The sequence below is a fragment of the Chenopodium quinoa genome, unplaced genomic scaffold, assembly GCF_001683475.1.
Source record: "Chenopodium quinoa cultivar QQ74 unplaced genomic scaffold, ASM168347v1, whole genome shotgun sequence".
Taxonomy (NCBI): Eukaryota; Viridiplantae; Streptophyta; class Magnoliopsida; order Caryophyllales; family Amaranthaceae; genus Chenopodium; species Chenopodium quinoa.
Window position 1 is genome coordinate 411875 of NW_018744780.1, and position 71565 is coordinate 483439.

At 43.1% G+C, this 71565-nt stretch overlaps 3 protein-coding genes and 1 long non-coding RNA gene across 8 annotated transcripts; all 4 read right to left on the reverse strand.

Moving 5' to 3' along the window:
- Positions 1-12519: 12519 nt before the first annotated feature.
- LOC110703788 (probable carbohydrate esterase At4g34215) lies at positions 12520-14449 on the reverse strand. The gene is made up of 2 exons (XM_021881569.1): positions 14087-14449; positions 12520-12741 (listed from the first exon to the last, which is right to left on the reverse strand). Exons 1-2 carry the CDS (start codon positions 14447-14449, stop codon positions 12520-12522), a joined length of 585 nt encoding a protein of 194 aa, XP_021737261.1.
- Positions 14450-15561: 1112 nt separating this feature from the next.
- Positions 15562-42924, reverse strand: LOC110703793 (probable carbohydrate esterase At4g34215). The gene is made up of 2 exons (XM_021881574.1): positions 41710-42924; positions 15562-15969 (listed from the first exon to the last, which is right to left on the reverse strand). The coding sequence occupies exons 1-2, from the start codon at positions 42310-42312 to the stop codon at positions 15655-15657; spliced, it is 918 nt and encodes a 305-aa protein (XP_021737266.1). The 5' UTR covers positions 42313-42924; the 3' UTR covers positions 15562-15654.
- A 9422-nt stretch (positions 42925-52346) lies between these two features.
- On the reverse strand, positions 52347-56130 carry LOC110703794. Of its 5 annotated transcripts, none has more exons than XR_002507778.1 (6): positions 55475-56130; positions 55246-55376; positions 54485-54811; positions 54164-54339; positions 52921-53341; positions 52347-52840 (listed from the first exon to the last, which is right to left on the reverse strand). It is a non-coding gene; the product is annotated as an uncharacterized LOC110703794 (long non-coding RNA). The 5 variants fall into 5 exon arrangements; XR_002507777.1 differs by lacking the exon at positions 54485-54811 and having other exon boundaries at positions 52921-52989; positions 53292-53344; positions 55475-56114; XR_002507775.1 differs by lacking the exon at positions 54485-54811 and having other exon boundaries at positions 52921-52989; positions 53292-53341; positions 55475-56112.
- A 2995-nt stretch (positions 56131-59125) lies between these two features.
- LOC110703789 lies at positions 59126-60219 on the reverse strand. Its single transcript, XM_021881570.1, has 3 exons — positions 59934-60219; positions 59454-59858; positions 59126-59298 (listed from the first exon to the last, which is right to left on the reverse strand). The coding sequence occupies exons 1-3, from the start codon at positions 60217-60219 to the stop codon at positions 59126-59128; spliced, it is 864 nt and encodes a 287-aa protein (XP_021737262.1).
- Between the last annotated feature and the right edge of the window lie 11346 nt (positions 60220-71565).

Here is a 71565-nt window from a genome sequence, read left to right on the forward strand (position 1 = left end):
TGTCCGAGTTCGACATGGTGCGGTACAAACTTCGCGACCAATAGTACGACTAGGCTAAGGAGATATTGATGACTTTTCTTCTTTTTTGTTTCTTTTTTCTTTTTTTTTTTTTTTTGTCGAGCTGGTATGTTGGGAAGGGTATCCTTTCCATTTTTACTCGGACACAACTTTTTAACTTTATTGCCGAGCTCGTATGGTGGGAGGGGTATCCTCTCCAATTTCACTCAAACGCAATTTTTTAACTTTGGCTTCATTTTGTTCTTTTTCAAGCGTCCACTTCTAGGACTAAGAGGAAGCATTTGGCTTCTGCTTCTAAGGACGGCCAACCATCCAAGTCTAGGAAGATAACATCCACAAAGGCTAAGTCTTTCCCCTAGGCGGCCAAGACCACGCCGCAGACTGCTTCTAAGCAGTCTAAAGGAGAGCAGCCCAAGCTAACACCTAGTGGGGTCTCCAAGTCCATGGATCCACAAACTGAGGCGAACCACAATGAAACCGTCCGCTTGGGTGAAGAAGGAAAGTAGTCCCCATCCAAAACGACCGGCAACACGACCTTGACTCCGCATATCGAGGAAATAGATAAATCTGAGTGGTAAAAAGATGCCGCTCAGGTGGCCGAAGACCAGCATGGCTGCACCCAAGAGATTGGGGATTAGCCGCTACCCCCTCACTTAGCAGCGTTCAACATACCATCCTTATCAGAAGGTATATAAGACATAGGCATGTTTTGAACTTGTACTTTGATAGATCGTTTTAATAGTCTAACTTTTTTAAAGGTTGGCATAGACATTGCCGAGGAGATGTATATGAAGCTGCTCGGTCAGTCGCTTACAAGCGCCGACCAGAAGGCCATCCGCGAAGCCATGCACCGGGTTGTCCCTAAGGAGGAACGGGACAAGTTTCGGGGCATTAACGAGGGCTTTCTTAGCCCCATGATCAACTGCAGCGCCGAAGTAATTGCACTTTGTCTATGTATCAATACTTAGTTTATTTTCATGCTTTCCTCTTACTAACTCGTTTCTATCCAAATAAAGCTCTTCTTTAGGCTCAAGGCCTTGTTGGACTGGCGGTTCAAGGATAATGAAAAGATCAAGGCATCTTGGGACGAAATAAAAAAGATAAACGATGAAAATACCGGAACATTGTCCATGCAGGAGATTCGGCACAGGGCGGCCCTGAACGCATTGTCCGAGAAGTCAGTCCGGCAGACCAAGAACATCGTCAAGATGGGCGATGCTCTTTAGTAAGTGCGCCTGGTTTGCGTGACTATGCAACAGGAGAGGGACGAGCCGGTCGCTAATTCTTCTCAGTGGAAAGAGGGCTTCGAAGCCTCTAAGCAGCTGAAGGTCGAGCTGGACCCCATGCTCCATGCTCTTTAGGCGGCCCTAGACCAAGTGGACTCCCTCAAATATGAGGTTGAGCATCTGAACAAGTCCATTGCGGACTTGACTGAGCATTTAAAGGCGCCGCGGTCGATTGACCCTGAAGAGGTCGTCAAGATTGAGCACAAGGCCGAGGAGAGACTAAAGAACCGCTTCTCTTAGGCATTCGCCATGATGGTTAACGTGGATGAGGTAGCTTATTATCAGGAGCGCTTTGCTCACCGGCTGGAGCACGTCTCTCTCAAGGAGAAGGCTGAGGATGTTGTCTTGCCCCTTCCCGCGTTCATAAAAACCTCTTCTGATTTTGAGGAGACGAAGATTATGATGGTGATGGGAAGGAGGGAAGAAGCCGGCCAAGACCGACGAGGCCGCCAACTTCAATGCTGATTGGGCGCCGGATGAGTGAGGAGCTCGGATCCCCTTGCTTCTGTGATCAACCTTTTTTTTACTTTGTTTTTATTTACCTTAACTTGAACAACTTCAAATTTTCTAGCGCTTGTTTGAGCGGTCTTGTATCATAATTCCAAGACTGACCTCTGGACGCCTGTACTTGCAAAACAACGGAGACTCCTGTGGGTAGTAGTTCTGCCTCCGACGATCAAGTTAGAACGTGTTTGAGGAGTAAAGTGCGGAAACTAAAAGGTCTCCCTTGGATTCCAAGAGAATATCTGTAATGTGTAATTGCTCAGTTCGAGGTGTCAGGTGTCTGACTTTCTCCGATTGTGAGTTAACGTGAATTAATTGATTTTGAATAATGTTCCTCAAAGGGAAACATCTCCCTTTTATAGGGTGTTGGAAAGCGTGCCCAATACTAGGTTTCAGTAAACCTAGGACTGACTGAGCTTTGCCTAGGAATTTGGGCCATAGGAGGCCATTTTCTTGATGGGCTATATGTCTGCCACGTGTCGTGGCTTGATTGGTCCACCTTGGACCTCTCACGAAGTGACACATGGCGGACTCTGGTTGGTCCACGTGGATGACACGTGGCAGGGCTTTAGTGGTCCACGTGGCGGGAAAAAATCCCCTAATCATTTGTCCCTCACAAAGGTGACGTGGCATGCCACGTGGCGCCTGTGACAAGTGTCACATTTTGATTGGCTAACGGTTTTTTACCTTTTTTTTTTTTACCTCTCATGGAATTCACTCCCCTATAAATAGGGGGTGTCTAAATCATTACTTTAGACTTTTCAAAATATTCTAGAGAGCTTTTGTCTTTTTCTTAGAGAGAGCTGCCGACTGCACCAGACCGCCTACTCTTACAGTCGCTGTAGATTTTCAAGTACTTTCACCTTCATCAACTAAAGGTAACCGTCTGTTTCTTTTTAATTTTTTGTACTTTGTTTTTCTTTTGAAAATGGTTTCCCAAAAGCACCCGACACGGCCTATGTTAGTGATCAGCCGATCAACGGAGAGGCTGAATCTAGAACTAGGAGTGTCGACTGCCCCTTGCTGGATCGCCCTTTGCGAACTGCCCCAAGTCCAACTGTCTATGTGTCAGTGCAGGACACCATGGCCAGAACTAAGAGAACAACAATGGTGACAAATTCAGACGGCTCTTTCTTTCATGCGCCTGTCAGCGAGTTGTCTGACGTGCCGCCTGGTGCCCCAAGTACCCCTAGTGATTCCATTTTAGATGAATTAGGGGAAGAATTTGAAAATGTTATGCCAGCCCTTCTTGATCTGCCCCGCCAAGCGGACCCTTCATCCGAAAGCTCAGATAGTGATTCTGAGCCAAGCACTTCAAACAAATTTTCGGATGAATCTGAAGAGAGGTACTCTCGGCTAGAGACTGCGCGAGTGTCCCTTTCAGTAGACTTGGGACCAAGCTGGGCGGAGCCATCTGCCACCAACCGGGAGCAGTACACCGCCTACTATCATCATGTTCCCAAAGGCAGGCGGAAAGTGATGGCTGAAAAAATTGAGAGCTTCAGAGCTGACCATGTCATGGGACATGGGTATGTCCTTTACACGTCGGATGCCGAGGACACTGTAGTCTGGCCCGAGCAGTCCAGCTACGGGGATGCCTGTTTTGGCTGCTATGAGGCGGCAATTAAGGCTGGCCTGAGATTTCCTCTACATCCGGCTGTAGAGAATAGTTTTGACGGATACCAGCTAGGTGTATGACAACTAGCCCCAAACTCTTGGTTCAACATCTTGGGCTATGTTGCCGGCTGAGAGATGCATGAGGTAGAGCCAAGCTTTGAGGCATTCGCTCATATGCACTACCTCAGCCGGACCCCAAAGACAAGCGGGACCGGCTGGTATTAGTTGTCTAGCCACAAGGGCTATATGATGACTGTGGGGAAGAAGAACAAATGGTAAGATTGGAGGAACACTTTCTACATCATCTCCCGCCCTGACATAGTTAGGAACAAAAAATTTAACAGGTGGAAATAGGAACCCACCTTTCCTAACAGGCGGCTCTGAGCTGCCGCCTGTTCCCCCCAAAGCCAAAGAAGAGATCCTTGACAGAGGGCTCTTCAAAGTAGACATACATGCGAACCCCGAGACTGGGGCGAGGGAGTTCATTCTTCAAAACTATGTTCCCAAGTATTAGTGGTTATACGATGGGACATATCTAGCTGCCTATGGCCTTAGTGAAGAGATGTCGAGAGGTAGCTGACCGCCTGTTTAAATGTCTTGTGAAACTTGATTTATTTTGTGTCAAATTAACTCCTTGATTCTTCTTTTGTAGACAAAGCTATGGAAAAGCTCTCGACCTCTAAGAAAGCTGCTACTCAGTACCGCTCGGCCATCCTTGGCAAGCGGCCAACTAAAGAATCGCCTTTTGTGCAGGCGTCAAAGGTGAAATTTCAACTGAACATATTTCATTTAGCTTTTCTGCCGCCTACTTCTTACGTATTGCGATTATTTTGCAGGGCACTTTAACAAAGCCTTCCTACTCCTCCCAGCCGGATCCTAAGGTTAGGAAGCAGACGGCTGGTGACGTGACGACTCTTGGGAGAACCAGGAAACATGTGGCCTCAAGGAAAGGAGGCAATCCACCCCCAAAATCTCCAGCCGTCCCTGCTGGCAGTCGGCAGGGGAAGCAGAAGGAGGCGGCTACTGAAGGTATCAAAGACTTGTGTCCTTTCCCTTACCCTCTTCGGGTCAAATTCAATCAGCATTCGTCCAGCACCTCTAAGAGTAGTCGGTCTATTGGATGAAATTACATCAAGTACTTACAGGGTATTGATTGTGCAGATGTCTCTCAAAGGCCGGATCTGGTTCAGATTGCTAGGTCCATGCTGAAGGCCAACCCTGTCGAGGACAGGGACTCTGTTAAGGGAGTCGGCACCCTTAACCTTGAAGCTATCCTGGCTCTCCTAGCCGAGGTATACTTAGTAAAAATTTATCCGTTGTTTGTTTATATAATTGCCTAGCGCCTATAACTGACGACTGTTTTTGGCCGAGTGCAGTCTATGCTGCGAGTGTATGCTCTCCCCAAGCCCCTGAGCGAAAAAAACAAAGAGGTAAAGGCTGCGAAGGGCCGGGCCGCCTTTGATTATGACAAAGCTATGTTCCAGATTGTACAAAACGAAATTCTGACCACTGACATACTATATTATCAGGCGACTGCCAATTTGCAGGTCAAGAAGGACTTAGAGGTGGCCCGAAAGAGGATCTCAGAACTATAAAAGTCCGTATCGGACCTCAAGGCTGAGCTCGCGCCTCTAAAGGAGGCGAACCAATAAGCAGTCGGCCTCCGTAGTCGGGTAGACAAGCTGAAGCAGCGATTGGCCAACATGGAGACCCAGCTTGCCCAAAAATACACTTCAAGGGCCGATGAAGAGAAACAGGCTCTCTTCAAGGACATGATGGAGGACAAAAACTTCATCATGGAGATGACCTGGGCGGCTCTCTTCCCAGGGACTAGCTATGACAGCTGAAGGAATCAGTTTGCCACTTGTACCCGAGAGTACAATGACAATATCATGGGGCAAGACCATAATGAAGAAAAGGAGGGTGGGGAGTCATCTAATTCCACCTCGGGGGAGTCGGACCAGGAGGAAGAGGAGGCGGATGGAGAGAACGAGGAGGAGGAGCCGGCTTGGGACCAGAAGGATGCGACTCCTGAATCTGAGAAACCTCCTCCAAAAGCTTAAGTATTTCTTTGGCCTACGTGCCACTTACTTTGTATCATTACCCGGCCAAGGGGTCGAGGTTTACTTGACAGTTTCAATCTTAACATTTTTGTCGGTCCCCTGGCCGACTGTTTATATTAATCATCCGGCTGTTTTTGCCGGTTTCTCCAAATTTTGAAGTTTTTGAATTTTTTCTTTTCATGAATTTTGCTAAGTGTATGTAGCTTGCTTCTTGTTTTCATGAATGCTTTATATACCGACTGTTCTTGCCCCTAGGCGCTTGGCGCCTGGTTTTCAAAGATGAGTTGATTAAATTGAAATTTTTGATACTTTGAGTATTACTAATTTTAGGTCAATCAATCACTATGGTGATTGCCCCAAACCAGGCGGTCAGTCGGCCATTGCCCAGGTGAACACCTAGCATAACTCGGCTCTTTGCCTTATAGTAAACCGCAATATACTAAGTTTGTACTTAGTTTATTTTATTGATCGTAAATAGTCCGTCTGCTTGGTGCTTGTACAGAACAGGCACCAATCTGGATGTTTATAATCAAAGTAGCTTCCGCGGTGTTGCTATCCTAAATAGGAATAGTGGCCGAATGCCGTCTGTTTATTACAAGGACAGACGACTTCATTTGTACCTTATAGATTCCATTGTAGGTTAGGTGAGTGACTATGAGTTAACCTTTTGAGGTTAATCAGTCGGCCGTTGCCGCATGTTGTTTTTCTATTTACAATTTTTAGGCCATTGATCGTTTCTCGTATGGAAACAGGCGGCGCTTAGAATATCCAGCCGTAGTAGTCGCCTGTAGGTTTACAAGTGGTTACTGCTTGCTAAACTTTAGAAGGAATAGTGGCCGAATATCGTATGTTTGCCAAAAAACAGGCGGTTTGGTTCGCACCGTTTAAGTTCCATTCCAAGGTTGCCAGTATGACTATGAGTTAACCCATTGGGTTAATCAATCTCTGTCACTTTGATTTGAGTGAGTAGAAGAAACAGGCGGCTTTGGCCACATGGTACCTCTTTATTCGCCAAGTTTTGCTTAGCTATTTACTCAAATTAAGCCGACTGGATTGTCCTAAGAAATAACAGGCGGTTTCTGACTTAGATTTTAACTGTCTACCGCGTGTTCGTGGTAAAGCGGTACGTTTATCTTTGTCTCAGGTCAAACAACTGCGAGGTTGTCTTGGAGACACTCGGTAGGGCCGTTTGTTTTAGGTTTATAGAGCAATGTGCCACCCTAATGGGAGATGCTCTTTGCGACGAATTCACCCAGATGGATGTCGCCGGATGCCTACTCTTTTTTGGGACAGACGTATTAGTTTAATTTCATAAGGATCATCCGGCCATGGGCCTCAGGTTAATCATCTGGCTTGTGGCCTCATTAGGTTTTTCAAGAAAAGAATAGTTTGCTAAGTTGTCTAAACTTAACATTTTTACTCATGCGAGAGTAAGTGATTAAAAAAATAAGGCCAACTGTGTATCGGCGACTTGCCTCATTGAGGAGACTTGCAAAAAACTGAAAAGTAAATTGCAAATTTTATTGATATGCTTACATATACAAATAATTTACAAATCTTAGAAGTAATACTTTTTCAAGTTGTCTACGTTCCAAGTTTTGGCTAGCTGCCTGTCGTCTGGTGTTTCCAAGCGATAGGTGCCGCCTCTAACTTCTTCATAGATTCAGTAGGGGCCATCCTAATTAGGAGTCAGCTTTCCCTGCTCGTTGGCCCTACCGACTGCTACCATTTTCCGTAGCACAAAGTACCCTACTTTTAGGGGCCGCTTGTTCACTCTTTTATTGTAAGCTCTCGTCATTCTCATACGGTAGATCTCATGGCGCAAGGCTGCATTGCCCCTGCGTTCTGGAAGTGAATCCAATGTTAGCCGCATGGCCTCCCAGTTAGCCTCTTCGCCATAAAGCATGACTCGTAGAGTCGGCTCATAGTGCTCAATAGGCAGAACAACCTCTGCCCCATAAACCATGAGAAATGGAGTTTCACTAGTCACCCCTTTTTCAGTTGTCCTGATGGCCCATAGAACATGCGGTAGCTCGTCAACCCATAGGCCGCCAGCTCTTTCAATCTTCTTTTTGATGCCTAACTTAAAACGCAGTGCATATTCATATTTGTCCCCTTCAGGAGACTGACATATGACGCCTGCACCACAGCCGTTCATTGTGGAGCTCCCGTCCACATATACCTTCCAGACTTGGTCAAGATTGTCTGGATGAAGTCGGCCTAGTCATTTCAACAATGAAGTCGGCAAGTGCCTGCCCCTTCACTGCTTTCCTTGGCTCAAAATTAATTTCTAGGCTTTGCATTTCAATTTCCCATTTAATCATTCGGCCGGATGATTCCATGGTTGTCAGTGGGCGTTTGGTTGGTTAATAAGTGTAGACCACGACCGGATGTGCCAAGAAGTAAGGTTTCAGCTTCTTAACTGCCATGAAGAGGGCCAGGCCAAAATTTTCAACCATGGGGTACCGTAACTCAGCATTTTCAGGATATGGCTGATGAAATAGACGGGGAGTTGGCAGTCGTCTCTTTTAGCAAGGAGAACGGCACTGAGAGCATGATCAGAGACGGCCAAGTACATGTATAACACTTCCTTTGACAAAGGGCTGACAAGCCTTGGCAAAGAGTGCAAGTGTTCCTTCAACTTTTGGAAGGCCGCCTTTGCATCCGTCCCCCATTCATACATAGTCTTCTTCTTGATTGCCTGGAAGAAATAGAGGCACTTGTCACCTGACCGACTGAGGAATCTCCTCAATGCCGCCAGACAACCTGTTAATTTTTAAACTTCCTTTACAGTACGGGGCGATTGTATGTCTATGACCGCCTGTATTTTCTCTAGATTGACCTCTATCCCCCTTTGATCAGTTAGAAATCCGAGGAACTTCCCAGACTCAACACCAAAAATACATTTCTTGGGATTGAGCATGACCTGGTGCCGCTTGAGTGTGGCGAATATTTCTCGGAGATCTGTAAGATGGTCCGTCTGAAGTTTGGATTTGACTATCATATCATCAATGTACGCCTCCACATTTCTTCCAATGTGATTAATGAAGACTATATTAATCATTCTCTGGAAGGTAGCAGGCGCATTCTTCAAACCAAACAGCATCACATTATAGCAACCCTAATCAGTGACGAATGCCGTCTTTTCTTTATCCTTCTTCCACAAGGGTATCTGGTGAAAGCCTAAATAGGCGTCCATGAAGCTCATCAAGGCATGACCGGCTGTAGAGTCGACCAGACTGTTGATATTTGAGAGGGATAACTATCCTTCGGACACGCCTTGTTCAAGTCTGTGTAATCGAAACACATGCGCCAGGTTCCATTCGGCTTCTTAACTAGGACAACATTGGCAACCCAATCAGGGAAGTACCATTTCCGAATGAAACCAGCATCTAACAATTTTTTCACCTCGGCGGCTGCTGCCTGGCTTCTTTCTTCACCATGGTACCTCTTCTTTTGACTTACTGGCTTCTTTTTAGGATCCACAGCAAGTTTGTGGACGGCTAGATCCGGGCTAATGCCTGGCATCTCGTCCACTTCAAAGGCAAAGATGTCCTTGAATTCTTTAAACAAATGGTGCAAGTCTGCACCGAGTTCAGCAAAAGCAATCGTCCTAACCTTAACAGTTCGGTCAGGACGAGAGTCATCTATGACGATGTCCATGTGCTCACCAGCCAGCTGGGGACGGAGTTCATCCGGCCTTTGATCGCTCAGTGATTGCTATTGCATGTCTTTTTTCTCGGCCACCATTTGGTTGGCCTTTGTCTTCTTGCCGGCTGCTGTTGCAGCAGGCGCGGCTTCCTTGACTTGGTCAAGGTCAGTAGTTTCTCCACTAGGGCCGGCTGCGACCATAGTGGGATTGACATCAGAGAGGTAACACTCCCTGGCCATCTTCTAGTCTCCCCGTAGGGAGCCGACTGTTCCATCATCCCTCACAAACTTGAGAAGCATAAGAGAAGGAATGATAACATCCTTGGATTCATCCAAGGAGGGGCGCCCCAAAATCATGTTATAGGCCGTCAGCTCTTCAACAACTAAGAACCCGACCACCATGTGACGTCCCTCCCCTTCCTCGCCTAGACGAATAGGTACGTCTATTCGACCTACTAGATGTACCACACCACTCCCGAATCCCACTAAGCAATGAGAGAACTGGTGCATACTCTCGGGCTTATACCTGAGCTTGGTCAGGCACTTGTGACTAATGAGATCAGACGAACTCCCAGTGTCAATGAGGATCCGGCCAACTCTTTGGTTGACCACCTTGCATTCGATTACAACAGGATCATCATGCGGCCTCCTGACTCTGCCCTTGTCATCCTTAGTAATAATGACTTCGGGGTAGGAGTCCTTGGACACTTGACCTTCGTCGACTGAGTTAACATCAAGCTGCTTGACGTAGTCTTTATTACCCCGGATGGTAGGGCCGCCTCCTGCGAAGCCGCCTGCTATTGTATAGATCGCAGTTTCATCAGTATCCAAATTATTAGCATTGTGGGACTTCTTTTTGGGCGGCTGCCCAATGTTAGTTTGTAGGGTAACTTTGGACCTCAGAACACAGGACTTCATTACCCCTTCATCAGCTAGGCGGTCCAACAGACCCTCGAGGCTATAGCATTCGTTGGTATCATGGCCAATATCCTCATGGTAGTGGCAGTATTTGTTTTTGTTCCGATTTTTAGCGGAACCTCTCATAGGAGCCGGCTTCTCAATAGAGACTTGATCCTTAATTTCCATGAGGATGGAGTAAAAGTCTTTATTGAATTCGTACTTTGGGGAGTTCATCTTCGCTTCTCTCTTTTTCTTCTGGGACGACTGTTCAGAAGTATCAGCCACCCAAACCTCTTTTCTTTTCTTTTCTTTCTTGGCCGGCTGTAATGGCCGACTCTCTTTTTTGTCAGACCTCTTTGAGTCCGACTGCTTACTGATGTTACACAGCTCAGTCGCCTGTATATAGGCCTTCGCCTCCATCAGTGCCTCTTGGAGGGTAGCTACCCTCTTTCTGACAAGGTCAAACTTGAAGGCCGACCCATCCTTCAGACCATTGAAAAAGTCTGTGTAGGCTACTTCATCAGGCAGTCCTTGAATTTGAATTTTCATCAGATTGAACCGCCTGATATATGAGCGTAGCCCCTCCTTCTCTCCCTACTGTATGGCCCTCAAGTTAAGGCTTATTTTCTTTGCAGGGATATTCATTGAGAAGTTTGAAGCGAACAAGTATGCAAGCGTCTTGAAATTATTGATGCATCCGGCTGGCAGGTTGTCGAACCATTGCTGGGCGACGCCCTTCAATGTGGCCGGGAAGCATCTACACCATGTGGCATCGTCCAACCCTTGAAGATACATAAGGTTGGTGTATGCCATCAAGTGGTATTCAAGGTTGGAGGTAGCATCATAAGTGCCTACCAACACATTCTTCACCTTGGACGGCTGTGCGGCCTCAGTTATTTCCTTGGAGAAAGCTGAAGGCTATTCCCCAAGTCTTAGTAGTCAGAGCTGCCAGTCCAAGGGCTGGACATTATGTGCCGCCTGCCCCCCGAAGAGGGTAGACTGCATATATGGTTGTCCATACGGCATGTATGGTTATTGAGGCGCATACGAGGCCGCCTGGAACATCTGAGGACTTGAGTGAGCGGACATGCCGCCTGTCTGGTCCTCTCGGTTTGATTGAGAATATCTCATTGAGGTATTCTGAAAACTGTCATTTTAATTCGACGTTGAGGCCGACTCTGACCGTTGCATATTCTTCTTTTGCTGGATTATCATCCGAGCATAGGAATATGTTTTCTTGGAACCATCCGGCTGTACATGCGGGATGACCTTCCTCTTCCCTGGCTTAGGGAACCGAAGTCTGGCCAAGTTTATCAAGGGCTTCCGTCCCTCCCTTGGTTTAGGGTAAAGAGTGGCCTCCCGATCTTTGACCGGCTTATTCCTCCCAGAATGAGAGGGTTTCTTGCTCGAATGTTCCTTGGTAGGCACAACCGTCCTTTTATCAATAAGATCCTTTATCTCCCCTTTAAAACTTGTCATGAGCTCGTTTCTAGTGATGGGGGTGGATCCTTCAGCCACCTGGAGCTGACCTGTCGGTTGGCCGACTGTTTTACTAGGCCCTTCCCGGTCGGTGTTCCGTTCCCTACTTTCGATGGGACCGATGCGCCGTGTTCTTAAGGACCCGTTAGGGGCCGTGTGGGTGGCGACTTCATAGTCGTCATCTGTATCCTGGTCTGAGTAGACCTGGACATCGGCCATAGGCCGTTTCTCATTAATAAGCGGTACAGGTTCTTGTGAAGTCATCTCAAAAGTACTCTCCCCACAAACGGCGCCAAATGTTTCTTGCTTTTTTAATGTCCTGCGGGAGAGTTACAATTCCAAGACTGACCTCTAGACGCCTGTACCTGCAAAACAACGGAGACTCCTATGGGTGGGAGTTCCGCCTCCGACGATCAAGTTAGAACGTGTTTGAGGAGTAAAGTGCGGAAAGTAAAAGGTCTTCCTTAGATTCCAAGAGAGTATCAGTAATGTGTAATTGCTCAGTTCGAGGTGTCAGGTGTCTGACTTTCTCTGATTGTGAGTTAATGTGAATTAATTGTTTCTAAATGATGTTCCTTAGAGGGAAACATCTCCCTTTTATAGGGTGTTGGAAAGCGTGCCCAATACTAGGTTTCAATAAACTTAGGACTGATTGGGCTTTGCCTAGGAATTTGGGCCGTAGGAGGCCATTTTCCTGGTGGGCTATCTGTCTGCCACGTGTCGTGGCTTGATTGGTCCACCTTGGATCTCTCACGAGGTGACATGTGGCGGACTCTGGTTGGTCCACGTGGATGACACGTGGCAGGGCTTGAGTGGTCCACGTGGCGGGAGAAATCCCCTAATCATCAGTCATTCGTGTCATGCCCCACATCCTTGTGGTAATGACAATACTTATTCTTGTTTCTATACCAGGCTGACCCTCTCAAAGGCTGGGAATTCTCAAACTCGAACTTGTCTTTGATTTCCATAAAAATTGAGTAACAATCCTTGTTGTACTCGTACTATGGCTCGTACGTCTTGGCTGTCTTTGACATGGTTTGTTGGCAATCAGCCACCCAAACTTCTTTTCTTTTGTTGTTTCTTTCTTTCTTTTTGTTAGTCGAGTTTTGCTGAGAAGATGGTTTCTTCTCGGCGCCCTTGGCCGGTTCTTCTGACTTTGTCAGCGAACAGAAATCAGCTGCCTCAATGTACGATTCGGCCTCCCGCAAAACACGTGCATATGTCTGAATCTTTTTTTTTATCAAATCAAACTTGAAACCATTATGCCTTAACCCTCGAAGAAACTCCGAGTAGGCCATTTCATCTCAAAGATTCTGAATTTTCACTTTTTCCAAGTTAAACCTCTGAACGTACGAACGCAACCCCTCTTTCTTTCCTTGGATGATGGTCTCCAAGTTAAGACTAGTCTTCTGGGGTGGTATGTTATAGGAGAAGTTTCGAACAAACAATAGGCTAAGAGTTGTAAAGCAATTATGCATCCGGCCGGCAGATTGTTGAACCAGTCTTGAGCCACACCCTTGAGAGTGGTCGGGAAGCATTTACACCAAGTGGCATCATTTACATTTTGCAAGTACATCAAATTTTTGTACCTAGTAACATGCTCTTGTGGGTTGCCCGTACCATCATAGGCACCCACGAGTACACTCTTCACTTTAGCTGGATGAGGAGAGTTGAGAATTTCTTGAGAAAATAGAGGCTGCTTGTCATCAAGATTCAACAAGCGCATTTGCCAATCAATAGGTTGAGGGTGTGTGGCCAATCCGCCTAGGTAAGCTGGCTGGTTGTACGGTGGGCCATATTGCCTGTACGCGGGGGATTAGGCGGCAAAACTGCACCATAATCATGGGGCATTTGATACTTAAGTGGTTGAGTTAAAGGAACTGGAGTTGGAGTACGGTGAGCTTGAATCCTGTTGGTCCTAGCCGAGCTTGTATGCTTGGAGATGGTATGGTTTTAAAATTCATCTGGCATGGTGGGAGTGGAAGCAGTGTCCGAGTAGTAGAACTGCGCTCGCTCTTGCCGCTTGTGCTGGAGATAGTATCTAGCATCTTTCCAGCGTTGGGACAGTTCATTTGGCTGCCTAAGAGGCTGCTTGGTTTGCCCCCTAGCTGACTTTGATTTCTCGAGAAACCTGAACTAATTCATCCGAGGCACCCTTGGGAACCTCAGATGTCTTCTGAACGGGGTATTCCCTGCATCTTCAGTATCGGTTATAACTAACTAGGGATACTCTGTATTATAAATATCAAACTATAAAATTATTTATTTACGATCCTATTAGATTTTTTCAAAATTTATTTCCATAATTTCAATGGTAACCTTTACCTTTCTCTTATAAAAAACGTTAACACTTATTTGGGGTCAAAATGAGGGAGTAAGAGAAACTATATACTTGGTACAATAACATACAAGATTAAATTTCCATTGAATTGGAATTGGGCTACCTAATTTTGGACCCATTATTCAAGTAATCTGCTATATTTGTGCTAAGTTACTAACATGTGATCATTTTGATGTACTTATAAAACTATATTATGACTCTTAAGATTAATTAACCAAATTTATTACCTGGATTATCAAGAGAGATGGGTCTCCAAGATCAGAACGCAAATCAGAGATAAAATTCTCCATCCTCCCTCTATAAGCTTTAGCATCCTCAAGCTTGACCGTATCAGCCTCTCCTTGGTACCACAACACGGCTCGGGTTCTACCACCGCCTAGCGTAGCCGCTTTAGCCCGTGTTATCAGCTGATTGTACAAGTTCGTTCCTCTTTCCCATTGACTGATCTTTGTCCCACCAACAGCACAGGGGACCAAGCCCATGAAACCAAATTTTGATGATCCACCAAGCGATTCGACAGCATTGGCAAACGCAATGCCAGGGCCAATACCACAAGTCTTATTTAGGTCGATGTCCACGAAGTGGTTCATGAGCCGGCACCCAACTCTGTTGCGCATCAAGACGGAGGATATTGCGGCTGGGCTGGCACTCGGGTGGTACGAACCCGTCCCATCTGCCGTTCGTGACTCCACCACGTCCAGCCATGTTGCTTTGGCCCGCTAGGAGGAATATGTCCTGCGGTAACTCTGCATAGGTTGGTGCAACAATGAATAAGAAAAGCATGATAGTTAGCGTGGCTATTGTCATGTTAATCTCTGTATATCAAACTAATATTTGCTAATAGACAATAACTTTGGGTTTGTTATATAGAGTAGCATGAGTAATATTTATTATTCAGCGTCATTTTCATAAGAAATTAATAAGGAAAGAGAATCAATTGGGATTTGATACATCATACATGTTAGATTGCAATAACTACTACCAACAATTGTTGTTAAGAATTTCCTAATTGCTCATGTATTTTGTAAAGCTCAAATAGTTTAGGTTTTTGCTTTACCTATGAAAATTGATTTGGTTGTTAATCGTTGTAATTTTGTTCCTTATTGGTAACAAAAAAAAATTTCTTCCCATAAAAAAAAAAAAAAAAAAAAACACCACCCATAAACATGTCTAGACTTGTTGCGAAATGGTATTATTTTGTACACCAAACTATCGAAGTAAGCCGATCTTTCCAATTCCGTTCCCATGATTTCGAAGACCAAAAGCTTTATTCAAAGGTGGAGTCTTTCACAGTTTCCATGATCCCTAAAATCACTGTGGCTCACAAAGCCTTGAATACTGAAAGCATCCTAAAAATACAATGAAGATCCTTACCGAAAATTAGCTCTTTAATCAATTGGAAATTAACTGTAGTTTTTTTTTTCCATGGATAAAGAATTATATATATGTATTTCACATCTTTCAGTTAATATTATCTGTAATTTCCTTATTTAAATGAGTGTAGGAAGGTTAGGAATAATTTGAGTACGTCAAATGGACAATTTTGTATACCTATTAATTAAGAGTAAAAAAATGGCATTTCATGTAAACACCAAATCTTCTCCTTCCCAAAGAGAGATAGATGATATGGAGTATGCAGAGGTATATGAAATAAAGTGTACATTACAAATACAACAAGTTTTTTGTCAAAAAAAATACTCTGTATATCAATACCATTTCTTGTACAGCAAATAAAATATTTTGATGTTAACAAATTTGAGGACTTAAAATTGAAAATATTAATGTTTATGTACTGCTACTGCAATCTAAGAACAATCAAGATCAAAGCAATAAGGGCTGTGTATAAGAAATTATTATATAAATTATTAGCAGCATCATTTTGTACTAAGAAACTGCCAGCATTACTTTGTACATGTCCTGGTAGGAACTGCAAAAAGGTATGGGCCAATTTCTCTCCAAGTTCGACCTGTGCTTGTGTAGTGAGATGAAGATTATCTGGCTCCAAAGGCAGTCCCTTGGCATCGACTGTCACGAGATTCAGAAGATCGACTCCCATCTGAGCTTGCCTCACTTCTTCTATGTAACGCCCTTCTCCTGATGTTATGGCTACCTAGATGCAACAAATATTGTAAGCTTCGGCCTTGGCAGGAAATATCTTGAAAGGTTAAAGGACTCAAGGAGTCAAGGGGAGACAGAGTTCTACTTGGCAGCAGAACATATGTTCCTCATATCCATGGCACCTCAGTGTAAATGTAATAAAAAATGTCATACATATCTTCAATAATTCCGATGATGACATATATGACACCCCACCTAAGTGATTCTCGGTGTAAATAGCATTACAACCGCGTTATTCCATATCAACCTTAAGTCTACCGAATGTGCCTACTCATTGAAGAGAGTTATCTAAAATTATTCATCTACATCACGAGTAGTAATGCAAATATGCAATAATTTGTTACAAGGTGTTAAGTACATCCGTGCAGCATTTAGGGGTAAGTTTAAGGGCTGCAAATAATTACTCTGTATATTACTCGTAGGATGAGAGGAATAATTTTCAGTTGGCCTTTCTCATCACTAATCATTTGGGTAAAAATACCCAAGCCACATGGACCAACTAGAACGTGACACGTGCCACCTCAGGAAATGCGCAAACGGGCCAATCAGGATAAAACACTTGGCACACTGATATTGAAGGAAAATGGCGGCTCTCAAGGTCCCAATTCCCAAAGATCCGTAAAACTGCACAACCCACCAAATCTAGGTCTAAGTGACCTACATAAGGGCACTATTCCCAATGCCCTATAAATAGAGACATTTACCCCCATTTTGGGGGCAAGTTCATTTATTACATCATTTACTATTCTTTTACAACAGAGAAATCACCTGATCTCGGGATCAGAGAAGATTCACTTTACTTTCTGCATTTTACTCTACTTCGACCTTTACTAACTTGATCGTCGAAGGCGGAACTCTGTACAATCAGAGCTTCTGTTTGCTTGCAGTTACAGGTGAAGAGGATCTAGTCTTGGTGACGTAACTCTTCCGCAGGAGACATGAAAACCCCCGAAACAATTGGCATCGTCTGTTGGGAGAGTACCTCTAAGATGGTTTCTAGAGAACTTGTACTAACTTCTGAGGACAAACGTTTGTCAGACGTCCATTCAGACCATGATACTGAGTCAGATCTAGAGGTCGAAATACATACGAACGAAGATGGATCCCTGATCTCTAAACGCATCCGCCAAAAAGAGAAAAAGGAGCAAGGAGAAAATCAGGCGGGTCCGAGCAAGTCAGCCGGCAAGCCTCGGGCTGAAGGGGAGACTGCTCATATTACCCGTGAAGAGTTCATGAAGTTTATGACGAACTTCAAAGGTGAGACGAAAGATCTCATCAAGAGTCAGGCGGCTGATCCAAGGAAAGAACAGTCGGCTAAGAAACCTTCCTCACTCCGGGAAGGCCAAGACAGTCAAGGACAGGTAGCCCATTCCATATCCCGAGCAAAAGAAGGGGGACCGGCCCTTGATTGACTGGACCAAATTCCGTCTCCCAGAGATGATGAAAAGGAAGCTCATCCGGCAAGTACAGCTGGTGGCAGCAAGAAGACTTTCACTGATGCTCGGCAGATCATCAAGCACAACAGCAGTAGCCACACGGCATCCACGCCAACAATGCCAGACAGCTTCACGAATACCTCACTAAGGTATTCCCAATCTACACAAGAGCACTTGTTAAGCGGCCAGTCCGTCCATACAGGTCCTCATGTGATAGGCTCGGCGCCGTATGTGCCCCATCAATCATATAGACCTTTGCCCAACCTTATCAGCAACCTGCACTCTTTGGAGGTCAGGAGCATATCAGGTCAAGCCCCTAGACTGGCAGCTCCGTCTGGTCAAGCTTAGAGAACAACCTTTTGCGCTGCGTTCTCCAAGGAAATAACCGAGGCGGCACAGCTGGCCAAGGTTAAGAATGTCTTGGTTGGTGCCTATGATGGCACCACCAATCCAGAAGACCACATGATGGACTACACCAATCTCATGTAATTACAGGGGTTGGATAATGTAACCTAGTGTAGGTGCTTCCCAGCCACACTAAAGGGCATTGCCCAACTTGTTCGGTAACAAGCCATTTGGGTGCATAAAAAATATCAGGACGCTTGCGTTCCTGTTTGCCTTTAACTTCTCTATGAACATACCGACCAAGAAGACTAGCATCGACTTGGGTACGGTTATTCAGGGAGACCGTGAAGGGCTCCATTCTTATGTCAGTCGGTTCAATCTAGTGAGATTCCGAATTCAAGGGTTGTTTAACGAAGTTGCTTTTACAAACTTCTTCAAAGGTCTGAAGGACGGGTCACAATTCAAGTTTGACCTCGTTCGAAAGAGAATATTCACTCTACCAAAGGCGTTGAGGGAGGCAGCGGCCTACAGGCAGCAGAACTCTGCTCCTCAAGTAAGCAATCAGACTCAAAGAGGTCTGACAAACTGAAGGGGAGTCGACAAGATCAGCCGGCTCAAAAAACCGAAGAGAGCAAAAAGTGAAAAGATGTCTAGGCGGTCGACGACTCTAGTCAACCGTCCAAAAAAAAAAAAAAAAAGAGGTTAAGCCGTACATCCCTAAGTACGAGTTTAATAGGATTGCTATTCCATCCTCATGGAAATCAAAACCGGGTGAGCTTTGAAAAGCCCTCGGCAATGAAGGGTCCGACCAAGAACCGTTACAAGAGCAAGTACCGTCACTTCCATGAGGACCTTGGCCATGACACCAACAACTGCTATAGCCTCAAGCGGTTGCTGGATCGATTGGATGATAAAGGAGTGTTGAAGTCCTACATTCTCAAGTCCAAGGTGACTTTGAAGGTGGACCCTAGGCAGCCGTCCAACAAGCCAGTAAAGGTTGATAGTGGTTTTGACACAAATCCGGACATGATCTGCACCATTGCAGGCGGCTTTGCCTCTGGTGGCTCAACTATCAGAGGCACCAAGGACCATGTCAGAAAAATGCATGTCAAATCAGTCGATAAGGGTCAGACATCTGCCAACACATTTCCTGAGGTCGTCATCTCTAAAAAGGACCGGGGCAAGGTCCGCCAGCCACATGATGACCCAATAGTTATTGAATGCAGGTGTTTAACCAACAGGTTGGTCGAATCCTCGTTGATACTGGCAGTTCATTTGACATAATCAGTTGCAATGTTTGTCAAAGCTAAGGTACAACCCAGACAGCATGCACAAGGTTTCTCATCCCTTGGTTGGTTTAAGGGGTTGAATTGTGCACCCAGTCGGCCGCATTGATCTACCCATCCGGCTGGGAGAGAAGGGAGAGGGGCGTCACATGGTCGTCTGGTTCTTAGTAGTTGAGGAGCTGACCGCCTATAATCTCATCTTGGGCAATCCGACTCTAAACGAATCCAAGGCCGTCATTATCCCCTCCCTCATGCTGCTGAAATTTGAGAAGGATGATGGCTCTGTCAGCTCCCTGAACGGAGATCTGAAGACGGCTCGAGAGTGCTACCTCTAAGACGTCAAGCCCACGGCTATTGGCCGAGACATGGAGCCGATAGACCTTGACGGTGTCAAGGACCCTAAGTCTGCCTCACCAGCAAGCGGCAAGAAGAGAAAGCCTGACCAGTTGGTAACCGTCAAGAAGGAGAAGCAATAGTAATCACTGACCGGGGAACGGTCAGATGAACTCCGTCCCCTGCCGGTTGGTGAGCACATTGACATTGTTCTGGATGGCACACGTCCAGAAAGAACGGTTAAGGTGAGGACGGTTGCCTTTGCAAGATTGGGAGTAGACTTACACAATCTGTTGAAAGAATTCAAAGATGTTTTTGCTTTTAAAGTGGAGGAGATGCGCCAGGCATCAGCCCGGATCTAGCCGTCCTCAAACTCGCTATTGACTAGAAGAAAAAGCCTGTTAGGCGAAAGAAAAGGAATGACAGTGAGGAGAGAAGTCAGGCAGCAGCTGCCAAAGTCAAAAAGCTGTTAGACGTTGTGTTCATTCGGCAATGTTACTTCCCAGATTGGGTAGCGAATGTTGTTCTTGTCAAGAAGTTGAATAGGACATGGCGCATGTGTGTTGATTACATAGATTTGAACAAGTCATGTCCGAATGATAGTTACCCGCTTTCAAAGATCGATAGTCTGGTCGATTCAACAGCCGGACATGCCATGATGAGTTTGATGGACGCCTACTCTGGCTTTCACCAGATACCCTTGTGGGAGAAAGATCAAGAGAAGACGACATTCGTCACTGATCAGGGGTTATTCTGTTATAGTGTGATGTCGTTTGGCTTGAAGAATGCGCCTGCTACATTCCACCGTATGATTAATATGATCTACATTAACCAGATTGGTAGTAATGTAGAGGCGTACATTGATGACATGATAGTCAAATCCAAGCTGCAGACGGATTACCTTGCTGACCTTCGAGAAACATTCACCACACTCAGGCGACATAAGGTCATGCTCAATCCCAAGAAGTGTGTCTTTGGTGTTTAGTCTGGGAAGTTTATCGGATTTTTAATTAATCAAAGAGGGATAGAGGCAAACCTAGAGAAGATACAGATGGTTATTGACATGAAGTCACCCTACACTGTTAGAGAAGTACAGAAGTTAACAAGTTACCTAGCGGTATTAGGGAGATTCCTCAGCCGGTCAGGTGATAAGTGCCTCTATTTCTTCCAAGCTATCATAAAGAAAACTATGTTTGAATGGGGAGATGATGCTGAGGCAACATTTCAGAAATTGAAAAAACACTTACACTCCATTCCAAGGCTTGTAAGCCCTCTGCCCAAGGAGACGCTTTACATGTATCTAGCCGTCTCAGATCATGCTCTTAGTGTTGTTCTCCTTGCTGAAAGAGACGACAATCAACTCTCGGTCTATTTTGCTAGCCATATTCTTCGAAATGTAGAACTCCGGTACTCAATGGTTGAGAAATTTGGCCTCGCCCTATTTATGGCAGTCAAAAAACTGAAACCATACTTCTTGGCACATCCGGTGGTAGTCTATACAAACCAACCACTCAAGTGGCCAATGACAACCCTAAAGTCATCCGGCCGAATGCTTAAATGGGCTATTGAAATGCAGAGCCTTTAAATCACTTTCGAACCAAGGAAGGCAATTAAAGGACAGGCGTACACCGATTTTATTGTTAAAATGACACATCTGGTAGAGCCGGAAAATGTGGATCACGTTTGGAAAGTGTATGTAGACGAGAGCTCTACTATGAATGGCTATGGTGTAGGGATTATATGTCAGTATCTTGAAGGGGGCAAATATGATTATACACTGCGGTTTAAGTTTCAAGCCTCAAACAACGAGGCCGAGTATGAAGCCCTACTAGTCGGTATACGCATGTGTAAGGCGGTAGGGGCAAAGAAAATTGACGCCTGCTCAGATTCACAATTGATTATTAGCCAATATCATGGTGACTATGAGGCCACCCATTCGGCTATAATTAAATATTTGCAGGCGGTTAAAGGAGAGGGATGGGACACTTCACGAATTCCATCTGAGTCAAGTGCCTCGGTCAAAGAACAACCAGGCGGTTGCTCTGTCAAAATTGGCATCATCCGCCTCATACGATACACCTCGGTCAGTCTTTTGGGAGGTGATGGAAAAATGAAGTATCGAAGAAGATCTCATTAGTGTACTGGACCGAAGCTCAACCTGGATGAACGACATCCGGGCCTACTTGCTAGACGACACTCTATCAAATACTTATCCATAAATGATCGCATTGAACAAGTGTGCGGCCAATTTTGAAATTTGTAATGGAGAACTATTCAAAAAAGGTTTTCTATTGCCACTATTGAAATGCATCACCACAAAAAAGGGGCATGAGATCCTAGAGGATTTATACTCGGGCTATTGCGCCTCACACATAGGCGGCAGAGCTCTAGCAGGCAGGGTCAGGCGGCAAGGCTATTTTTGGCCAACTTTGGAGGCAGCCGCCATGGAAATGGCGAAGAAGTGTGACAAATGTCAAAGGTTTGGCAAGCTCATACATCGTCCGACAACTAATCTAACGAAAATTCATAGCCTAGTACCATTAACCAAATGCGGCATGGATATCTTGGGTCTGTATACCCCTGCGTCTGGCCAGAGACGGTACATTCTAGTGGTTGTTGACTACTTCACCAAATGGGTTGAGGTAGAGGCAGTCAGAGGCATAAAGATAAAGGATGTCATCTCTTTCATTTGGAAAAACATCATCGTCCGGTATGGGGTTCCTATGTCCATGGTCTTTGACAATGACCCTCAATTTGAGACGCCTACCCTCAAGAATTGGCTGGAAGATCAAGGAATCTATCACTGTTTTGCATCAGTCAACCAAACCCAAGCAAACGTCCAGGTTGAATCTTTCAACAAACTCATCTCGGACGGCATAAAAAAGAAAATTGAAAGAGTTGGCGGTATATGGGCTGAAGTGTTAATTCATGTGCTTTAGTCCATAAGAACAACAACAAAAGGGGCAACCGGCAAAACCCCGTTCTTCATAGTATACGCTGCTGAAGCCGTCTTACCTATTGAGATTTATAAGCCGACTCTTCGAGTCATGCTGTATGATGAAGAGGCTAACTGGGAAGCCATGTAGCTGGCATTGGACTCTCTTTTATAACGCCGAGGCAATGCCGCCTTACGTGATAAGATTTACCATCTGAGAATGACAAGGGCCTACAACAAAAGAGTACACAAACGACCCTTGAAAGTAGGGTACTTTGTGTTATTAAAAATGGAGGCAACCGGTAGGGCCAATGACCAAGGCAAGTTGACACCCAATTGGGAAGGTCCCTACCAGATCTATGAAGAAGTCAGAGGCGACACCTACCGCTCGGAAACGCCAGAAAGCAGGAAGCTAGCCAGAACATGGAATGTAGACAACTTAAAGAAGTACTACTTCTAAGACTTGTAAATTTTTTGTATATAAAAAGCTTATTAATGAAAATTGCTTTTTATTTGCAATTCTATCATTAGATACGCCTCTCTATGGGAGCACTGCCTGTTTGATGTACAGACGATAAATATAACCAAACCGTCCACTCTGATAGAGTAAGACATTTGACAACATCCCTCCGGGTGAATTCACTTACAGAGATCATCTCCCATTCGGGTGGCACATTGCTCTATAAACTCGTATCACAAACAGCCCAACCAACTGCCTTAATTGGGACCAGATCGTAGCCGTTTGCGAAAGCTAACGTTGGATCATAACGACTTAATTAACCGCTTTCCCTATGGGATAACAGGCGGAGGTCAGCCATCATGCCACATTAGACTAAAAGTTCAATATGTTGAACTAAACATTATTGAACGTCTCCAATTGCTCAGGGGCAACACAGACAGTACAAAAGCGCAACATAGTGGACTAAGCTTGTTTAAAGAACAAGTTCTACTAACCTACCTCTCAGACGGCTCACCGGACTATTTGACCTTCTCAAGGGAAAGACAACTCACTCTATGTGAGCTTGAAAGTAAGAAAAAATGGGATCATACCGCCTACTCTAAGTAGCAGAGACGCCCCTAGCTAGTCTTGTAGACTAAATCTAAACTCAACAATCAATACGAGTGGTCATTTGAATTTATCAGAAACCCATCCGTCTTATCGACTAGATGCGGTCGATGGCCGTCTAATATCTAAAACTCAACCGTCTGCTCGATGGACAACTGTCCACTTGGTCAATCACCTTAGTGACTGATTGACATGGAAATTAGTCATACTCTTTCAAGTGTCAAAAATTTCTAAGTCAATCAGCCCATTTTTTTAAACTAAGTGTACAGCCGTCTAGGGGCAAGAAAATTCGGTATAACATAAAAAGGCCGCATGTATAGAATGGATGAGTTATATACTTGGTCAAAATCATATGGAGCAAAAAATCGAAAAATTTGAAAAATTTGAAAGCAAAAGAAAACCGACTACACAGTTGACATATACACATAAATTAAAATTTGAAATTGTTAACCGGTATACCAACCGTCATAATCATTGTTGAACCCAATCCCTGGGTCGATAAAGATATATAAATAATCGGCACGCAGGCCGGAAAAGCACAGTATTAGGTCATTCGACCAAATAAAAGAAACAACAAAGCTTAATCAGTTGGAGGCGGGAGTTGCTCTTCATTACCATCCGGCTTTTCACCATCATTAGCAGGATGTTCCTCATTATGATCGAGCTCTTGATTTTCGGCCATCTCCTCATCATCGGTCGTTTCCTCCATTTCTTGCTGCAGTTGTTGGGCATCAAGTTTCTCAGTGGTCTCATTAAAACGATACTCCTAGATGGAGTAGTCATCCTTCGGAAATAAAACTTTCTAGGTCATCTTCGTCTGTGTGATGTAGTCGGCCTCATTTTGAGAAATCAGTTGAGCTTTCTCTTCCTCGGCCCTGGCCTAAAATTTTTTCCTCATCTAGATCTCCTGGTTGTACAGTTTGCGCCTCAAGGCCTCATTTTGCTTGCGAAGGCCCTTGGCCTCCTGATCAGCATCCTCCAGAGCCTTGAGGTCTAACTTGGCAGTTTTAAGCTCGCCCTCCAGCTCGACCACTCTCTTCTGGGCTGCCTTTAACTCAGCCTTGACTAGTAGATTGGACGTCGCCTGTGAATACAGGATATCACGGGTCAGTGCCTCATTTTTTAATATGTCAAACATGGCTCTATCAAGGGAAGAAGCGGCCCGTTCGCTGGCAGCATTTACCTATTTCATCTTGTAAGAGAACGACTTCTTAAGCCCGTTCACCCGTAACATCGCCTACATCCGACAAAGGCTCTTTGTTAATAACAGCCGGCATAAAAGAGTTAGAAAAAATCTCTTACTTAAAGTCGGAATACCTCAGCCAGCAGAGCCAGGATGGTGTCAAAGTTGAGGGTTCTGCCCCCTCTTAGGGACTCCCTTTCAGTAGGGAAGACGGCCTTGAGCATGTTCTTTCTGAACTACTGAATATCCAACCTTTGGCTAACATCTGCACAATCAACATCTTGTAAGTAGCTGACGTAAGCTCGGCCAATAGAGTGGGTGTCTTCAGAGTTGCTTGGCGAGACTGCTGATATGACTTAACCCTATAAGGGTAAGGCAAGGGATTAAAGGTTGAGATACCTTGGGCAACAGCCGGCTCCTTCTCCAAAGGGCAATTGCTCCCGCCTGTTGTTGTTGAGCCGGTAGCAGCGAAGAGTGGGTGGCTAGCCTTCGACGCCTTGGGGGCGTCTGGCTCATTATACCTTCAAGAGAGGCGAGAGACTTGTCTCCAGTAGAGGGATAAGAGTCGTTCACCGTCTAGGAAGACGTACGGGGCTTGTGCACCACATGCTTCCTGGACTTGCCAGGTGTCTTGAAATCGTCCACCATCTGCTTTTGCAGTTTTTGGCTTGGTTGAGAGGGCACTAGCGGCCTGTTCTGCCCCTCCTGCGAAGTATTAACCAAAGCAAGTCAGTAGCAGGCGGAAAAAGAAAAGCCTTTATACAAAATACGAAGAGAAAATTGAAGATCTTTACATGGGCCAGTTGGTCTTTCTTGAACTCCTCAGCCTTCCGCTTGTTCATATGCCGATAGGCGGCTGCAAAATTAGCAGGCTTCTTGCTGGAGGAGGTGCTCTATTGCTTCATTTGCACAAAACAAGCCATATGTTAGTGAAAAACAAAATATCACAATCAAGACTTGGCAAATTGCCAAGTTTTATGGCACATCCAGACGTCTACCTCTAGGCTTCTCCAAGCTTAGGCTACAAGCGGCCAAAAAGGTACCGTTAGCCAACCATTCGAATTTTGGAATGTAGTTATGGGGAATTATCTTTTCCTTTCTTCCTCTCTATAGCTTTGGTGGTGACTTTGAAAAGGCCAGACTCAAGGATTTCGTCCCAACCCTTTTTAGAGACAAGCAAAATCGCCTTCTGTCCTAGGAGGTAGGGACTTTGGTTCCAAGAGTTGAACTTCTAGTTCCTCTTGTGTCTAGCGACGAAACTATGAAGATTGTTTCGCCAGTCCTTCCATTTGGACTCTTTGTCGACTGTCATCATGTACCCCTTGTGGGTAGTTAAGGTGTATCAGCCGAAGCCGCTTGGCTGGGGAGTCTTGCTCAAATAATGCATATGGGCGAATGCCTCAAAACTCAGTTTGACATTCAGCATTTTGCAGGCGGCAACATACCCCAATATGTTCACCCAGGAGTTGGGGGAAAATTTCCAGATACCTAGGTGGTATCCTTTAAGGATCTCTTCCACAACCGAGTGGAGTGGAAATCTAAGGCCAGTCTGCACGGCCGCTTCGTAACAACCGAAGCATTGGTCCCCATAACTGGACCCAGTATTCTAGACGACCGTATCGTCCAGGTTAGGGACACGAAGCTCATAGCCTGCCCCCATGACATGGGTGGTGCAGAAGTCATTCAATTTATTGACCATGGCTCTTTGTGTGTTTGCGGTAATGTGGGTGAAGTAGGGGGAAAAGTCCTCTTGAGAGGTGGAAGTCTCTCCTCCACTCCTCTCCTCAGAGGCGGCCTCCTCTGCCGCAGCAGACGACGTTGCCATGACCTTAGAGCCCTCAAACTCTTCGTTTGAGGCAGACAGCCTTGATCCAGCCTCAGAACCGCCTGGAGCAGCATCCGATTGAGATGACCCTTGTTTAGAGCCGGATGCATTATTCTCGGACCCCTCGTCAGTCTCATCCAAAATATAATCACTCAGGGTACTTGGAGGCTCGGGTGGGTAATCAAATACCTCATTTCTTGGCACTTTAATGGTGTCATCGTCCTCTTCACTATCTATGGGGCCCTAGGCCGTCCTCTTTGTTCGAGCCATAATGTCTTGCACAGACACAAAGACGGTCGGATTCAGGGATGCTCGCAGGGGGGAGTCCAAGTAGGGGCAAGCGACACTCTTAGTCCTAGATTCAGCCGTCCCAGGTGACCGACTGACAGCTATCCTAGGTCGTGCCGTATGTGTTTGTGAAATCATTTTTGTAAAAGAAGAAAAGCAACCACAGACGGTAAATAAAAAGCGAAAGAGAGAAGAAACAGGTGGTTACCTTTAAAATGAAGGTACTGTTGTAACTAATTGAAGCTTGTGACGGTTGCGATGCAGGCGGACAGAGTACAAGCGGCAGAAGTTTTTTCTCACAAAGTCGAAGATTCTCTAAAAGATTTTTCATGAATACGAGAAAATGAGGGGGTATATTTATCGAGGGGTAAACTTTCAGGGGTATCCTTGTAATTTCCCCAGAAGGTGAATAGTAAAAATACCTGTCACCAATGCATGTGTGACAAATGTCACAGGCACCACATGACATGCCACGTCACCCCTGTGAGGGGAAAATGATTTAAGTAAAAATACCCAAGCCACGTGGACCAACCAGAACGTGACACGTGTCACATCAGGAAATGCCCAAAACGGGCCAATCAGGATAAGACATGTGGCACGCTTATATTGAAGGAAAATGGCGACCTTCAAGGGCCCAATTCCCAAAGCGCCGTAAAACGGCGCAGCCCACCAAATCTAGGTCTAAGTGACCTACGTAAGGGAAGTATTCCCAATGCCCTATAAATAGGGACATTTACCCCTTTTTGGGGGCACATTCATTTATTACATCATTAACTATTCTCTTACCACAGAGAAATCACCTGATCTCGGAATCCGATAAGATTCACGTTACTTTCCGCATTTTACTCTATTTCGACTTTTACTAACTTGATCGTCGGAGGCGGAACTCTGTACAATCAGAGCTTTCGTTTGCTTGCAGGTACAGACAAAGAGGACTGGCTCCTGCAAGACACATAAAAACCCCCAAAACAACTAACACAACACGTTTCCTCTTCTTTTTAATATTAGTTAATAAGTCATTTGCAAAGAAATTACAGCTTGGGAACAATTTATCGATTTGGCAAACAAAGAGCGCAGGACAAATTTGGTTACAATATTAATTGCTTTGACTACAGGAATACAAACAACTGATTCTCGGGTGGAAAGAGGCAATTGAAGCAACAAGAGAATGAAATAAGTAGAAAAATTCTAGGAGATCCAGCAAAGTTTTCCTAGCTTTCTATGCAGCTTGAATCATTCAATCAAATACCACAAACCATCATTGAGCAACAACATCAGACATCATTTTTAGCTAGTCTAACTATGACTTTAAAAATTTTGCAATGTGTTGATCTTATTCGTATTATTGGTTTTTTGATGTTTAGAAAGACACAAGGACGGGTGATAAGAATTGATCCCAAAATTTCCTATAAATTGAAGGGAAGCTTTAACCACTTAAGCTATACCTCACTCGATTAACTTAAATTCTACATGAACACTAATAATTACTTCTTTTTTCAGCCTTGATGGAAAAGATTTATCCATTTTGTTTGTATAAAAGTATTTTGCACGATAAAACTTTGAATTTTCAAACTTGACAATGGACTATGTCGGTATATCCAAAAATTAACCATTTAATAATAATAATAATAATAATAAACAAATAATAAAAATAATGAAAATAAAAAGAACTGTCAGCTATTATTGCAGGAAAATATATTGAGCCCCACCATTAATAATTTGAGTCATTTTGTCAAGAGTTATCATAGATAGATTGGCAGTATACCATAATTTGTGGGTGTATACCCGATTTAGTAACCTCATGGTCCTCATGTCCCAGTATATAAGTCCTATACTCCTATTAGCCATTTAGCCTTCCCACAAATTTATGCAGTACAAAATATTAGAACTGTGTTCTTCAAAAAAAAAAAAAAAAAAAAAAAATTAGAACTGTGTCCGTTGCCTTCTCAAATTAGTAAAATAAATAGTTTAAATACCATGTTTATTCCCATAAATTACATAAAACTATCGAGCTATTACTCTGTAGTATTTCCTTGAAAGTTTCTAAAACTAGTAATTTCCCAAAATAGCATTTCTCAAGGAAAAAAAAATTACCCATATGAACCAAACAAGCACACTTGTATTACCAAAACGCAAGGCTAATTCTGTAAATAGTAATCTATTAAATATTACTAAAACAAAACGTTGCTGACGTCATCACTGTCCACATGTCACGCACATAATAAACTAGCATAATACCCGTGCAATGCACGTTTTATAAATAAAATTATCAATTCCGTATGAAAAAAAAACAAATATAATTCAATTAGTAATGAAGGGCTCATTTGCTAATGGTCGATACAAAATTAAAGGATTGTAATTTAAATAGTAATTATGTTATTTGATTTTTATAATGTTATTTTATTAATTGAAAAAAAAATGAATAATACTCTCCATAACTATATAAGAGAAGTAGACTAATTCATTTTCTATCTCCGTAGGGAAAATAAAATTTTCTTGTTATATCATTTGCTTTAGTAAATAAAATATGATACATGTTTTACTCGTTGCATTCACCAAATCTATAGACACAATAAGAACCTTATATCTGACCCACTAGTATTGTATATGATGTATTGTATATAATATATGGAGTAATATTTATAGTTAAGAATTAAAGGATATGGAAAATATTTTAATATAGATTAGGGAAATATGTGAATAAAAAATATCATAATTGTTTCGGTTAGAAAACAATGGGCCTTCAGTAGGCCCTTCGGATGAGTGGAGATGAAGCCCAATTTGAGAGATGACCGAATTGGGGATTTCCTGCAAAGCAAAGCAAACGCAAGCTAGCCTCGGGGGGTGTGCCGAGGAAGGCCCCTCCGATGCCGAAATCAGTACGGATGCAAGATGGTGAGAGAAAAGCTATGCAAAAGTATTTGTTGCTTGAGGCATTAAATGTGAATGAATGTAATTGTATAAAAATGAAAGCTTTTATACCTTGTTCCCATTAGCTAGACTGGGCTTGGGCAATCAAATGGGCCGCCATTTGATTGGGCCTTGCTAAACCTGACTTGGCAAATGTATTGGAGGGTTGAACCTTGCCCTTTGGGCCTCTATTATTTTCATTATGGACTGGGCCCAAATGTAAGTACTTTGGACCCCAAACAACTTGCCCTCCAGACCCGATTCATGAGGATAACGGGTCGGGTTTCGGCAGCTGAAAGATTTGGAGGGAAATAAATGAAAATAATTTAAATGTTTTTGAGAGTTTGTACAGTTATAATAACCATTAATGATGATTAATTAACCTTAATGACGGTTAACTAATGATGATGGGGAAGTGGAGTGGACTCGGCGGTTTGCAATTAGTTTGAGAAGAATTTGAAGAGTTTGTAAGCTAAAATCAAGTGAGTTGGGTTCATTATACCAGGTATTTAACTTGCATTTCGCATAATCATATCCGGCATTCCCAAATTAAACACTTTTCGCATTTCATTCTCACTTTTCCAGCGAACTCGCGCTAATTTTCTTTTCTCCTTCACCAATTTCCGCATTTTTCGAAGCTTTTCAGTAAAATTCGTTGCTCCGAATCACTAAATCGGCGAATTCCGAGCCAGATAGAGGTAATTTTCTCCGAATTTCATCCGGATTTCCCCTTCCTTTTAGTTATTCCCCTTTTCTTGCTTTTTTCGTGTCGCCGGCGATTTCACAATGGCCGACAACCCTGGAAAAGGCCAATGGAGCCTGAAGACGAGGCTTCTGAAGAAGAAGTGCCGCAGCTGATTCTGAAGCGTACCCGCCCTCTGCCAGTAATGCCGTTTCTGAGCGGCCGTAACCCCAATGCCCGAATCGAGGTTGGTTCGCCCTCGAGTGAAGAGGGATTAAGGGTTGTTCCTCTAAACAGTGCCCCTCCTAGAGAGCCAGTCGAAGCCAGCACTTCTGGCCGAAGGGCTTTCTCCAGATCTCGGCCTTTGACCCCTGAAGAGAGGGAGTGGACCGATGAGTACGAGAATTCTGGTCTGTTGAAGACCGAGCCAGCCGAATGGTGGCTTGCAAATAATGCTCGGTACCGCTTTGCCGAGCAGCTAGAAGTTTATTACGGCATAATGGAAGTCGATGGGTATTGGTGACGAATGCCCACAGTGCTGGAGAGAATCTATCGGGCCCCTCCTGGTTATATTGGGGTGTATGTTCGGCAGCTGCAGAACGGGCTGCGGTTTCCAGTGCATCTATTCGTCATCAAAGTTCTGAACAGGTACAATATTTCCTTGGCTCAGCTAACCCCAGTCAGCATCAAGAGAATCATGACTTATCTCTGGGTGTGCATTTTCTATGGGCTGCAGCCGAGCGTTCACTGTTTTCGGTGCACACACAAGCTGTCGTCGAACACCCAGTCCATCAAAATATATGGCCGAGGCTGGTGGCACATAGAGGACGAGAGGGGTTATTTTACCTCCTATCCTAATGATACCTCGGATAAATTTTGGAGGGATCAATGGATCTGGGTGCGAGCTCCTTCGGATGAGAGCCACCCTAATTACTTCGAGGGACCTCGCTACGTTAGGAAGCCAGACCCGTCTATGTCAAGTATCGGTGATGACGATTTCACCGAAGCGGATCGCCTGCAGATGGAGCTATTTGGCAGATCCTCGAACCCTGGCGTAACTGGCCGAATGGCAATTGTGCCAACTGTCTGGCTGTCATGCTGCCATTACATCTTCCAAGAGAGGATGTTAGCAGTTTTCGACCTCATCCGAAGATACCAAGGTGGTAAGTGATTCGGCTGGGGCCAAAGTCTTTGATTTTTCTTTTTAAGCTTTCATAGTCCAAAGCTTTTTGTCTAAGTTAATGCTTTGTTATGACACTTTTTCAGCGATCTGCGAAGAGACCTCTGGTATCAATTACGAGGTGTTGGGGATCAGCCAGACAAGGGAGCCGATCACCAATACCCCTCCAATCACAGCTGTTAAGGATCGGCCATTGGCGCTGCAGCTGAGAAAGCTAGAAGTGGTCAGCGCTTTTGAGTACATGGCGCAGAAGCCCTGGTACAAGAAACTCGACCCTTTCTTCCTGCATTCAGCCGAAGAGGAGGCTGCTGCTGCTGCTGCTGAAGGAGGTGACGCTGTACAACCACCACCCCCTCCTTTCGAGCCTATCAGGGAGGAAGATTCAGATTCAGAAGATACCAAAGAGTTGTTCGGTTCTTTGGTAAGTTCTTCACTTAGTAATTTTCTAAGTATAGGACTTCAGCATTTTGATTTTTTAGCCTGTGAAGTATTTCTCTGAGCATGTAAATATATAGCTTCAGCTCTTGAGTATGCATGTTACACGTAGCTTTCCTTGAATTTGTATGACTATTTTGCTAAGTGTAGATCTTCGGATGCCCAACTGCTGCAGTTTATTTTGCCAAAACTGTTAAGTATGTGGCTTCGGCTGAAACGTCTATGTGCTCCTGCCTTGAACTTGTTTGCTTTGTTGTTGTTGTTTTTTTTAAAAAAACTTCTTTGATCTCTTACTCGTCTTCCTGCCCCCTCTTTCTTTGCTTCTGCAGTTCGAAGGGGAAGAAGAAGTAGAGAAAGAAGATCCTGCCCCATCTGAACCTGCTGCCGAGGATATGGCCGGCGGAAGAAGAAGGCCTCTGGTTAGCCCTGGTCAATTCAAGGCGCCAGAGCTTCCTGTCAAGAAGCCTCGGCTAGAAGAGGTTCAGGAAGAGGCAGCTGAGGTTACTTCCCCCTCTCGGGAAGTTTTCATCGAAGTGGTGGATTTGCAGGTCGACCCTTCACCTCCTCGTCACGTATCTGAACCATTTTCTGAGGAGGTTCAGCACGAGGTGGAAGTGTTAGGTATCCAGGATGACGATCCTAAGTTGGTTGAGAAGGAGAATGAACCGCAGCTGAACGATGCCAGTGTGTCTGCGCATACAAATGTCCCTTCTAGCTCAGCTGCCACCTCGTTCCGGACATTTCAGTCAGCTGAGATGGGGTTCGGCTCAGCGCCTCTGGTCCCTGTTCCTGGTCATGCCCGCGCGATTATTGAAGATAGGCGCGATTCTGCCCTTTCTTATTTCGACAATCTAGGCAGCCTTTCGGCTGTTGAAAGGGCCAAGGCATGGATGCAAGGCGCCGCTGCTGGGGCTGCCGAATCTTTGGAGAGCGTGCCCCATCCTCTTCTCGAGAACCAAAGGGTTCTGATGCAGGTGACTTTCCAACACTTGCTTCTTCTTCTTTTTTTTTTTTTTGAGAATTCTGCTAAGTGTCGGACTTCAGCTAACTGCATGAGCTGCAACTGTTGTTTTTATTTTGCAGGTTGTGCACAACCATTTCCTTACTGTGGAAATGTTTGAAGAGCTTCAGAGCCAAGCAGCCAAAGTCGAAGAGGCTGAAGCTCTAGCGCGACTGGCCGAACTGAAGCAGGTAAAGGCTGAAGACGATGCTTCAACTACCAAGCAAGAGATGCAGCAAATGGAAGAGAACTTCCGCACCTTCACCTGAAGTCTGGAGCAGATTGTCTTCCCTTGGATCGAGGAGGGCCAAACTCTCATGAAGGAGTTTGTAGCTGATACCCTTGCTGAGTTCCGGGCTCGGCTCGAGGCTAAGGCAAAGGAAGACGCCGATGCTCGACAGCTCCTCGTCTCTGCCCATGAAGAGCAGCTGACCCAGGCTCGGGAGGAAGCTAAGAAGGAAAAGGATGATCTGCTTGCTGCCAACCAAAAGCTGAAGGATGACTTGGAGGCTCTAAAGATCGAGCTGTAGGACACCAAAGATCTGCTCAAAACCCGAGTTTACACAGAAGCTGAATATGGTGAAGGATTTGAGAATGGCTGGAAGACAGCTCGGCGTTTGGCTCTGCACGCTGCTCCTGATATGAACTGGGACCAGGTTAAGGCTTGGTCAATGGATGCTGACAACCCTCGAATTAACGAGGCTAGCCAAGCTGAGATTGACTTCCTGGTCCGCTAGGCCGAAGCTGAAGCCAAAGAAGCTGATGAAGCTGCTAGAGAAGCTGAAGCTACTGGTCCTGCCTCTTCTTCTACTGTGGCTGGTTCATCTGGAGTTCCCGAAATGTTGAAGCATAGGAACTCGGGCAGCCGTCTTCTGAGTCTTGCGGATCGACATGCACTTAACTTGTACACGCCGCATCAGCTTTTGCCTGTTCTTTTGTTTCAGCTCGCCTTGTACAAACTTTATTTGTTTTTGTGTACTTTCGGCAGCTGTGTTTTCCGCTATGTGGGCGGCTGCCGACTTTGAATTTCCGTAGTTAAACATTCTAAACTTGATTTTTGTAATTTACACTCGATGCTTGTGATCTTTCAATCTTTATGAGTAGATGAAGTAGGATTTTAGCTGTTTCTTCTTCTTCTGCCTTCTTTTCTAGCTCTGAACTTGATTGCTTTTTTCTGGTTTTTCTGAATTTTTCAAAATTTAGCTAAGTATAGAGCTTCGGCTTAGAAGTCTTCAGCTGATAATGCCTTATTCATTTTACTTGGCTTTTTATGAAATATTTCCAAGTGTTAGGGGCTTCAGACAAGAGAAGCTAAGTACAGAGCTTGTTGAGAGCCTTAGATAGGAGCTCAGTATGTGAGTACTCTCTGCTCCCCTAAAACTTTGAAGATGATGTCTTTGGGGTTCTAAGTGCCACTGCTCTTGATCATTCTGATGCGGCTGAAGCTTTGTTATAGCTTGCACATATAAACTTATTCCTTGCGTTTTGCTCGAATTTAATTCATCCGAGGGAACGACTACCTTAGACACAATGCCAGGCAGTGATAATCTGAAGTACAAGGCATCATTATGCAATCACCACCCGGAATCGACTTGTCGAAGCACAAGGCATCACTATGCAATGCTTTGGGCGTTTTATCAATTCCTATTTTCAGCTATGTCCTAGATGAGCCTATGGCCACTTCGCCGAGAGTAGCAAATCCGTCCGAGGTATAGTGCATCATTATGCAACACCTCGAGTTTCTATTTTCCACTCTCATATTGGCAGGTTCTCCGGCTTGCCGAAGTACGGTGCATCACAATGCAATACTTCGGACAGCACCGGGTGTAAACCTTGAACTTTTTCAAAAATCGGCAAAGACGGAAATGATGAAAGCGGAATAAAATTACGAATAATTGTGGCTCAAAGGCCTTTCATTAATCTGAAGGGAATGTACTTACACGGATTTTTCAAACATGAATTTTTCTAAGTACATCTGCGTTCCAGTGGTTTTTCAACTCAGTTCCATCTAACTGCCGAAGACGATAAGTTCCTGGTTGGAGCTCATCGTATATTTCATAAGGCCCTTCCCAGTTAGCTGAGAGCTTCCCATGGATGCGGCTTTTCTGAACAGCGGCGGCATTCCGAAGAACCAAGTCCCTAACTTTAAGGAGTCTTGACTGGACTCTTCGGTTGTAAAACTTGCTAATTCTCTGCTTGTATGCTGCCATTTTGTCCCTTGCCGAATCTCGGATCTCATCTAAGAAATCAAGGGACTCTTTCATGAGATGCTCATTTTCTTCGGCCGAGAACTGATTGACTCGGAGACTTTCTGAGCCAATTTCCACCGGCCGAAAGGCTTCGGATCCATACACCAATTCAAAAGGTGAATGCCCCGTGGCCTCTTTTTCAGTTGTCCGAAGTGACTATAGAGTTCCAGGAAGCTCTTCTATCCACTTGGACTTTTGATCTTCAACTCTCTTTTTGAGAGCGTTGAGTATCTGTTTATTTGCAGCCTCAGCCTGGCCATTACTTTGAGGATGGCAGACTGCCGAATATGCCAGTTTAATGCCGAACTGATCTGTGTACCGCCTCAGCGGCAGATTGTCAAATTGTCTTCCATGATCAAAGACAAACACCTTTGGAATGCCGAAGCACGTGATGATATTCTGCCAGATGAATTTTCTGACAGTTTGCTCAGTTATGTTTGAAGTTGTTTCGGCTTCTATCCATTTGCTGAAGTAGTCGATTCCAACTATCAGCCATTTTTTCTGGTAGGGAGCCTCGGGGAACGGTCCTAAAATATCCAAACCCCATTGAGCAAAGGGGAGTGTATTCAAGATCGGCTGAAGGTCCCTTGAAGGCCTGTGAATTACGAGTGCGAATTTTTGGCATTTTTCGCACTTCCGCACCAAGTCTTTGGCATCTTGGATCATGGTTGGCCAATAGTATTCTGCCCATAGTGCCTTATGGGCCAGGGTCCTCCCCCCAACGTGGTTTCCACAAATGCCGAAGTGGATTTCCCGAAGGATATAATCCGCATCTGTTGGACCCACACACTTCAGCAGTGGGGCTAAGAAGGACTTCTTCAGTAGCTCTCCTTTGTAGACAATGAACCTTGAGGCTATCCTCTTCATTTTTGCTGCTAAGTTCTTGTCCTCGGGCAGCGTTCCTTGCAGCTTGTAAGCTAAAATGGTATCCATCCAGCTGGGCTCAACTTCAGCGCACTGGACCTCAATTTCTGGGCTAATGCTTCTACTTCGGCACACCTCCACGTATACGGATCGGTTCAGCTCCGTAAGAGTTGAACTTGCAAGTTTGGAGAGTGCATCAGCTTGAGCATTCTGACCCCTTGGGATCAGCTCAATTTCAAAAGTTCTCAGCTTCGCTATAACTGATTTGACCTTGGCAAGGTAGGAGATCATGGAGGGCTCTTTGGCCTCATAATCGCCCCGAATCTGATTAGCGACTAGCTGAGAGTCTGTCTTCAAACAGACATGTTCGGCTTCGAGAGCTATGCACAGTTCCAAGCAAGCAACTGCTGCTTCATATTCTGCTTCGTTGTTAGAAGCCTTAAATGAGAATTTAAGTGCATACTCGAAGTTTCTGCCTTCGGGAGAGGTGATCACCACCCCATCTCCCGAGCCCTTTACGGTGGCTGAGCCATCCGTGAATACGGTCCAAGTCCCCTTCCCTTCGTCGAGTGTTTCCTGATAGGAACACTCGGCTAGGAAGTCTGCTAGGGCTTGGGCTTTGATTGCTGCCCTCGGCTGGTAGCTTATGTTGAACTCGGTGAGCTCGAAGGCCCACTTTGTTAGTCTGCCTGATTTTTCCACCTTGCCGAGGACTTTTTCTAGCGGTTGATCTATTAAGACCACTATCTGTTGCGAATCAAAGTATGACTGACGAAGTAGATCGGTTGTTGAACATTTTCTTCTTCCTTCAGCAGCACCGCACTCACTGTAGCTGGGCTAACTGCTACGTACAGGTACAGTACTTCTCCTTCGGCTGGCCTTGCTAGCGTTAGAAGGTTTGCCAAGTGCTCCTGGAGCTGCTGGAGGGCTATTTTTTGCTCGTCTTCCCATATGAGCTCCTTTGATTTTGGAAACTTCAGCGCCATGAAGAAGGGCAAACCCTTGTCCGAGGCTTTTGAGATAAACCTGGATAAGGCAGCCATCCTCACATTAAGGCGCTGAATTTCCCTTTTTGTCTTCTGCTCGGGAAGATCCAGAGCTGCTTGTACTTTGGCGGGATTGGCATCAATCCCCCTCTTGCTGACCATGAAGCCTAGGAATTTCCCAGACCTCACGCCGAAGACACATTTCTTCGGATTTAGTTCATCTGGTGCTTTCTCAGAGTGGCGAACGTTTCGGCTAGGTCCGCAACATGGTCTTTCGCCTCTTTGCTTTTGACAATGGAATCATCAACATAGACTTCCATGTTGCGGCCTTTTTGCTCGGCAAACACTTGGTCCACCATGTAGCCCCGGCGTTCTTCAGGCCGAAGGGCATCATTTTGTAATTATACACCCCGGCGCTTGTAACAAATTTCATTTTTGCTCTTTCATTGGGGTGCATGAAAATCTGATGGTACCCAGAAAATGCGTCCATGAAGCTGAGCAGAGCATGGCCACTTGTCGAGTCAACCAGCTGGTCAATTATCGGCAAAGGATAGAAGTCCTTCGGACAGGCCCTATTCAGATCCGTGAAGTCAACGCACATTCTCCAAGTGTCATTAGCTTTCTGAACCATTACTACATTCGCCAGCCATTCAGGATATTGGCAGGGCACAATGAATCCTGCGTCCAGAAGTTTTTTGACTTCGGCTGCGATGTCTTGGTTCTTCTGAGTGAAGTAGTTCCGCTTCTTTTGCTTAATTGGTCGACATGCGGGGTCGACATTAAGCTTGTGTGAGATGAGGTTCGGATTGATTCCTAGCATGTCAGCTGCTGAGAATGCGAACACATCTCTGTTGTCCCGAAGGAGTTGGATTAGTTCAACACGGAGGTTCGGATCGAGCCCTTGTCCGATGTTGACGCATTTTTCAGCGTCCCCCTCGGTCAACTGGATTGATTCAATTTGCTCATCTGACCCCATTGCTTTGGAGCCAGATTCTTCTAGTTCAGGTCTACTGTCAATCTCAGCAGACCTTCCTTTCTTCGGCTTGCGTTCGTCCGAATCTTTCGGTCCGTCTGAAGAGCTTGCCTTTTCGGTCCCCACAGATGCTTTCTTTTTTGGGGACCCCTGAGCCGAAGCATTTAGGCCCTTCGGCCTTTTAGTGCCCCGCTCCTTTTCTTTCTCTTTTTCCTCTTCATCATCTTTGTCGCTGCGGGGACTCCTGGATGGCTTGAGGGAGTTACATTCTCGGGCCTCTCTTTGGCTGCCCAATATTTTTTCGGAGCGTCCTTTGTCTGAGATATAGATCATTGACTGATGGTATGTTGAGACAACTCCTTGAACGTCATGGATGAGGGGTCTCCTCATGATGACGTTATATACTGATGGAGCATCAATGACCAAGAATTCGTCCATGATGCTTCGTCTTGCCCGGTCTTGGCCGAGACTGACGGGAAGAAGGATTTTCCTATCTGGATAAGAAGAAGAGTCGTTGAATCCAGTGACCGGATACGGGACTGGAGTCAAATGCCTGCTCTCCAACTTCAGCTGGTCGAATGCCTTCCGAAAAAGTATATTCGCCCCGCTGCCACCGTCTACCAGTGTCCGATAGACGTTGTGGTTTGCGATGCTTGTCATGATAACCAAAGGGTCATCATGGGGATACACCACCCCCCTGCAGTCTTCGGACGTGAACGTCATGTTCGGCACCGGAGACTGCGGCTTTTGGAACTCGGCATGATGAATATGATGGGTGAGGCCCCTCAGATGGCGCTTAAGTGCGTTCCGTGATATGCCACCGGAGATGGTCAGGATGTCATTGTGCCCTCCTTCGGGAGGTATGTCCCTTTTCCGGTGGTAGTCCAGTTCTTGCCGAGAATCTTTCTCAGCTTTCTTCCCTTCGCGGCGCTCCGCGACATATTTCTTTAAATACCCTTTTTGGACCAGCTCTTCGATCTGGTCCTTCAGCTGAAGGCAGTCCTCGGTGGGATGTCCACGAGACTCGTGGAACTCACACCAATGGTCCTTCCCTTTCTTTTGATGCTAAGAAGGAGGTGGCTTCGGCTTTCTGAATCTTCCCTTCCCCTCGTCGCACTAAAGATCTTAGTACGTGGTAGGGTGAGAGGGGTGTAAGATTCAAACTTCCCCAGATAGGGAGCCTTATCCTTCTTCGGCTCTGCGGTCAAGGGAGGTTCTGAAGCTTTTGCCTTCCCTTTCCTCAACCGAGGAACTTCGGCCTGCTGTCCTTTTGGCTTCACAAGCCCGGATTAAGATTGCAGCTTCGCCTTGTTCCATTCCTCGGCTCGGATGAATTTATCCGAAGCATCAAGGGCTTCTTCCAAGGTCTGCGGGGGATGCATGACCATGAAATCCAGAAATTTGTCAGCTTACAAGCCATTCCGTAGTGCGAATACGGCCAGGCTTTGATCCAGACTTGTGATTCTGGACGACTCGTTGCTGAAGCGAGTCAAGTAATCTCGGAGACTTTCGTCCTCCGCTTGCTGTAGGCCCATGAGCTCTGCAGTAGTTTTCTCTCGGCGGTTAGCCGTGGAAAACTTGCTCTTGAATTTATTGGCCAGATCGCTCCAGCCAGTTATCGAACCTTCCTTCAGCCCCTTGGTGATCCATGATTGGGCCACACCTTTAAGGGTTGTTGGGAAGTACTTGCACCAGGTAGCTTCGGCCCTGGGGTTAAGGTACATATGCCCCTCATAGGAGGCTATGTTGTCCTTCGGATCCGAAGTTCCGTCATATGTAATGTGTGCCGGAATTTAACCGTCGGCACGTGTTCCTCCAGTATCCACCTTTGGAATGGGGAACTGGTCGGAACCATTACGGCCCTTCCCTTCTGCCGCGCCGAAGGAACCCTGCTTCTCCCTCTCAGAGAGGTGGATGCAGGGGGTGTCCCCTCGCGTGACATTGAGGGCTGTGACCCTTCTGGGAAGGTGAGGCGACTACGCACCCCTCCTTTTCTGCCACCTAAGCGTTCATGAACGCTTCGGCGAGAGACATCGTGGCTGTCATGATGATCCTCGGAGTTCCGAGCTTTGGAATTTCTGGAGTGGCCGGAGCCTCTCCTCTGATTCTACCCGGAACCGCCTGGATGCCCAGCCCTTTGGCTACCTTCCCCTTTCGAGGATGGAGCTTGCCTCTCTCCCTCGGCTCCACTTTTCCTCTTTCGATCATTTTATCTAGGAGGGGGAGAGGGTGATTTCTTTGTTGTTGGGAAGCGTCCTCCCAAAGCATTCATAAAGTCTATGCACACAGCCATGGCCTTCATAACCTCCTCGGTTGACGGTCCATTAGGAGGAGTTGAACGCATGCTAGGTGAAGGATCACGCTTGTGAACCTCACTATCCCTCGGCGAATTCCCATTTCGGTAATCCCGTTGGGAAGGAGATCCTTCATGCATATTTTCTCCCCTCGGGGGGTTGGAAGCGGTCGGTTCAGGGGACGGTGAAGGTGTTCTACCGGCCCTTACCGTTATAAGACCCATCTTCCTAGCTTTCTTAGAGCTCTTTGTACTCTTAGTCATTTTTTTGAGTTGGCTAAGGCTTGTATGAGATTTTTGGCTGAATTTTTGTAAGTGTCCCCACAGACGGCGCCAAATTGTTTCGGTTAGAAAACAATGGGCTTTCAGTAGCCCCTTCGGATGAGTGGAGATGAAGCCCAATTCGAGAGATGACCGAATTGGGGATTTCCTGCAAAGCAAAGCAAACGCAAGCTAGCCTCGGGGGGTGTGCCAAGGAAAGCCCCTCCGATGCCGAAGTCAGTACGGATGCAAGATGGTGAGAGAAAAGCTATGCAAAAGTATTTGTTGCTTGAGGCATTAAATGTGAATGAATGTAATTGTATAAAAATGAAAGCTTTTATACCTTGTTCCCATTAGCTAGACTGGGCTTGGGCAATCAATGGGCCTCCATTTGATTGGGCCTTGCTAAACCTGACTTGGCAAATGTATTGGAGGGTTGAACCTTGCCCTTTGGGCCTCTATTATTTTCATTATGGACTGGGCCCAAATGTAAGTATTTTGGACCCCAAACAATAATAATATGATTTGTTGAATATTTTGTACATAATTTATAATAGGTAGTTTGATGGAATTGACAAATAAAACAAAAAAAATAGGGAAAAAAAAAGGCGGAGGAGTTTTGGAGAGAAAAAAACAACACCAGAAAGTGACATGTGTCATTCCTAGTATTTGTTTTAGTATTATGTTATTGATTTTTTCCCGCCTAAATGTAAGGATGATGTCATATTTTTTTTATTTTTTGAGAGCTACCATATTTAACAATTTTGAAATTTGAATATTAAAAGTTTCTACATTACAACTACAATCTATCAATTTATCTTTTAAAAAATAAAACAATTGTAAATAGCACACTAATAAATGGACTCGTACATTGAAATATGTATTAGCGGCGTTGAACATGTATTATATCATAATTTGACGAAAATCTAAAATTACAAATATTTTTGTACAAGGTGCATAATTTTTATTTATATTATTCCATTATTTTTAAATGTACAAATTATAAAAATAGATTTTATATAATTTGTGTATTGCACGAGTTGTAATCTAGTTAATGTCTACTCAAAGCAAATTGTCAAAATGTATATGTAGGATTACACAAACAGTTTATAATAAGTAAATACAAATTCATTAATAGATCCGATTCACATTTAAAAAAAACACAGCGGTTCTTGGGGATTGATTTATCGTTATTTACATACCTGGATAATTGGAAGCATAGGTGATTGAAGGTCAGTCCGAAAATCTAAATAAAATTTCAACAATCTCCTTTTATAAGAATCAGCATCTTGCTTTAAGAGTGTATCACTCTCCCCTTGATACCAAACCAAAGCTTGAATAGTCCCACCGTCACGCAACGAATCCTTTGCCCTTCTAACTAACTGATTATACAAATGACCACCACGAGACCAGTGACTAATATTAGTCCCACCCACGGCACAAGGCACCAGCCCCACCTCTGCAATGCCAAAAGATTTCCTCACAACTGCGTGGGCCAACGACATCGCTGGCCCAACCCCACAAGTATGATTTGTATCAATGTCACGGTGAAGCGGCTCAGTCGCTACAACCCATTGATGTTTCGCATTGAGGCGAAGGATCGATGAAGTTGGACTGCAGTCATCGGGCACTATACCGTCCCATTGGTCATTAATCACACCACCTCTGCCCGCCATGTTGCTCTGCCCGGCGAGCAGGATAATGGTTTTGTCACTGGATCTGGACTGACAAATGGTATGGCCAAGATGAGAGGATAATAGGAAGATCAAATATAGGGAAGATGAGATGATGTTGGTGCTCAACATTGTGACGGTTTAGATGCGTGGGTGGGTGGGCGCCACGGCGAGGTGGGGTTAGTCCATTTTAAGACTAAACTTTAAAGGAATGTGAATATGTGAAAAATAAGCAAAGATGATGTTAATTGTTAGATGGATGTTTCTGGGATTAATGAATCTGATGTTTTCTTTTTTAACTGGAATCGTAGATCTAGTGGGCACTTAAAAAAGAAATTAACATTAAAGCTCAGTAGAGTATTTATTTATAAAAATGGTTGGAATATAGGTGCACCGTAGTCCATATAATTGGTTGTTGGTTGCCTTTTTTGATTTTGTATTTTTATTTTTTGATAGGGGTTGCCAATTTTGCCATAGCTTAAAAACCTTGTCAGATTAGTCGACCTTTTATAATAGGGGTGAGCAAAGACCCAGGGTATCCGGTACCGGACCTGGAATCGGTTAGGATCCGTCGGGTTCGGACCCGGAACTGGTCTCATCGTTTCCGGGATCGGGTCCAAAATGTCGGATCCGGTTGTAACCGATTTCGGGACCGGATCCTAAAATTTCGGACCCGATACCCACTGGGTACCCATTTTAAACCAATTCCAATTCCGGGTACCCGGTCTCGGATTCAGACAAACCGAGTACTCGAAACCGGTACTGATTTATTTATAAAAATTTAATTTATTTTCTTAATAAACTCAATAGTCCAACCCATTTATTCATTAAAATTTAATTTATTTTTTAAAAAAAAACCCAACAGTCCAGCCCATTTATTCATTTTCACGGTTTTTACACTAGGGTTTTCTACTTTTCTGCCAACCTCCATTCTCCAACTTCATTTCATCCCAATTCATTTCATTGTCTTCTACTCTTCTCTGATTTTTGATTCTCTCTGTTCTCCTCTCTTTTCTCATCCTCTCTTTCGTTCTAAATTCTTAGATTTTGGATGAATTTGAATCGTTTAAAGTAATCAAATTCAACTTGATTTTGTGAGATTTTTGAGAATTGGGGTAATTGATTTTTCAATCGACTTGGCAGCAACTTTAGAGTTTAGTTTTGCCGCAATTGGTAATTGCTTTTCTCTTTTCTCTTTTCTCTTTCTTGAAATTCGTTCTTCCCCAAATTGTTTGATGAAATATTGGATTTGAGCCTCCTCCATTGAAGCTTACCTCTGAGTTCTCGATTGAAGCGGGTTTTGATATATTTATCTTCCTTCTAATTACTTCTAATTCAGTCTGAATTGCAATTTTAATGTTGAATTGTGTGAAATTTTAAAAAGTAAAAGTTGAAGCACAAATTTATTTATAATTTTTATTTTCTTATTTTTTGCATGTCATCCATCATGATTAAGTTTATATTGCTGGATCAATATTTTGTTTTTAGCTCAATTTTTTTTTAAATGATTCTTTTTGCAATGCTTTAATAGTAATAGCCATGTTGATTATTGCCAGAATGTGTTGGGGGTGCTGATTACAGGTTTACAAGAATCTAAGTAATACAATTTTTTTCTACATAATTAAAAAAAAAAGAACCGGGTACCCGGTCTTGGAACTGGTTCCAAATGGTTCCGGGACCAGGTCCGAAATTTGGCTACCCGGTACAACCGGTTCCGGGACCGGGTCCTCTGAAATGAACCGGGTACCCGGTTATGCTCACCCCTATTTTATAAGACTTTGGTAGAGTGCATCTGGGCGCATAAAACTAGCACTGTTAATATGGTTTTGATAGTTCGGTTTCGGTTTGATTTGGAAACGGTTCGGTTTGAAATAGGTCAGTTTGAAATCGGTAAAATTGGTCAACGTGTCGGTGTTGGTTCGGTTAAAATTTTTATTTGTTTGGTTTGTTTCGTTTTATATCGATTTTAATTTAGTTTGGCTCGTAAAACAGTTCAATTCAGGTTATAAACAGGTTGGTTTGAAACGGGTTGGTTTGAGAACAGATTTACCCGAGTTCAAACGAATTCAAATTCATATCGGTTTGGATCGTAAACGGTTCGGTTTCATATCGATTTGGATCCTAAACTGCTCGGATTATAAACGGTCATAATTTGATTGGTTTGAAACGAGTTATTTTGGAAGCGGGTTTACCCATGTTAATGCAGGTTCGTGTTCAAATCAGATTGGATAGTAAATGGTTCATGTCATAATCGGGTTGGTTTGAAACGGGTCAGTTTGTGAATGGGTTTACCTAGGTTCAAATTAAATTGGGTGGGGTTGAAACGATTCATCCATAACAGGTCAGTTTGGATTGGTTTAGTTCGATTTATGTTTGGTCGGATTGAAATCGGGTTTTAAGCTTTCTTTGCGTATTTTTTCAATCAATTTTAACACTTTCTTTTCTTCTATAGTTTTTCTAATGAAGTAATAATGCATGAACACAGTCTAAAATCAGTTAAGCTTAAGGTATTGATAGTGAACTAATAACAAACTTAACCGATACTTGTTGGGTTTTGCGGTGTCCGACACCGCACGAAAACAAAACCCGCAAAAGTATCGCATGCATAATAATTATAACTAAACAAAATAACATACAGTTATTGAAAGCATAAACACATAAAGAGAAGAGAGAGAAAGTAAGGATAAGACTTGCTCGCCCTTGTGAAAGGAATGGTGTCCTTCCAACAAGTGTATTATTCTGATAGAGGGTTCGAAATTATTAGAAAGCTAATTTTTCAGTGAGGTCAAGTGATCGAAATTCCTAGCTGGAGGCCGCTTCCGATCAGTAATATTAATGTGTCATTAATATTACAGCTTAATCTTGACTGAACCCTTCGAGTCACACCCAATCAAGTAACCGATCCGAGGCAACGAATCAATCCGAAGGATTAGATGAGTCGTTAGAGTATTACGAACAAAGACGTATGATGTCGAGCTTAGAGCGTCAAAACCAAGCGTCGCAAGTCGAGTCCAGTTTAGAATTCGACGAGACGGGAAATCAAGCAAGCGACAAGTTCGAGCTAGGCCGTAGCCTCGCATTGGCTTAGCCATGCGAGTGCTAGGCTAGCCTTAGCTACCATGCGCATCACAAGGCATGTCTCATGATTAGCATGCATTGCGTGCTAGGACACGCATACTAGCATGGTTGGTGCTGCTAGCCGCAAGCATGTTAGTAGCTAGCGCATGCTAGCGTGCTAGTGTGCTAGGCCACGCACCTAGCCGCATCATCGCTAGCTGAAGCACAACAGCAACGTGCTATACGTGTTGTGTTGTGGTGATGTGTGCTAGCATAGCAGCCTCTCGCACAGTAGCCTCGCATCGCAGCATCGCATCGCAGCGTGCTATGTGTTGTGGTTGTGCATGCTTGCGTGGTGGGCATCACATCATGCTCTGTGATGTGGTTGTGCATGCTTGTGTGCTAGGCAGCGCCTATCACAAGCAGAAGCTGCCAGGCAGCGCCTAGCATACGCTACGCAGCAGCAACAGCCCGCATTGCATGCGTGGCTTGCAGGCTGCGTGGATGCGTATGCAGGCTGGCTAGCCAGCCCAGCCAAGGTGCTAGGAGCCAGCTATGCGTGGGCTGCTCATGGGTTTTTGGTGGGGACCGATTCTTGGTGGCTTTGCTTGGTGAGCAAGGAGTATTGGTCCCCCCTTTGAATGGTCCTCACCTACTCTTAATCACCCTTTTCCACTTGGAGCTTGTTGATTGCTTTGCATTTTAATTTATTTTGGATTAAAATAAATTGGTGGAAAATACAATTCTCCCACATTAATGGGAAAAGGGGAGATCAAGGCTCCCTTTCCTATAAATACCCAAGTTTTGGGTTTGGGAAAAATCACTTGAGTTGAACTCAATAAGGCATCTCCCTATATGTGAGAAAACCTTTAATTTCGTAATACTCTAGTCTTTTCTTAGTCTAGCCCCAACTAACCTTCGGGGTAGAGGCCGTTCGGATCAGGTCTCGAGGGTGGACTCCGTCAGAGGCTCTCGCACTTGCGGAGCTAAGGCTTTGAAGTCCGAGCTCTATAGGAGCAAAGCACGTGTCCAGGGTAAGAATGTCATTTCCCTTTCTTTTTCTTTTGTTGTTTAATTATGTGATTGCATGCTTAGTTGCTTTAATTAGTGGGCGGGTCTTGGGTGGATTTCTCTTCCGCGTAGTGTTGGATGCTATGAAACCCAACACCTTGACGCGTGCTTCTCACGAACCCCGAGCACGAACACGAAAAACTTCTTGACCCGCAAGTGCAAGCCCTCCTCCATCTCACACCCTCACACCCTCACGCCCGAACGAGTCCCTACCTCGTAGCTTATACGAGGCTAGACCAAAATAAACTAGAGTATTACGAACTTAAAGGATTTCTCACTTTTGGAGATACCTTATTGAGTTCAAGTCAAATGAATAATCCCAACTCCTAGAGTTGGTATTTATAGGTAAAGGCTCCCAAAAATTTTAATCATCTTTCCATGAGGGAGAGTTGTTGAAATGAGAAAGTAACAATTAATTTAATTCCAAATTAAATTAAATAAGTTGCGCAATAGTAAAATGACAAGTGTCAATATGAGGGAGGGAGTAGGTAAGGACCACAAGGAGGACCACATGGCCTCCTTGATCCCCAAACATTCCAACTCCCATAACACCGGACCAACCATGTGTGGCCAGTTGGGGGGCTGCCTTGGCCACCAAGGCTACCGCGTTGGCGCTTGGTGCCTTGGCTGGCCCTGCCTTGCTGGCCTATGTCACACTAGCGCGCACAAGCAGACCTCGCATCCCATGCGGGCTGTTGTGCAATGCGGGGCTGCTACTGCTCTTGCTAGTTAAGCAGCCCAGACTAGTTAGCGCTAGCAACAGTAAGCAAGGTCTAGCACGCTAGCATGCGGCTGGCCTTGCTAGCACCGCTAGCACGCGATCTCGGCCAGCAAGCCTTAGCCAGCACCCGCATAGGGCTACTAGGCTTGTGGCCTTGCTAGCGATTAGGCTAGCAGCCCTATATAGCCTATCCCTCACTTGGATAGGCCAATGCGAGGCTACGACTATGTGTTGACTTATTGTTTGACTTTATTTCTCGTCTCGTCGATTCTTAGAATCGACTCGACGCTCGGCTTCGACGCTCTAAGCTCGAAATTCGACGTCGTAGTTCGTAAAATCTCTATTGACTTATTTAATCCTTCGGATTAATTCGCCGCCTTTGTTCGGTTACACGATTGGGTGTGACCCGAAGGGTTCATTTAAGAGAAAGTTGTAATATTAATTATACATTAATATTACTGATCGGAAGCGGCCTCCAGCTAGGCATTCCGATCACTTGACCTCACTGAATAATTAGCTTTCCTATTTAATTTTGAACCCTCTATCGGAATAATACACTTGTTCGAAGGACACCATTTTTTCAATATCTAGTAATAATGTACTCCGTAGTAAACATGTTTGCATAATTTTATGCTCGTTTTGAATCTCTATAAGAACAACTTTACTCCCACTTGGCTTTTAGAAATAAATTCCTTTTCTAGAAAGAAACCATCGCGAGCAATAAACACTTCATTTTGTTCGCGAACCCTCTTATTTCCTTGGGACACAAAGAAACATTTGTCTGATTTGGGACTTAGTATTGCCACCTTGTAAACACTTTACATAGGATTCACAACCCAAATCTTTCAAAAAGATAACTTTGGAACTTTTCCAATCCATAACTCATATGGAGTCTTTTCTACAGCTTTGGACGGGTTTCTGTTTAGTACTTTTGCAGCTGTTTCTAAAGCACGTCCCTCGAACGATATATGAAGATATGTAAAGCTCATCATGGATAGAACCATATCTAACAATGTTTCTAGGAGGAGTTAATTGTGAAAGAATTTCATAATCCCTTAGATCGATGATCATCAAATTTTTGGATCAAATACATTCCACCCCGATCAAATCGTAGTGCGTTAATTGTTTTGCTAAGTTGATTCTGAACTTTATTCTTGATTTCTTTGAACTTTTCAAAGATTTCGACATTTGCTTCATCAAGTAGACATAACCAATCTACTCAAATCATTAGTAAAAGTGATGAAGTAACTAAACCCACCTCTAGCTTTTGAACTCATTGGCCCACAAACATCTGTATGTATGAGTGCCAAAAGCTTATTATCTCTTTCTCCTTTTCCTGTAAAAGATGACTTGGTCCAATAAACATGACTCGTAATTCTCAAATGATTCATAATCAAATATGTAGGGTTTTGCGGTGTCCGACACCGCGCGGAAAAAAAACCGATAACCGGATCGCATGCATAATAATTACAACATAAACAAAAGCATGCAAATAAACAAAACACAAGAGAAGAGAGAGAAGAGAGAGAAAGAATACTCACCCTAGAAGCGTGCTTCGCTCAACCGATGAGCTCGGACTTGAAAGCTTCAAGTTCCGCAAGTGCGAAAACATCCGACGGCTCATACCCTCGCTATCGAACCATAACCGGCCCCTACCCCATAGCTTAGACGGGGCTAGACCAAAAATAACTTAGAGTTCACGAACTAAGGCTTTCTCGCTTTTGGTGATCCCTTAGAGTTCCCCAACTCAAGTGAAATTCCCAATACAAAGTGATTGGTATTTATAGGGAAATGTTCACTAGAATTCTTATCATCTTTCAATATGGGATAGTTGGTAAAATGTCAAATGAAAAATTTAATTTAAAATTAAAAAGGCAAGGCAATCATCAAACGATAAGTGGCATAAGGTGAGCAAGGGGTTAGCTGAGGACCACAAGGGAGGACCACATGCCCCCTTGTTCCCCAAGAAAAAGCTCTCCCCACTAAGCACGAGCCACTTGGTTGCCCTTTGCCTTGAGCAATAAGGGTGCCTTGTAGGTTGCCCTTGTGCTCTCAAGCATAGCAGTCCTGCTTGCTTGCTGCTAGGCGCTGCTTGCTTGTGGGCTAGCCTTACGGCTAGCAGCTAGTGAGGCCTAGCTAGATAGCGCTGCTAGTACGTATGCTAGCTTGGCCAGCACGCACAGCCCCGCATGCCTCGGCCAGATTTGTAACACCCTAGAAATTCCTTTCCGTTAAACTACCTATTTTGCCCTTTTAAAAATACGAGGTAGGAAAATCTAAAACATTACCGCCATCGTGAAAACGACTAAGGCAAATATCAAAGACTCACACACAGCGGAAGACTACTTTTAAACCATTTAAAACAAGTCAACTTAAAAAGTCAAACCAAATGAAAGTAAAGTCAAACTAAATCAAACAAAGTCAACCTACAACTTGGAACCATTATAGGCCCTTTAAACCGAACAATACTGAAAACATTTGTGTTGGTCTCATGAGCATAATAAAACAAATAATATTCAAAGCAAATAATACATATCATATTCCTATGAGAACTAAACATGATTCGCTCTTCACTCATGCCCTTCATGGAAATGTTTCATCACCTAAAATGCTTCTCTCTACTTGTCCCCACTACTCGCCATTAGAAATGGGTCGACGTAGGGCCAAGGTAAAGACAAGGCCAAACAAACATACAAACACACAATCAACAATGCTGAGTACATAAACGTAATAAAACACACTAACATGCTTTCATCTTATCATCACACAACTTACCGTGTTGCACCTTTTTACAAACATACAAAACATTCAACACCTAACTAGACCAATACCAATGTTCATTTAATTTTGATTACACATCGAACGGGTTTCCAACCAAATCCCTACCTCAAATAAATTGAGGTAAACTACACCGGGAGCTAACCGGGTAGGCAAATGTCACATGAAGTGACTGGACGACCTATGCATAAGATAAATAAAAAGGAAAATACAGCGACCTGTACTCCCAGTAGAAGTTATGGTCAAATATAAAGTCGCATAACTCCCCCCATATGTTCATACCCAAGGTATATACGTTCCAAGAGTTTTGGTGTGTAATCTCTTTCACTTTACGTTGTTTACATATTATTAAACTTGGTGATGACTCTCAAACCATAGCACAATCAAACATAATAAATCATTCAAGCAATCAAACAAACCAATTTAATTCTTGAATAATTAGTGACCACATAAATTTAATAGTTGAACCCTTTTTAATCTAGCTCAGTGTCAAAGACACCTTAAACGTATAAAGCGCCGCAAATCCTATCCCTCGGTGTTAGAAACACCTTAAGTGCATATAAGCATTGCAATATAATTTATTCCTGTGTACTAAGACACTTAAACAGCTCAATTCCCATGCTTATAGCATCAATAAAAATTATATGAACCATAATAAAATTTCCTTTTCATATTCCAAACCAAATTAAACATTCAGTTTAATTAAACATGCTCTCTAACATGCCAATAATAAAAGCGGTGTTCATAACCAACATGCCAACATAACTAATTTCAATCCCCAATTCACCATAAATAATTCATACATCACAAATCATTCACCAACATCGATCCAATCAACAAATTTTAACCATCACCTATCATGATACTACTTGGAATTAATTAAACAAAGCCTAACATGCTTTTACATATTCAAATAATTACCAAGTATACAAACGTACCTTGAATATGACCTCAAAATCGCCACGACTAAATAAAATCACTCACTTGAAAGTCTCCTACAAACCACAATTACGAAGAAGTATTAATATCTCTTCCAAACAAATTTCCAACAATATATACATTCTTTAAATCACTGATAAACCCTCTAAAATAAGCTGAAATTTTATTAAACCCCTTACTTTTATTCCAAATTAATGGTTAATTAAAAATCCTTTCAAGAAACATAATTATAGCTTATATATAAAAAATTCAAGCATTATTAAAACTTATAAAATTGCTATAATTTATTTTAAAAACATTAATTTCAATAGTTTTAATCAACCACATTCAAATTCCATCAATAAACATTAATTTAGAAACCTAGGGTTTTCAATTTGGGGCTTTTTAATTCAAAATTAAATCTGAAAATTAACATGCAAAATACTTATCATTACATCATAATTAGAATAAGGCTAGATTGAATTAAAATCAAAAACAATAATAATTTTTTTTTTGAACACCACCGGCGTACACAAACACCATGGCTCGCTGCTACTGTCGGCGAGGGCTGCAGGTGGTGGCAGCCGACCGGTGGTGGCGTGTGGTGGTGGTCGGCCGATGTGTGGTGGTGTGTGTTGCTTGTGATTAAAACAGTAATAGAATAAAATAAAATAAAATAAAGAGGAAGGGGAAAAATTAAGGGGAAAAGAAAATAAGAGAGAGAGAGTTTACCTTTAGGTGCACTCTACCTTAGGCATATGATGGGTATTTATACCCCCTCTCAAAATCCCTCCTCTTAAAATTCCTTTACTACCCTTAATGATCCCTTTCCTAGCCAAATTAGTAATTTTACTTTCCTTACATACCATTGACTTTAAAATTTATCTTTTTTATAAAATAATATGCCTCAATATTTTCAAATCATAAAATAAAATATTTTCAAGATTATTAAATAATTAAGAATAAATTTTTTAATTAAAATAATTCTTTTTAAATTAATAAAAATCATAAATAATTCATTTCGAATAATTTAAATAATTTAAGAAATATTTATTTAAATTAAAATACGTATAAAAAATACGGGGTATTATAATCTACCCCCCTTAAAATAATTTTCGTCCCTAAACTTGGGTAATGAAATTCAAACTTTTTCCTCACTTTGTATAATATTGTTGTACTCTTTTGTCATACTTTTGCCTTTAACATCTTTTTGAGATCAAACTTACTCAAAATAACCGTTAAAAATGTGCAAAAAGCATAAAAATAATTGAAAAATATAGGGAAAAAGAGTGAAATTCTACCGCATTCTAATAGGCGAAAAACGTAAATGAGCACCGGTTCCAAACCCCCCTTTAGCACGGTTTTGAACCGGTTTAGATTTGAGGGATGCAAAAAAAAAAATAAACTTTAGCACCGGTTCAAAATCGGTGGCAATTCTTTGTTTTAGCACTGGTTAATCAGTGCTAAAAAACACTGCCACGTTTTTTTTTTTTTTGGTATTTAACAACAATTGGCACCGGTTCGGGTTCAAAATCGGTGCCAATTGTGCCCCAAAAAAACTAAAACAAAAAACAATTAGCACCGGTTCAGTTCCAAAACCGGTGCCATTAATGGACCAAAAAATATAATTTTTTTTTTTTTATTTTTTTTGCATTTTTCACTTAAAATGTACTAGATACTTATATATATTCATAATATACATAAAATCACATATTTTTTCTTCAATAATTTGTAATATTACAATTTAAAAAACTGAAAAAACTACAGAATCATGATACTGCAGCATAAATACTGCAACATAAATTTTCCTAGTCTGCATCAGACCATATTCTGGCAAATTATGTGCTGATAGAAGTTATATGGAAAAGATGGAGAGAGCTCAAGAGATAGCAAGACTCAAGTCTTTAGGGTCATTTCGCATAAAAAAACTTGATGAGAAGCCTCTTATCGATAGCTAACCCCTTCACTTGTCTTTACCTCACCAATGCGATACATTGGAGTTGCTCCATTGGCATCGCCAAGTATTTTGAGGGCTGCATCTTGACTTACCACAAGCACCATTCCAATACCCATATTGAAGTTCCGCATCACCTCACTGTCATCTATCCTCCCCACCTACCGGCACATGAGTACGTTAAATTAGAGAATGCATAATATGGATACTAGGAAAAACAAGAGTTGTGCTCAGTAAGTACCCTCTCAGCAAGGTCAACATCAAGACGACTTGTGAAGATGTCTAATCTTGGAAAAACAAGAGTTTTGCTCTAGAAGTAACAATGTCATTAACACTGAAGGTCAGCACAAATTTTGCCTTGAAGTTTCAATATGGATACTCATTTTAGAAATGAAATTTAAGTAATATATTAGAGTATTTTTTTTTGGGAAATATCAAAGCATATTCTTCAATTAATTTCTATATCCGGAATCGAAAATTGAAATTTTAGGTCTTCAATAAATTTCCTTCGTATTTGTTGCTTTAACCATATAATTTATATAAACAATACGGAGTACAACACAAACCTAATTGAAATGCTTGCAGCAAAATAAGACAGGGATCAGACATTACCTTACAACTTAGCTTTTTAAGTCACAAACTCTCCTAATGTTCTCCAACACCTGCTATACAGCAAGTCAGCAATTAACCCATGTAGTTGTGAAATATTTATTAACATCAAACAACTGATAAAATGAAGGAAAAAAAAAAAAAAAAAAACAGCCCAATCAATCAATAAATTAGAAACATACAATTATACAAACTCCAGCAATTATACAAATTAAGTGAAGAGGCTCGGTTCAGTAAATTAGAAACATACAATATTCAAAACTCCAGCAAGCAATAACACAACCCAAAATAATCCAGAAAACTAGTCCAAATGCAACATGGGTAGTCATCAATGTCAGAAAATATATGTTAATCAATCATTCAAAATCAATAGTGACAATTTAGGTGGAGGTCTAATATTAATGATTCATGTTTATCTGCACAATCAATCAGCAAAGAAGTCTTACAAGCAATCACAAGATCAAACTTTTCAAATTCAATGGTAATAATTGAACTCATTTAGTCACTTACCAATCACAAGAATGAGCATGACAGCAGAGCAGCGATAAGCTCTTACATAAAAACACAAATAGTATTGTTAGGAAATGCATTTCATATATTGTTCCGCATAAGGTTGAACAATTAAAACTATAATAAGATAAGAGATCTAGTAGAAATAAAATTAAGATATCAATCACGCTAATTATTCATCAATTAGGGGGCAACATATCCACAATCTTGTCTGTAGGCATAATTCTAAGCACTAATAATGGATGGAAATTTTTTAGTATGAAATAATATAATTTGGGCAAAAAACCATAAACTTATACACCAATTTATCATAATTTAGAAATTAAAAGGGGAATTTATAAATGACAGACAAATTGAAGTAATACCTGAGAGAGTGAGAGCTGAGAAGAGACAAGTACTTTCTCTTTCTTGTTCATCTACCAAGAAGTCGCTGCACCACAACCACCAGTGCTGCACTCCGGGTGCACGCTGAAAGTGCACTGCTCACGAAGATCAAACACTTGGGACTTCGAAGACCAATTCCAAAACTTAGAAGTCAAACCTGTCCAAGAGTAAAATCAAAGCACATCAAGACTAATAGAACTTGACTAAATGTTAATGTTTGTATGCAATATCAATAGTATCAATTTTGACTATTATTGATGTTAATTAAAAGTGAAATATTGATGTTAATTCAAATAAAATACCAATGTTATTATGATTCGATGCTGATTGCTCTTTCACAATTCTTCTTACAACCTGTACTACATAAGAAGAATCTCCTAGTTGTCTGTTCTTGCTTCCCTTCATTACTTCCTTTGCATTCTAGTTAATACAATTGATGCTCATTGCTCTTTCATAAGCTTCTTAAAAGGCTTTCAACTAGAAAAATCCAAAGTCCAATCCTTCCTCATACTTCTTACTTTGTCCTCTTCAGTGGGGATACTATGTGCGAGGCAAATCTAGAGAGCTCAGTAAACTTTTCACCATCTTAGAGATATGACAGCTTAGTCTGGTGCGGTATTGCTAATTTGCTATTATCAGTATAATAGTATACCACCAAGCAGCAGAAATTTAGTTATCTTCTGATGCAATAGGTAATTTGATTTTTAGTCTACTGCTACTTTAAAAAATCCAAGCAAGAAACAACTCAGACTTAAACCAATATAAATAAAATAAATTAATATCCCTAAACCTGATACAAATCGTTACATATTACGCCATTACAAATCAAAAAATCAACATTCAAACACTAACTCATTTGCGAATAAACCTATACCAACATAACCCAAATCTCATAACTTAAAATTTCTCCAAAATTTAATCAACAACAACAGAAATTGAAATTGAGCAGAAGTAGAACAACATAAATTTGTCCAAACACTTAATTATTCGCAAAATGGAACAAGTAATTTAAAAATGAATGTGAAATTATCAACAACAGAAATGTAACGGAGAGAGAAATAACCTGAAGAAAAACAGAGGGAAGGAGCGCAAGGAGGACTATGCGAGAGAGTGCCGCTGGTGAAGGAGTGAGAGAAGCGCCGCTGCCGGTGGAGGAGTGATCTGAGAGACTGAGAAATCCTATCATCTCACACTCTAACCATTAAATTCAATCAAAATTTCAATTGTTCATCATTAATAAAAAAAAAAAAAAAAATCATAAAACCTAGATTTCAAATCCAAGAAACCCTAACCTCGAATTTGTGATTTTTGAATCGATAGTTGATTCAAGTTAGTTGTTGTTTTTGTATTTGGTTCATATTGACGGCGGCGGTGATGGTGGTTGTGCTTGGTTCTAGTGACGCCGATTTCGGACTGAGAAGGAGAAGGAGAGCGGCGTTGCTTGCGACGCAGTTATGGAGAAGGAGATCGAAGGAGAGAGAAAAGGAAAGGGAAAGTGGTGGTTATGGAAAAGGAGATCGAAGGAGAGAGAAGGAGTTTGAGGCTCCATTATTGTAGATGATAGAGAGGCAGATGAGAGAGGAGGAGAGATCGAGGAAAGACAAAGAAAGAAGACAGAAAGAGAAAGAAAGAAGATGATTAAAGGCCGATTTTTTTTTTTTTTTTTTTTACAATAGCATTCGCACCGGTTCGAACCGAACCGGTGCTAATAACATCATTTCGCATGGGTTTGGTTTGAATCGGTGCGAATTCCCCTGTCCCTCAACCCCGCTTTTTTTTTTCGTACCGGTTTTTAAACATCGGTGCGCATTTTGCGATGCTCATTTAAGTTTTTTTACTAGTGTTCTACCCCTCCTTAAAGAATACGAGTTTCGTCCTCGTAGCTCAACATACCTCAAACAACTCGAGATACTTCTTTTTCATTTCATCCTCGGCTTCCCAAGTTGCTTCTTCATACTCTTGGTTAGACCATAGCACTTTAACAATCTTAACTTCCTTATTGCGTATACTACGAACTTTACTGTCAAGGATGATCTTGACAGGTCTTTCCTCTTAAGTTAAGCTTTGATCTAACTCAATAGTTTCAGGTTGTAGCACATGTGATTTATCAGGGATATACCTTCTTAACCAAGATACATGAAGTACATCATGCACTTACTTAGCTCCATAGGTAAGGCCAACCTATAAGCTACTTTGCCTATCCTTTGCAGTACTTCATATGGACCAATATACTTTGGATTAAGCTTCCCTTTCTTTCCAAATCTCATTACACCTTTCATTGGTGACACCTTTAACAATACTTTATCGCTAACCTCAAATTCCTCCTCTCTACGCTTCAAATCCACGTAGCTCTTTTGGTGATCTTGCGCCGCTTGAATCTTAGCTTGAATCTCCCTCACCTTCTTAACAGTATCCTCAATAATTTGAGGCCCTAAAATCATTGTTTCACTTATGTCATTCCAACAGATTGGACTGCGACACTTCCTTCCATATAATGCCTCAAATGGAGCCATGCCAATGCTTGCATGGTAGCTATTATTATAGGAAAATTCAATTAAGTCCAAGCTATCTTCCCATCCCCCTTGGAAATCTATAACACAAGCCCTCAACATGTCTTCTAAGGTTTGAATGGTTCTCTTAGTTTGCCCATCTATTGTAGGGTGAAAAGCTGTACTCATATTAAGTGTTGTACCAAAGTTTTCTTACATACTCTTCTAGAACCTTGAAAGAAACCTAGAATCTCTATAAGACACAATATCTTTTGGAACTCCATGTAACCTTAACACATTTTTTATGTAAGTTTTTGGAAGTTGTTCCATCTTCCAGGTCTCCTTCGTTGGTACAAACACCGCAGACTTTGTAAGTCTATCCACCACTACCCAAATGGTGTTGTTTCCACTCTTTGACTTTGGGAGGCAAGTCACAAAATCCATTGAAATACAATCCCATTTCCATCCAGGAAATTCCAATGATTACACCGTTCCTTAAGGTCCTTTGTGTTCTATCTTCACTTTCTGACAAGTTAGACGCTTTTCCACAAATTTCGCAACTTCATTCGTTCTTCATTCTAGGCCACCAATACACCTTTTTCAAGTCTTTATATACCTTGTCCCCTCCTGGGTGTACTATGGTGTATTGTGACCCTTTTCCAACAACTTTCTCTTTACCTCCTCGCATTTTTGTGGTACAGACCAACAACCTTTTTACCTTAAACTCCCATCTTCATGAATCTTGAAATCCGTAGCTTTTCCTTGCTTTATTTTCTCACGAATCCTATCCAACTTTACATCTCCTGCTTGATTTTCCCTTATCTCATCAACTATTGTTGGTTGAATACTTAGATTCGCAAGTATGCCTACTGGCACTCCCCATTCTACCACTTCTAGATTCATTTTCCTCATCTCTCTACATAACTCATCAACCACTATCAAAGTATTCAGTCCATAACTAGTTTTACAACTTAGAGCATATGCGACTACATTTGCTTTCCCCTCGTGATATTGTATATCTAAGTCATAATCTGTCGTATATTCTAACCATCTCTTTTGGCGTGAGTTTAAATCTCTTTGAGTGAAAATGTATTTCAAACTCTTATGGCCTGTGTAAATCCTACATTTTACTCCATACAAGTAATTGCCTCCAAATCTTTAGCACAAAAATGATTGCAACTAATTCTAGGTCATGAGTAGGGTAATTTACTTCATGAGTCTTTAACTGTCTTGATGCATAAGCAATCACCTTCCCATTTTGCATAAGTACACATCCTAGACCATTCTTGGATGCGTCACTATATACATCATAAACTCCACTATCGTCTGGTAGTGTAAGCACTGACGCTGTGATTAGCTTTTGTTTCAAGAGTTAGAATGCCTCCTCACATTTGTCATCCCACTTGAACTTCTTGTCCTTTTTCATTAGAGAGCTCATAGGTTTAGAAATCTTCGAGAAATCTTTTACAAAACGTCTATAATATCCTGCTAAACCTAAGAAACTCCTAACATCAGAGACCGTTTTCGGCGTAGGCCAACCTTTCACTGCCTCGATCTTTGCGGGATCTACTTCTACCCCATCTTTGGACATAAAGTGGCCCAGAAATGCCACTTTCTCCAACCAAAACTCACACTTAGAGAATTTTGCGTAAAGCTTGTTTTCTTTAAGTATTGTTCTACATGTTCTTCTTTACTCTTCAAATACACCAGTATATCTTCTATGAAAACTACCACAAACTTGTCCATAAATGGATGAAACACCCTATTCATCAAGTCCATAAAGATTGCTGGAGCATTCGTTAATCCAAATGGCATTACTGTAAACTCATAATGTCCATATCTTGTTCTAAATACAGTCTTGGGAATATCTTTATCTGCAATCCTAAGTTGATGGTATCCAGACCTTGAATCAATTTTAGGAAACACAGTTGCGCCTCTCAACTAGTCAAATAGGTTAACAATCCTTGGTAATGGGTACTTATTCTTTATGGTGACCTTATTTAACTCCCTATAATCAATACACAATCTCATACTTCCATCCTTCATCTTCACAAACAACACTAGCGTTCCCCAAGGTGATGCACTTGGTCTTATATAACCTTTTTCTAATAAATCCTGCAATTTCTCCTTTAACTCACTCATCTCTGCAAGTGCCATTCAATATGGTGCCTTGGAAATTGGTGTTGTTTCTGGAACTAGCTCTATTGTGAAATCAATTGCCCTTTTAGGTGGCATTCTAGGAATTTCTTCTGGAAACACATCCGGAAACTCATTCACTACTTCTATATCCTCAGGCTTAGTTGTCTCCTCATGCTCCATATTCCTCACACTACAAAAATACACTGGATGCCCCTTCTTCATATACTTTGCCAACTTTAACACAAATATAATCCTTGGGCACTTAGTTTCACCATGCATCCAATATGTCACCGACTCATTATCAGTTGTAGTCATTTATACTTTCTGTGGTCTACAACTAATCTCTGCACTGTACCTGCTCAACCAATCCATTCCCAAAATGACATCGAAGTCACTCAATCCAAACTCAATGAGATCCGACAAAAACACATTTCCTTTGATTTCTAAAGGTACATCTCTAAAGGTCTTGTTACACTTCACTACCCCACCTGTAGGAATAAGTGAATAACTATAGGCAAATCTACCTCATTAACGGTTTTCAAACAAGTTGATAATTTTAAAACAATGGCCTTTGAAATGAAAGAAAAAGTTTCACCAAAATCAAACAAAACTTTAACAGGGATAGAGTTAATAGAAAAAGTACCAGTGATGACATTTTTCGTGGAATCAGCCTCATGCCTACTCATAACATTCAACTTTCCTGCAGCTCCACCTTTCTGTTGGTTGTTCCCATTATTATTGTTGGTTATCGCCGCATTCTGTTGTGCTCCCTTGTTCCCAGAATGGTTGTTACTTCCCTGAAAGTTCCTTTGAGCCCCACCTTGGTTATTTCCTTGCTTGTTTCTATTGGGGTCCTTGGAGAAACATTCATACTCCATGTGTCCTAACTTGTTGCAAGCACGACAAGTAACTAAATTCCCATCACAATCCTTTCCAGGGTGGTCTTTCTTACACCTCTTGCAATAGAAATGCCTTGCTCCCCTGTTATTTCCCTGGGTAGAGTTCCTAGCTCCACCATTAAAGTTTTGTCCACCTTGGCGATTGTTGCCTTGAAAATTATTGTTGTTGTGGAAGTTGTTGTTATTATGATGGTACTTTTTCTTCTTAAAATTGTTCTAGTTACCTTGCGGGTTTCCAGAATTATGTCCCACCTCTTTAATCTTTTCTTTCCCTTCTATCTCAGCTATCTCTTTCTTTTTCTTTAATTCTAAGGCATATAGGTGTGCAGCTCTCCCATACACTTCATCCAAGGTTTCAAATACTTGACCACATACCTTTAATTGCAAATCAGTAGTCAGACCACTCTCAAACTTTCTGACCTTAGACTTTTCTGTAGAGACAAACTCCTTAGCAAATTGTGACAGCTCAATAAACTTGGTGTAGTACTCAGTAACTGACATATTCCCCATAGCAAGATTAGAAAATTTCTCAGCTTTTTGTTTCTATAAGAAGCTACGGTAAAACTTGTCCCTAACATTCTCCTGAAACATAGTCCAACTAAATCCAGGTAATGCCTTAATGGTAGCCTCATTTTGCTGCCACCAAAGGTCAGCTTCGCCCCTAAGGTAATAGGTAGCACAACCTACTTTTGAGTTCTCTAGACACCCTACTGCCCCGAACAGTTTCTCAAACTCCCTCAACCAGTTTTCCAGTATAGTTGGATCAGGCTCTCCTTGATAGGTTGGTTGCTTACTTTGCGCCACTTTCTTAAACAGCTCTCCCTGAGCATCTCCATTATTGGTTGAGTTCCTTACCAACTATTGGGCAACAGTTGCCAACTGCCTCACAACTTCACTCAACTCTCCACCATCATTGTTGTTACCACTCCCTCCTGCCATTTTTCTTCGCCTGAATTAACACAAATGGGTCTTTATTAAATACGGTCTTGGCTAGCTCTCAAGTTAGACACTCATCTAATTAATTAACACCTTTGAAGCTTACACATTAAATTTTAAGCTAACAAATTGGGATTACAAAATTTGAAATACCTAAAATTTGCAGCTTTGTCAACCAAGTATTAATTGCTAACCAACCACACATTTGATAAAGCATCACATTAATAAATAAAAATTAATTCCCATGGATATCCAAAGTTTAGAATAAATTATTGGAATATTTTTTAGCAAGAAATGGCTTATTGGAGTAGTGATACGAAATGAATGATTTGAGAACGAATTTAATGATTTGTTAAAAATGAATTAATTGACAAAGAATTTAGTGGAATTTTATTGATAAGTAAGAAAATGAATGGAATACTGCAATAAAATGAGTTTAAATAACTTATGCAATTACATAAGTTTACTAACTCACCGTGGACATGCCACTTATTACTTTACTGGAACGGAAATGATTAAAATGCGGAAATGAATCTAAGAATCCTAATAGAAATGAAACTACAAAAATCTAGTCCTTTTGAACTTTATCCCTCCTGTAGGGAGATTGTTTGTAGCTTTCAGGATCGAATTCAAGGTCATCCTCTTCTTCCATTGGTTCGGGTGCCTCTGGTTCTTGCTCTACTTGGACAAACTCTTCATCTTCCTCATCATCAAATGAGATATCAATTATAATTGGATTTGGATTTGAAATTTCCATAATGGAACTATCAACAGTCTGGTTACTCTCATCCATCATCTCTCCATCTTCTTGCCCTCCACTTGTCCTTGTTTGATTACCCTGAGTGGGAGAAGAACTTCCTGACTGATGACTAGTGGAAGGGGAATTATTCCCTGCCAGAATATTATAGTAGTAGTTGGGATATGGAATGTTTAAGTGCTGACAATAATCTTTCTCAACTTTAACAAGGTAAGGAATCAAGTATCTGTAATCAGGATACCACTGTCCATAGAAATTTTTATATTTAGAGTAGTTTGGAATGTCCCTTGGTAAATAGAAATCAAATAACTTTGATTTAACAACAAGATATGGGGGTTCATCTGGAAGACAATGAATAATAATAGCAGTAACATGATCAAGAAGATCATAGTGCTTGTCTCCAGGACATTACTCATGTGGGCACAATAGAATTAAATTTTGTTGACTTAGGCAAACGGATGTTCATAGTCTTTCTTGATTAGTGTACTAATTTGGGAAAGATTGCTAGGAAGAATTGGCATCCTATAAAGGAAAAGGTTGAGAAAAGAATTCCCTTCCCGAAGAAAATAAAAACAAAATACAGTTCTTGCATGAATTAGGTTTAATGTTCAATCAAACAATTTCACTTATTCTAATTGTTTAGGGTAAGAATTACCCTAGACATGTGGCCCAATGAGGGCCTGACACGTGTCACCTCTCTATAGCACCATGGGCATCCAACCAATGGATGCCACGTGGCATTGTACCCCCAATGGGGGAGCAGATCTTCATCTGCTATAAATAGAGGAATCATCTTCATTTATGGGTATACATATATTCACACACCAAACCTGAGCAATATTAATTGCGAAATCTCCCGTAATCCGAGAGAAATACCCGTTTACTTTCCACACGTAATCTCATCCGGAATCATACTAACTTGATCTTCGGAGGCGAAACTCCACCCAATCGGAGTTTCGTGGTTTTGCAGGTACAGAAGTCAGGCGTGCATTCTCGGTGCTGTAACTCTCCCGCAGGACACCTTCGAAAACCCTGAAACATTTGGCGCCATCTGTGGGGAGAGTATCACTAAGATGACATCTGACCATGTACCAACTGCAGAGGGCAGTCGGCCCACGGCTGACCCTGAGGTCCATACGAACCATGAAAGTGGAAGCGGTGACGACTACAATGTCGAAACCTACATGGCCCTAGACAGGTCATTCCGTTCTAGGCGCACCCGTTCCAAAGAAAAGAAGGAACGGGGCCAAGACAAAGCTTGTCCCAACAACCCAGGCGTCAAGCACCCTGGACAACCCCAGGCAGAGGGGGCTGCCCCCGTCACCAGAGACGAACTCATGAATCTCATGACTATTTCCAAAGGGGAAATTAAAGACATTATCAAGAAGTCAGCTGGCTCCAGCAAGGGTCACTCGACCAAGAAGGCTTCCAGGAAGAAGTCAATTAAAGACCAGGTGCCTACTTCTCACCCGAAGCCTAAGGGGGCGGATGGGCCCCTTATCGACCTTTCAAAAATTCGCTTCCCTGAATTAGGGCAGCAAAAGGCCATCCGGCAAATACAGTTGGATGGGTCAAAGAAGACTTTCTCTGACGCCCGGTTGTTAATCCAGGAGAAGAGAAGTCAGAGCATGTCTTAGTCGGCTTCTACGTCGACCTACCCAGACAATTTCCGCAATACTTCAATGAAGCTTTCGGAAACCAACCCAGGGAGCCAGTCACACGGCACGTCCGTACGTACTGCTCCTCATGTGATCCATTAGGCTCCATATATGCCCCAACAACCATATGGACCCGGATCACCCTATATGCAGCTGTCCCCCTTTGGAGGACTGGCGGCAAATACGGTCCAGCCTATGGACTGGCAGCTCCGGCTGCTAAACCTAGGGGAACAGCCTTCGGCTTTCTCCCGGGAAATTACCAAGGCGGCGCAGCCAACCAAGGTTAATAACGTGTTGGCAGGTACCTACGACGGTACCACCAACCTGAAAGATCACCTGATGGCATACACCAACCTCATGTACCTACAGGGGTTAGATGATGCCGCTTGGTGTCGATGCTTCCCAGCAACGCTGAAGGGCATAACCCAACGGTGGTTCGACAATCTGCCGGCTGGGTGCGTCAATGATTTCAAGACGCTTGCATATCTATTTGCGTCCAACTTCTCCATGAATATCCCGACCAAGAAGACTAGCCTCAACCTAGGGGCTATCCAGCAGGGAGACAAGGAAGGACTTCGGTCCTATGTCAGGTGGTTTAATCTGATGAGAATTCAGATACAAGAACTGTCTGACGAAGTTGCGTACACAAACTTCTTCAAGGGTCAGAAGGATGGGTCAACATTCAAGTTTGACCTGGTCCGCAAGAGGGTTGCTACCCTCCAAGAGGCACTAATGGAGGCCGAAGCTTACATACAGGTGACGGAACTCTGTGCCATCTGAATTTCTTGGCCCTGATTCAACTTATCCTGTCATTGTGAATTCTTCTTTAGATGCGGATCAAACTCGGAAGTTGTGTGATGTATTGAGAGAGCATCAAAGTGCTATAGGCTATACCATTGATAACCTCAAGGGTATTAGCCCCGCTATATGTATGCATCACATAACTCTCGAGGATGGTGCGAGGCCTTCTATTGAGAGGCAGAGGAAACTCAATCCTCAAATGGGGGAGGTGGTGAAGAAAGAGATCACCAAACTTCTTGATGCAGGTATCATCTTCCCCATTTCAAGCTCTAGATGGGTTTCCCCTGTGCATGTTGTCCCTAAGAAGGGGGGAATGACTGTAGTTGAGAATGAGAATGGTGAGCTCATCTCAACTAGAACGGTGACCGGCTGGCAGATGTGCATAGACTATAGACGTCTAAACGCATCTACCAAAAAGGACCATTTTTCCCTCCCTTTTATTGATCAAATGCTCGAAAGACTAACTAGGCACAAGTATTATTGCTTTCTTGACGGTTATTCGAGTTTTTTCCAAATACCTATAAACCCGGATGACCAAGAGAAGACGACTTTTACTTGTCCATATGGTACTTTTGCCTAAAGGAGAATGCCTTTTGGACTTTGCAATGCACCGGGCACCTTTCAACGGTGTATGATGAGCATTTTTGGGGACATGTTGGAGGCCGAGATGGAGGTTTTCATGGACGATTTTTCTGTTGGGGGAGCCTCCTTTGATGATTGCCTAGTGAACTTGGGGAAGTGCCTACAACGGTGTGAGAGAGTGAATTTAGTCCTGAACTGGGAGAAGTGTCACTTCATGGTTGAAGAAGGTATTGTCCTCGGTCACAAGATCTCAAATGCAGGCATAGAGGTGGACAAAGCAAAGGTTGAAGTTATAGCAAAGCTACCACCACCGGTCAATGCAAAAGGGGTAAGACAATTCCTAGGGCATGCGGGGTTCTACCGGCGATTCATAAAAGATTTCTCTCTTATAGCCAAGCCTTTGACTGCCTTATTGCAAAAGGAAGTCGACTTCAAGTTCGACAAAGAGTGCCTACAAGCTTTTAACACACTTAAGAAAGCTTTGATTTCGGCACCGATTGTGCAAGGACCACGGTGGGATCTACCTTTTGAGTTGATGTGCGATGCTAGTGATACGTCTATTGGAGGTGTTCTTGGGCAACGAGTTGAGAAGAGGGTTCACGTGATCTATTACATGTCCAAGACCTTAAATGAAGCACAAAGGAACTACACCACTACAGAGAAAGAGTTCCTAGCCATTGTTCATGCATTTGAGAAATTTTGGGACTACCTCATTGGTTCAAAAACGATTGTTTATACCGACCATGCTGCCATTAAGTACCTAATTTCGAAGAAGGAATCCAAACCACGCCTCCTCCGATGGGTCCTCTCTTTACAACAATTTCATGTGGAGATCCGGGACAAGAAGGGAGCCGAGAATGTGGTTGCGGATCACCTTTCGCGCATGGAGAGGGAGCAACAAGAAGATGATGGGCTGCCCATTTGTGATGAGTTGAAGGATGATGTTTTATACCTCCTCAAGGAGAAGATTCTACCATGGTTTGCGGATTTGGTAAACTACTTAGCTTGTGCGGAGTTTCCCCCCGATTACTCCAAGAACCAACGGAAGAAGATTAGGAGAGATGCAAGGCATTACATATGGGATGATCCAATTTTGTTCAAGAGAGGTGTAGATGGTCTCCTAAGAAGGTGCGTTCCGGAGGAAGAAGTTCATAGTGTGCTGAAAATGTGCCACTCCGACCCTTGCGGAGGTCACATGGGGGCTAATAAGACAGCCCAAAAGGTTTTGCAATGTGGGCTATGGCGGCCCCATATCTTTAGGGACGCGTGGGCATTTGTGAAGACTTGTGATGCTTGCCAACGGAGTGGAAACATTTCCAAGAAGAATGAAATGCCTCAAAAACCCATACTTGAACTTGAGATCTTTGATGTGTGGGGAATTGACTTTATGGGACCTTTCCCTTCCTCCAGTGGGAACCAATACATACTTGTGGCTGTGGATTACGTGTCTAAGTGGGTGGAAGCAATTGCCTCCCCTACAAATGATCATAAGGTGGTGGTGAAACTCTTCAAGAAGATTATATTTCCAAGGTCCGGGGTTCCTAGGGCGGTTATAAGTGACAACGGGTCACACTTTGTGCATGGGGCCTTTCAAAGGATGCTTCGAAAGAATGGAGTACATCAAAGGTTCGGGACAACCTATCACCCTCAATCTAGTGGGCAAGCGGAAGTCTCCAATCGACAGATAAAGTCCATCCTTGAGAAGACAGTGGCGAAGAATAGGAAAGATTGGTCCGATAAGCTTGATGATGCACTTTGGGCATACCGGACTGCTTTCAAGACCCCAATAGGCACCACCCCATACCGCTTGATCTACGGGAAAGCATGTCACCTCCCGGTCGAACTAGAGCACCGCGCTCAATGGGCTATCAAGAAGATAAATTTTGATCTAGCAAGCGCGGGAGAGCAACGGATGTTGGACCTTCATGAATTGGAGGAGCTTCGAATGGACGCATATGACAGTGCGAACCTATACAGGTCCCGATCTAAGGAGTTCCATGACCGGAAAATAGAGCGGAAGGTGTTCAATGTTGGTGACAAAGTCCTCTTATATAACTCTAGGATGAAGCTCTTCCCCGGTAAGTTGATGTCAAGATGGAGGGGTCCATTCACTGTCAAAGATGTTTTCCCTTCCGGTGCGGTTGAGCTTTATGATTCTTGTGGGTTGCAATCCTTCGTGGTTAATGGGCAAAGGTTGAAGACATACTATGAGGGAGCCCATGTTGGTGTGATAGATGTGTTCGAATGCGGTCACAAGAGTTGAATGTGACCACGTCAAGCTATCGACGTTAAACTTAGCGCTTCCGGGAGGCAACCCGATTTTCTTGCTTTTACTAGAGTAGTTTCTTTTGTTTTGTAGTTGGTTTAGCTCCTAATTTGTGTGAGTTTTGTGTGCTCTTGTGTGTTTTTGTGCAGGTAGAAGATTGGTTAGAAGTCGGAATGAAGAGAGTGATGAGTGCCTTGAAGGAAAAGAAAACCTGCAGACTGCAGCAGACAGCACGGCCGTGCCATCAGACAGCACGGCCGTGCCAGAATCCAGCACGGCCGTGCCAAATTCTGCACGGCCGTGCCAAACCTCAAAAGCCCACTGACATTCTAGCCCGGCCGTGCCATTTTCAGAAAGGTCGTGTCAAGTAATAGCACGGCCGTGCTAATTTTAACACGGCCGTGCCATCTGAAATTCAATTTCACAAAAAGCCTGCCAATCCAACACGACCGTGCCAAATTCGGCACGGCCGTGCCAAACCTCAGCACGGCCGTGCCAGTTATAGCACGACCGTGCCATCTGAAATTCAATTTCGCAAAAAGCCTGCCAAGCCAACACGGCCGTGCAGCGCGGGTTCCGGATAGTTTTTCGTGTTTTTTAAACACGATTTCACTCACACTCTCTCATTATTCTCCAGCTCTCCTACCCTTTTTCTCTCTAAACTAACCCAAACCCCCAACCTCCTCCCTCAATTCCTCAAATCAAACCCTAATTCCCCATACTCTTCTTTCAAAATCTCGGCACCCTCCTTGCATTGGAGCATTTTTCAAGTGATTGGACGCAAAATTTGGCCCTCTTTGAGCTCGCCACAACTCCACTTCGTGGAGTCCTCGGTGAATTCGTTCTTAAACTCATTGATTTTCGCAATTTTTGTCCAATTTCATTCGTTTTATTGAATATTTGTTGTTGAATTGTGCTTTATTGTTGCAAGTTTGGGTGAACTAGTAGTGTTAGGGTAGTACATTGCATGCTAGGATAGTTTCTTGCTTGTTAATTGGTATATTGTGCTTAATTTCTTGAATCAAACATGCCTAGAACAAAGACATCGACTAGGAGACCGGGTCGGGACGATGCATCCTCATCCATGGTTCCACCCACGGTGGACACCATGGGTATTGTTTTTAATAACCCGTCCTTTTTGGACAAATTTGTAGGATTATCCCACCGACCGATCCGGCCTACCAAGTTCTACGACCCTTTAGCCGCTAGGGCTCTAGGGATCGAAAGCGACATGGTTCAACTATTTTCATTTACCAATTTTGATTCTTTCCTTACCATGCATGCTCTCACTTACAAGAGGCTTACCCTCGAATTTTTGTCTTCTTTGTACGTGCATCGGGATGAGAATAACTCACCCCGGTACTTGTCCTTTCAACTAATGAATTCGGGCACCATTCAAATGTCGGTGGCCCAAGTTAATGCCGCCTTTGGATGGACATCCGACCTGAAATATGGTCCTAAGGATGGCCACTCAAAACACTACAACTCCGGGTTGTTTTGGCGGCAAATCACGGGGAAAATGGATAGAGATCCCCGTAGGGATAAGGCGACTTCCATCGTCAATCCCGCCTTTCGGTTGTCCCACAGGACCTTCTCCTCTACTATCTTTGCTAGAGGAGATAGTTCGGGTGTAGTCTCCATTAGGGAGTTATCAGTTTATTTGGCACCTCACCCGTGGGGACGGGCGTCTAGACATGGGAGCGTGGTTACTAGACCACCTCGACGGTGTAGCCCGGGGTAGGGTGATATTACTATCGGTGGCATGATCACCATTCTTGCGCAATATAATGGGATTGATTTTTCTGAATTGCAGGCTATCCCAGGCACTACGAGGCTTGATATGCGCACCTTGAGAGCCATGCAGTGGCTTGAAGGGAAATCCCAGCCGGATTGCTATTTGTGGCTCGTAGCAGGCAAGCCATACGCCTACTTGCCCGATCCGGAGAGGACGGTGGTTTACAACAAAGACAACTAGATCTTCGACCCCGACTTCGCCTGGCACGAGGACGGAGGCACGGAGTATGTAGACCGCAATCCCCAGCCTCACCAGGGGGATGAGCAGGCCCACGGGGGCCAAGGAGGTGACGATGCTGCTGATGATGATGATGACGAGGAAGGTGGCCCGGATGCGGCCCAGCAGATCCCGACGCAAGACTTCGCCTGGCTCCGCCAAGGAATGGAAGATTTGAAGCTCGAGGTAGCGGATTTGCGCCGGTCGAACGAGGATATGACCTCCGCCTTCAGAGACCTGAAGAGGAGTGTTGATGATATGGCCTCCCGTTTCCCTTATGGCCCGGGCGGGCCTAGCTCGTGATCCCTTTCCCTTTCCCTTTAGTTACCTCCCTCTCCTTACTATTGTAAGTCCTTGATGTGTAAACATTGAGGACAATGTTTGCTTCTAGCTTGGGGGGGGGGTCTTACTTGTATTTAGGGATTTGGATTTTTGGTAGTTTAGTTTTTATTTGCTTTCGAAAAAAAAAAATAGAAAAACAAAAACAAAAACAAAAAGATTTACTGCTTTCCTAGACTAACCTTAACTTGTTTGCTAGTATGTATTTCCTTTTTGCAGATTGGGAACATTCGAGACGCGACATGAGTTTGAAGAACGATGCTATGGCCGTTAATTGGAGCTCCCGGGAAGCAAATTTGGTGAGATCTTTTCTTTTTTTTGTGTGCTTAGGATAGTTTAGTTTAGGAAGAAGTTGAATGGTTTGAGGATGTTTGATCGGTTCTAAGGAACCTGGGATCGTTGATGTTGATATCATTCAATCACTTGTTTGTTGATTGGGATTATTATGTGATTTTCATGCCTCTTTATGAGCCATTTAGCTTGTTTAGATTACTTAGTTGTTTATATATGTGTGCAATATAGGAAAAGCTTCTGTTATGAGAATGTGTAGTCTAGTTTATATGATTTGCCTCATAGTCTTTTCCTATATTTTTGGATCGTGATAAACTTGTCTAATTGCATAAACTTTTGGAATAATGCTCATATTTGGATTCGAAACGTGAATGAATGTGTGTGGAATATCTATTTCTACTTAAGCCAGTAATGAATGCACAGTTTGAGTCTATTGTTGATCAATGTAGACGAGTCTAGGCGAAGGTAGTTGGTTAGAACACTTTTGTCATGTGAAACTCTATGCCTTTGGGCTGTGGTAAGATGGAGTCGCTTCCCATTTGTGGATTTGATCCCCTTAATTGGTAGTTGCTTTGTTTTTTAGATCCCGTGAGGTTTATTTGTTCTAGCCTTCATCATTCTTGTTGAGTGGCATATTTGGATCCTTGATTACGCATTTTTCGATCTTTGTGTTGACTAGTAGCTCTCGAGACCGACTTGACACTTTTAAGGGAGGAAGAGGGCACCTTTTTAATTTTTCTTATTTTGTTCCTTTTGTTTTGTTACAAATTAATTTTCTTTTTACATCATCTTACTTGCTAACCATGTTGAGCCTTTAATTCCATTCTTGGTTACCCATGTTACAAACCCGATGGCCGATGTTTTACCAACCCTTAGTTGTGAAGCGTTTACCTCGCAAGGTTTGTTTGAGCTTATTGTGTATAAATCAAGAATAATGATCGATAGTTGGTTTGAGAAAGTTTGAAAGTGAGCTTAATTGTAAAGATGTAATATGAAAATTTGTTTTTGAAAAAAAAAAGAAAAAAAAAGGAAAAGAAAATCAAAATAAAAAAAAGGAGAAAAGCCGTCCGAATTGTGAAAAAGGCAAGGACACATAAATAAAGTTTTGAAGTTTGAAAGAGGTCATTTGAGTGTGTATTATATGGATAATTTGGGATGTGTAAGAATGTGAATCAATGAGATTGTGGAAAGTGAATTACATCTTTTGAACTATTGTTTTTGAGAATTGTGATTCTTGCGCTTCATTTAGGAATTAACCCCACTTTTTAAAATTGTTTTCACCTACCTTACCCATTGCCAATACATTACAACCCTTTTAAGACCCTTAGACTTTAGAGGTATTCGGTTCTCAAACGGTGGAGGGAGATACCTTTCAACCCTATAGAAAGATTATGCGTAATCGAGATGTCGGGATACCTTTGTTATTTCCTCAAAATATCACTTTTTCCGGTTCCTTCGAGGAATCACGAGGGGCCAATTAGGGTGGTGATTTGAAGCAAAAGGGGAGGACGTGGCCGGTTTGGTTGGGTTTAGAGGGAAGCATAACTTCTTTGTTCTCTATGCTTGGTTTAGGTTTTGTTTGCATTTTGATCAACGATACCTTGGATTGTGTGTCTCGTTGCTTGTTTGAGTGAGTTTTCATTCCGTGCATGGTTGTTCTAAGTAGGATCCATTGACTTCTTTCCGTGCTAAATTGGATTTATATGTAATGGCAATAGTTTATTTGATCCTGTGTGTGTGTGTATCCCTTGGTTTTTGCTCGAGGACTAGCAAAAGTGTAGCTTGGGGGGTTTTGATAAGCGCACTTTAGGGCGCGCTTTAGAGCATATTTTAGGATGATTTTGGATGTGTTTTCAGGTAATATCAACCGAGTTTAATCGGATCCCGAGCCCTTGATGCGTAACCGAGCTAGCCTTGACCGGAGTCCGAGGAGTTAAGGAAGTTCAAGTGCCGTGCATTGATTACATAGCACAGGCAGCACGGCCGTGTTACCATAGGCACACCCGTGCTGGCCTATAAGCAAGCAACCCCAGGCAAGGCAGCACGGCCGTGCAAGCCAATAGCACGGCCGTGTCAGTATCCACGCACCCGCACGGCCGTGCAGGCCATTAGCACGGCCGTGCCAGATGTTGTCCGTGCCCGTGTCAGCTTCAGTATGAGCCCCGTGCTAGAGCATATTCAGCACGGCCGTGTCATTTTTAGCACGGCCGTGCCA

What these genes read in the sequence shown, in the direction of transcription:
- LOC110703788 (XM_021881569.1), bottom strand. Translation starts at nt 14,449, where the DNA reads ATGAACCACTTCGTGGACATCGACCTAAATAAGACTTGTGGTATTGGC. An exon ending in CATCTCTCTTGATAATCCAG is followed by an intron (nt 12,742 to 14,086) that starts GTAATAAATTTG and finishes AAAAAGATTCAG; the next exon opens with ACATATGCACGTGTTTTGCG.
- LOC110703793 (XM_021881574.1), bottom strand. Translation starts at nt 42,312, where the DNA reads ATGTTGAGCACCAACATCATCTCATCTTCCCTATATTTGATCTTCCTA. An exon ending in CTATGCTTCCAATTATCCAG is followed by an intron (nt 15,970 to 41,709) that starts GTATGTAAATAA and finishes TGTTGCATCTAG; the next exon opens with GTAGCCATAACATCAGGAGA.
- LOC110703789 (XM_021881570.1), bottom strand. Translation starts at nt 60,219, where the DNA reads ATGGGGAATATGTCAGTTACTGAGTACTACACCAAGTTTATTGAGCTG. An exon ending in TAATTCTGGAAACCCGCAAG is followed by an intron (nt 59,859 to 59,933) that starts GTAACTAGAACA and finishes ATAATTTTCAAG; the next exon opens with GCAACAATCGCCAAGGTGGA. An exon ending in CACGAAAAATGTCATCACTG is followed by an intron (nt 59,299 to 59,453) that starts GTACTTTTTCTA and finishes TTATTCCTACAG; the next exon opens with GTGGGGTAGTGAAGTGTAAC.